The 54,310-nt window shown below is 37.7% G+C and overlaps 3 protein-coding genes across 3 annotated transcripts; 2 read left to right on the forward strand and 1 right to left on the reverse strand.

Annotated features, from left to right (window-relative positions):
* The first annotated feature begins 1,465 nt into the window (after positions 1–1,465).
* Positions 1,466–21,430, forward strand: LOC144201773 (collectin-12-like). The gene is made up of 24 exons (XM_077724536.1): positions 1,466–1,729; positions 2,531–2,581; positions 8,306–8,428; positions 9,243–9,329; positions 10,146–11,189; positions 12,060–12,599; positions 12,675–12,817; positions 12,885–12,994; positions 13,065–13,207; positions 14,756–14,817; positions 14,862–14,946; positions 15,989–16,073; positions 16,146–16,221; positions 16,325–16,420; positions 16,488–16,634; positions 16,699–16,789; positions 17,374–17,572; positions 17,657–17,751; positions 18,275–18,381; positions 18,469–18,556; positions 18,745–18,799; positions 18,885–19,044; positions 19,106–19,212; positions 19,759–21,430. The coding sequence occupies exons 1-24, from the start codon at positions 1,720–1,722 to the stop codon at positions 19,949–19,951; spliced, it is 3,897 nt and encodes a 1,298-aa protein (XP_077580662.1). The 5' UTR covers positions 1,466–1,719; the 3' UTR covers positions 19,952–21,430.
* Positions 21,431–24,683: 3,253 nt separating this feature from the next.
* Positions 24,684–32,617, forward strand: cacnb2b (calcium channel, voltage-dependent, beta 2b). The gene is made up of 13 exons (XM_077723789.1): positions 24,684–24,966; positions 26,266–26,331; positions 27,159–27,281; positions 27,356–27,495; positions 27,571–27,632; positions 27,704–27,729; positions 28,623–28,703; positions 28,782–28,840; positions 29,059–29,285; positions 30,182–30,333; positions 30,403–30,498; positions 30,585–30,758; positions 31,999–32,617. Exons 1-13 carry the CDS (start codon positions 24,949–24,951, stop codon positions 32,482–32,484), a joined length of 1,710 nt encoding a protein of 569 aa, XP_077579915.1. The 5' UTR covers positions 24,684–24,948; the 3' UTR covers positions 32,485–32,617.
* Positions 32,618–33,748: 1,131 nt separating this feature from the next.
* mrc1b (mannose receptor, C type 1b) lies at positions 33,749–52,225 on the reverse strand. Its single transcript, XM_077723788.1, has 31 exons — positions 52,054–52,225; positions 50,039–50,401; positions 48,807–48,977; positions 48,570–48,725; positions 47,535–47,645; positions 47,333–47,470; positions 47,062–47,238; positions 46,126–46,280; positions 45,943–46,056; positions 45,209–45,324; positions 44,971–45,119; positions 44,707–44,906; positions 43,901–44,016; positions 43,758–43,830; positions 43,524–43,677; positions 43,404–43,442; positions 42,550–42,713; positions 42,410–42,471; positions 41,984–42,084; positions 41,485–41,627; positions 41,132–41,237; positions 40,923–41,047; positions 40,789–40,833; positions 40,135–40,237; positions 39,248–39,480; positions 38,996–39,161; positions 37,764–37,928; positions 37,130–37,246; positions 36,896–37,051; positions 36,786–36,815; positions 33,749–34,372 (listed from the first exon to the last, which is right to left on the reverse strand). Exons 1-31 carry the CDS (start codon positions 52,124–52,126, stop codon positions 34,125–34,127), a joined length of 4,269 nt encoding a protein of 1,422 aa, XP_077579914.1. The 5' UTR covers positions 52,127–52,225; the 3' UTR covers positions 33,749–34,124.
* Between the last annotated feature and the right edge of the window lie 2,085 nt (positions 52,226–54,310).

Genomic DNA, 54,310 nt, shown 5'->3' on the forward strand with positions numbered 1-54,310 from the left:
TTTTTTCAAGATGAAAAATTATATTCAATATATACAATGTATATATTATGAGTTTTTCACCTAATTTTTTTAAGGATTTATATAAAAGTGCTACTTAAAAATCACAACAAAATAGCAGCTAGTAAACATAGTGTTACCAGAAGTAAACAACTTTTTATTTCATTCAATTCGAAGTAGTTAAGATAGACAAATGCTGGCCTTTATGAACTAATAAGGATATTAATTTGGCATAAAAACAAAAAGTCTACTTACGTGCTAAAGATTCCCAAGAGAGAGCAAAGGAGGAGATGGAAAAGCTCTCTGTGGATTGTTTGCTACTTGCCAACGCTTCTATATTTGTGCTCTTTCCACTTGGAGCTTGATCCGATTAGCGCAAAGGCTTGATGTTCATGCACGATAATTCCCACACTGCGTGATAGATACTTCAATAGATGCATGTAGTAAACACATTTAAAACAAAGCACATTTAAATTTTCTTAGGGCGATCCATTTTGATATTTGTCTTTTGGTTGGGATTATTTGATTTATGACTTATTTTGTGGGGTTTTACTAGTTCGTTTGACTTCATTTGACATTGTTTTCTAGGAAATTAGTTTTTTTTTTATTTATTTTATTTGTGTTGTTTGTGTGATTTGGTATTTTAATGTTTTAAAAAAATAGGTTTAGAATGTAATTTTTAACCCTCATAAAAATTAAAATTGTTTGCGCTCATAACATAACATGTGGGCTGGACCATTTTTGATATAATATTTAGATATTTTTTTTATTCTAAATGGATAAAAAGAACTGGATTAAAATCTCTGAATATTCATTTTTTTATAGATCTAGATTCTAGAACAATGCTTATTTTAGCTTTTTTTAAATATATTTTTAGATTTTACAAAATGAATTTTAACCTAAAAACCCCAAAAAACGATTAAAAAATGACAATTATTGATTTAAAAAGGGGAAAATCATGAAATATAAAATACATCTATAGTCTTCATATAAAAGCTCTGAATATTCATTTTTTATAGATCTAAAACAATATTTATTTTAGCTTTTTTAAAATATATTTTTAGATTTTACAAAATGAATTTTAACCTAAAAACACACAAAAAAAAACGTTTAAAAAATGACAATTATTGATTTAAAAGGGAACAAAATCATGAAATTTAATATACATCTATACTCTTCATTTTAATTTAATCCTAAAACAAAAAGTCGGCACTCATCATTTACTTTCCCCGGCCACACAAAATAATGCGTTGGGCCAGATTTGGCCCCCGGGCCTCCACTTTGACACTGTCCTACAACTATTACTACTGCGTCTTATAGTGTGAAAACTGCTATATTTTTCAATGGTGCATTGTAATGGTGATTTCTAATGAATGAAAATACTTCTTTGTTTTGTTTGCGACCCACAGACCCACCGAGGGGGGGGCTTTTTCTCCAGCAAGACGGCCAGATGTGCAAACACGTGGTTTCTCTCTCCAAACAGCTTCGCTCACAGACTTTTGCAGCACTTCCTCTCTCTCACTCCCCTCTTGTCTTCTCTCAAACCCCTTTTTTTTCTCCCAAAAAATTGCACTCAGGCGAGTTTTTTGTCGTCGTGTGAGTGCCAGACGGAGATGTTCATGTGATGGAGTTGTTCGTGTGAAGTAAAAGAAAAAATAGCGGGTTTTCTTTGGAGGCACAACCATGCAGTGAGTGAGTGGATGGGAGAAATCGCAAAAAGGCATGATGAAGGGTAAGATTATTTTACATATTTTGTGTATGTACTTGATTGGGATTGTGTGTTAGGTGCATGGGGGGGTGCCGCTTTTGTTTGGGTACACTGCGCGACCTGTGGAATGCGACAGCAACAACTTTCGGCGCACATCTGCTTTCACTTAGTGTGTGTGTGTTGTGTTTTGTGTGTGTGTGTGTGTGTGTGTGTTAAGTACAAGAGGAATTATTATTTTTTTATGCATTGTTAAGCATGTACCACAACTTTTTTGGTACATAGTTTTTTTTGGCATTTGTTGTTTTTTATTTGGGGGGTGAGGTTGTGAATTTTGTTTATTTTTGTGCAGATGGAAAAGAATATTTGTGCAATTTTGATGTTTTTAAATTGATATGTAATGTGTGTGTGGGGGGGGGTTCTTTTTAGACTATTTTTTTTGCTTAGCAGCAAATTTTTGATTGAAAAATATTGATTTTGTCTATTGGCACCAGGTCGGTGGAGCATTTTTGGGGAAAAAAAAACAATTTATATAGTCATAATTGTTCATTATAACTGTTCAATGATGTTGGTTTAAGAGGTTGTTATGATTGAGCTTCATTATTTCTACCTAGCAACAGGGAATACATAGTAATTTTCACAATATGGTCTTAAAACAAACCCTAATGTGTTTTTAACTTTATTTTCGTGGACTTTTTCATTGCATGAGAATTACATTTGAACATATTTTATTAAAAAAAAAAAAACATCTTAGAGCAGTCATGGAAAATACGTTGTTTTTTTCTAAGGTGGACTTTTCTCTCAAAGCATTTATTTTTTTAATTTTAGACGACTTTACGGAAGAGGAGGAGGTGCAGTCGTTTGGCTACAAGAGGTTTGGTGAGTACTTCAGACTATTAAGAATTCTTTCAAAACTGCCCCTTTCCCACAAAAAAATAATATTCAAAGTTTAACCTAATATTTGGATTTTTAAAACAAAGTTTGTCTGTTATAGAACTGTCATAAGAAAACAAAGATTATTGATGTATTTTTTTTTGTTAAATAGGTGGAACATTTAATGGGGCATTTTTTTAGATTTTAGCAGCAAAAACGTCTTAAACAAACACAGGCAGGTGCAAAACAAGCTCCTCTTCCACTTGTACTTTTTTTGTGGATCTTTTATGGTTTCCCCTTTGTGGAAAGCCCAAACATAACAAAATGCATCAGTACAAAACCACACTAGTGCTGGTTGCCATTTGGATGTGCTCCCTTTCCAACCACTAGCCAGAAGGGCTTATTAGTCTTAAATTATTATTATTTTTTGCTTTACTTAGCTTATTAACACTAAAAAAGTAATTTTTATCAGTATTATCATTTATATATTTTTTTTTTTACATAAAATTGGGGTAGTTATTGCTAGTCAACTAGTCTGCCTAGCAACAACTTGTTAGAAAAACTAACTTATTATTTTTAAATAAAGATCCAATTGGAAGAGTTGTGTTTGAGCCACACACTAATTCTACCTAGCAACAAGAAGCCAGACAAACATCTCTAGAACAAGAACAAGTTGTTCTTAATTATTGTGTAAATTTTTCTGTAACATGGGAACAATAATAAATTTGGTAAAAGTACTTCTACCTGAAAAATGTTCCGGGGGAAATTAGTACTGTATATCATGGGGGGGTTGAGTTTTAGGGGGGGTATGATGTCACAGCCAGCCGCACTGTAAATATGTCTACTGCAATGTTGGCTGCCTGTTTTACTTTGAAAGCAGGCAGTCAATCCTTTGTTCCCGCGTCACCTGCGTCATGTTAGTAATAATCCGCCGTTCTATTTTTAGCTGCATCTGGTCTTGCTTAGTCTGCTGGATTATAACAAGAATTGTTTGTTTATAAGCATTCCAAGGGTTCCCCTGTAAAAAAAAATTTCGCATATTTTAGGAATTTAGAATTTACACTTTACTAGGGTTAGGCTCCAGAACCCCCTGCAAACCTTATGACGATAAGCAGTTCAGAAAAAGTGATTGTGTCGTTAGTGATGCCATTTTTTTTTCCTTTTTTTCATATTTGGATGCGTTTCGGGTCAAAAGATTTGATAAATATGAAGTTGCCGTTACACAAGTCGTCAGGAATTTTGTTCCATGTGTGCTAAAGTCTAATAAATGTTCTTTTTTGTGCGGGTTTAAGTAAGAGAACGTTTAAGGGGTTCTCACAAGAGGTTCATTATTGCGGCCAAGTAAGCAAAAAACCTGAGAACTCGCTAAGCCACTTCCTGTATTTTAACATGGGTCAATGCAAACCTACTGTATATACACTGGAGGGGGGGGGGGGTCCAGGGGCGCCAGTCAGTGGGTGTTGCGGCTTTTTTTGAGGGTCCGTGATCCAGCTCTGCTGTGTCAGCAATGTACCAGAAGGGGGGTGGAAAAAAAAAATGGAACGTAGCTTTTAGCGGGCGTTGATGGTTTTCTGTTTAGATTTCTTGGCTTTTATTTCCGTTTGGGGGGGTGGGAGGTGGTTTGGGGTCTAGGGTCTAGGGTCTAGGTATGCGTTAAGACGGAGGGCGTCTGCTTTTGTCAGATTTCCAGCCGAGGAGTCACATTCCTTCCCCGACTTCTGTTTTTTAGGAGCGCCACTGAGAGTGCGTTTAATTTAAAGCGACTTTATTAGCAGAAAAGAATGCTTTCAGTCTGTTACCTATGACCCCGCCCCTTTAGCCAGAAGTCCCTATATATACATAGGCATGTGAGTTTGTTTTCTTTAATGCATACCTGGCAACCTGGGCTAATTGCTCCCCTTATTAATGATTGCAATTACCCTTAAGTGATAAAAAAAAACGTAAAAATGGGAATGTGGCATATTTTTACTCATAAGGTGCACTTAAAATCAGTATGCATTTAATTTAGGATTCTGTAGATGTCGCTGTATGACGCTGATAGTTTGACTGTCTGGGTACATTGCTTACTGATGCGCTATATTAATGTACAGTGGAAACTATCATGCTTAAAGCATGACAATATTAGCCATTTTCTGCTAAGAGTGAGCGATAAGAACTGGGATTAGAGCCAAAATGGCTGAAACTAGATCGGTTTTACCAAAAAAAAAGTACAAAAAAATCTTATATAAAAGTTGACACAATTTGAAATAATAAAATAAAGTATAAAATATTGGAAAAAATGTATAAATTAACAGGTATGCACTAAATTGAAGTCTGTTGATGTCGCTGTATGACTGACAGCTTGACTGTCTGGGTACATTGCTTGCTGACACGCTATAGTTATATAAAGTGAAAAAGCAGACCTTTAATGAGATCGATTTAAAAAAAAAATACTAAAAAAATTCCCATTAAATGATCAAAAACTTAGAAAATATGGGAAAAACGTATAATTGACAGGTATGTTTATGTTCTCTCCCTTGTGTTTTTACATAAAGAAGATTTAGGTTGCTTGCAAATTTGTGGAACGTGACAATAATGATAGTTTATGGCTCGATGGGGGATTGATTAGGCCGAGGGTCCCGGAGGATCCTTTAAAGTCAGTCGCCCGAAAAAGGGCTTGAAGTCAGCCTCGGGTCACTTTGTCAGATGTGACCACTCGGGTTTCAGGACTCTAAATTCTTGGCTTGTCAGTGGAAGTGCTCTGCCCCCAACAGGGCAGCCAACTAGTTCATAGAGAACCTTAAAATGACCCCAAAACCAACAAGAAGTCACCTGGAAAGGCCTCAAAATCAACAGGAACTGAAAAAACAACAAGAAGCATCCCAGAATGTACCTCAAATTGAATAGAAGATCCGAAATTTATAGAAAGTAGCTAAAATGGGGGTGGAAAAAAACAAGTTAACGTCATTTATCGTCAATTTGGTTTCACGTGGGCCATTTTAGATAAAATATTTTGATTTTTTTATGTAAATGGGTTAAATGAATTGGATTAAAAGCCCTGAATATTCCGTTTTTTTATAGATCTAAAACAATGTTTATTTTAGCTTTTTTTAAATAGATTTTTTGATTTTACAAAATGGTTTTTGAGCTAAAAACTCAGAAAATATGGATTAGAAAAATAGCAATTATCGATTTAAAAGGGGAAAAACCTGGAAATTTTATATACATCAGACCGTTTTAGAAATATTTAGATTTTTTTAATAAATTGATTAAAATAACTGAATTAAAATCCATGAATATTAAGTTTTTAATAGATCTAAAACAATGTTATTTTAGCTTTTTTTTAAATACATTTTAAGATTTTACTAAATGATTTTTGAACGAAAATCACAGAAAAAAATTATTAAAAAATGACAATTATTGATTAAAAAGGGGGTAAATCATAAAATTTAATACACACCTATACTCTTCATTTTAATTTCCTCCTAAAACAGAAAGTCAGCACTCATGATTGACTTTCCCGGACCACAAAAAATGATCCGGCGGCCTAAATTTGGCCCCCGAACCACCACTTTGACACATGCTTTATAATTTGCACGATTGGTCTTTGTACACTTGTAACAGGAGACCATTAAATAGAAGGCAAACCGCTTGCTGACGCTGATTTAGCACCCTCGCGCGGGCGGGCCACCCGCGACGTGCGACCGCGAGAAAACAAAAGTGCGGAGCTCGGGTTGGAGGTAGAATATATGGAATATTTTTAATATCGTGTGAAAACATATTACTTGGAGGGGGAGGGGCTTCTCCTCCAACGATGGCCGCATTTCCCGCTAACTGTTGCGCAATTTGCAGACTCTTCGGAGACGCCAAACGTGACCAAAGTCTAATTATTAAAAGGTGCGGCTGAAGGAATTGCCGTCCTCCGTTGGCGTCTAGAAAATGGAATTGGACGCAAAACCACTACTGAGCTTTCTTTGTGTTGCCACGGAAATTTCCACACAGCGACTTCAGTGTTCATTTTCTACCTAAAACCAGAACTGAGAAGTCTTTTCAGTCTTTATGAAAGCCTACAGACCATAATTTAATGTTTTTTACCCCCCTGCCGACCCTCCGTTTTCAAAATTTGCAGCCATAACAATTTCTTGTGATCTCTCAAATTACGAGAACATTTTTTCCTGTTTTTATTTGTGTACGAGTCGGACTGTTTGGGTAAAAAAAAAAAAATGGGACCCTCATTCCCCTTCACTGTCTGCAGGCCCTCATCTTGTTTACACGTTGCACTTAAGTGAAGAGAACAAACCAGTTGGGGGGCTCTGATGCGGCACCCCCCTCACGGAGGTTCTGTGTAAACAAGATGACAGCACCCCCGGTACTCCGTCCACAGCTGGGCTTCTTTGGACGTGATGTTTGGACAGATGGAAATGCCTGGACATTGGACCAGGGACGGATATAAGGAGGGGGGGGGGGGGGGGGGTTTGGTTCAATGGGCAGCCTCCGGGGGGCGTGGTTAGGCGAGAATATATATTTTTCTATTTTATGATTTTATATATATATATATATATATATATATATATATATATATATATATATATATATATATATATATATATATATATATATATATATATATATATATATATATATATATATATATATATATATATATATATATATATATATATATATATATATATACACATTTATACACATATACATTTATACACATTTACACACACATTTATACACATATACATTTATACACATATATATACTCATACACATTTACACATATACACACACATATATACACATTTACACATATATACACATTTACACATATATACACATTTACACATACAAACATTCATACACGTATATACACATTTACACATATATACGCATTTACACATATACACACATTTATACACATACACATTTATACAAATTTATACACATATGCACACACATTTATACACATACACATTTATACAAATTTATACACATATACACACATTTATACACATATACATTTATACACATTCACATTTATACAAATTTATACACATTTATACACATTTATACACATACATATATACACATATACATTTATACACATTCACATTTATACAAATTTATACACATTTATACACATTTATACACATACACACATATATACACATATATATACATATATACATATACACGCACCACTCATACTCACAGATGTTTGTGTATGTATATGTATACACATAGATACATAGACATAAATGTATGTACATGTATACATATGGTTGCTCCTAACATTCAGCCATTTGTTTTGTTAAAAAATATTACCAGTGATGTCCGTCCATGTTGGTCAAATTCCCAAGTATTTTCCAGGTGTCACTATTTGCATACCCATTTGACCGTGTTTATCTCCGGCCAAATACACGCTTGAATATTTGGGTGGATGTTCTCCGGCAGTAGCAACAACATTAAACACATGCTTTTCCTGTTTACATCACACGTTTAAGTAGAAACATGACATATTTTGGTCCTCCGAAAATCTTAAGGAGCCATGTGGAATTATTTCTCATATGGTGGACACATGCGGCGTAGCTTGTACTTTTTATTGTGGAAAATATTATTTTTTGCTCCATCGCCAGCTTCATTAAAAAAAAGCATTTTACATTCATTCCAATTGGAAGCCACACTCGTCGTTTCCAGTCCCAAATGACTTCATTTGTCAATTCATTTATTTTACCCGGGCAGGAATCCAGGAAGGCTCGGAGTGCACCAAATGCAAAAACGACTGGACGCTGCGAGCCGCCATTGTACTTCTCTACATCCTCTGCGCCCTGCTCACCATCGCCGTGGCCGTCCTCGGCTACAAAGGTCAGTGATGGAGACTCGTTGCGATTTACGACAGCCGACGTCATTCAAGTTTATGGCTGGCCAATGACATCTGTCTTACATGAAAAGGGAAGTTGGCCTGTCCCGTAGAACGGAAAAAATAAAACAAGCATGCCGAAAAGATGGCGCCGCCAGAAAAAGATATTAAATTGTGGCTCCATTGTGGCTACGTTGTGTTTTCAAGGCTTTTGTGAGTAGACCAGCCTGGCCGGACGTTTGGTCGCCCGGACGTTTGGTCGCCCGGACGTTTGGTCGCCCGGACGTTTGGTCGCCCGGACGTTTGGTCGCCCGGACGTTTGGTCGCCCGGACGTTTGGTCCCCCGGACGTTTGGTCCCCCGGACGTTTGGTCCCCGGACGTTTGGTCCACAGGACGTTTGGTCCACAGGACGTTTGGTCGCCGGACGTTTGGTCGGCCGGATCTTTGGTCCCCCGGACGTTTGGTCCAGACATGGACAAACTAGGCCTTTTAATCCGGCCCACCGACATTGTCCAAAAAATTTTTCCCAATATGGCGCCGTCCCGTGTAAGCCATTGGCAGTAGCTTTGTCCACTCTTATTTGTTTTTTGTGTTTTACAGCCCCTCTATCTTTTTTTAAATGGCATTTTAATATTTCTTAATACTTTTGACTTGACTTTGTACTTTATACTCTTTACTTTAGTGATGAGTATGTTAATACTTGAGTCCTTTTTTCTCCTTATGTATCATATGTACTGTTAACGGATGCACTTTTTTATGTGTATCGTATCTTCTGACTTGGCTAATTGACAATGTACTCTTCTTCTCGTTTACATCAGTGGTCCAGAGAATGGATAGCGTCACCGAAGGAATGCAAAGTTACGGCGGTAAAATTAACGCAGTGGAGACAGATTTGAAGAAACTTGGTGAGTTCATAAGGTTGCCTCTCGATCATTTCTGAAGATTTTGTTTAAATTCCTAACTTGGTGACTAGTTGCTTTTCCACTGGTTTTGTTTATACCGATTCTAAGTAGTATTTGTTAAGCAGAATACACACACAGACAACATGGACTAATGTTCCCCTGTAATTTTTCATGTCTGGGTACACTGAGGACCAGTGTGAGCAACATCATAAATGCTTGCTATGTCTACAGTGCTCGGACTTTTGGTCCCCGGAGTTTACTGTTGAAAACAGTTGTCAAAATTATATTCATGAGAGAGAGAGTATAATATCTAAGTACTGTTTAATATCTAAGTACTGTTGAAAACAGTAGATATTTAGATATTAAACTCTCATGAATATAATTTTGAGAGCTGGTTTCAACAGTAGTTAGATATTAAACAGTATTTAGATATTAAACAGTACTTAGATATCAAACAGTACTCAGATATTAAACAGTACTTGGATATTAAACAGTACTTGGATATTAAACAGTACTTGGATATTAAACAGTACTTGGATATTAAACAGTACTTAGTTATTAAACAGTACTTAGATATTAAACAGTACTTAGGTATTAAACAGTACTTAGGTATTAAACAGTACTTAGGTATTAAACAGTACTTAGGTATAAACAGTACTTAGGTATTAAACAGTACTTAGATATTAAACAGTATTTAGAGATTAAACAGTACTTGTAAAATGTGGTTGGACATTACTTGGCAGTCCTGGAACCTTAAATTATTTGAAAGTTTTTAAAGAAAACCTTGAAATTGTCTGACTTTTCCATTTTTGTCTTTAGACTACCAGACGGGCGAGAAATCAGTCAACGCCACCAACGACATGGAGACATTTAAGTCAGACCTGGAGGCCCTGCAAGGCCAGCTCAACGACATCGCCACCAGATCCAGCCGAAACCGAGACGCCCTTAGCCAACTCCAGCTGGACGGCGACGACACACAGGGAAGCCACGTCTCCCTGCAGAGTTTACTAAAGGACAATGCCGCCACACTCCGCGGCGTCAACCGAACTTTAACTTCGTACGGCGGCGTAATCGCCGACCTCCAGACGGACACGGCCCGGCTCCAGTCAGAAATCCAAGGCCAGGTTAAGGAACAAGGCGAGGCGAGGGTGGGTATCGGCGCACTCAACATCACGCAAGCCCAACAACGCAATACGCTAAGCTCGCTACAGAAAACCGTGGAAGACGCCGGTCAGGCAGTGCAAAAACTGCAAAACGACTATCAGGTCTTGCAACAGACCGCCAGACAAACCCGGGCCGATGCGGACTGGCTCAAGGAGAAATTCCAGAATCTCCAGGTTTTGGCGGCAAACAACTCGGCGTCTGCACGGTCCAATGGCGAAGCTTTGGATGATTTGGGGGCCCAGTTGGGAACCCTGGCTAGCCAGATCCAGAACACCTCCGCCATGACAGAAGGACACGATCAGAATTTACGAGAACTTATGGACCGGCAGAGGGACCACGACCGAGCCACGTCGTCAAGATTCGACGAGACGGAAGCCCGTCTGGACAAGCACGAGGGCGCCATCGACAGAGTGACGGGGAATGTTAGTTTCGCCACACAGCTGCTGGGTTCCATCAGCACGGATCTCAATAGTTTGAGGTCTTGCGCCGAGACGGTGATGCGCCAATCCGAAGTGTTGTCGGGTTTGAACAACAGCGTCAACGAGGCCCAGACGGAGAGTAGAGAATTGCGAGCACAGCAGGACGATCTGGTGGCCCGGCTGGACAAAGAAGTCAATGGCCTGTCGGTGGTGATGGAGGAGATGAAGCTGGTGGATAGCAAGCACTCGCAGCTCATAACTAACTTTACCATCCTGCAGGGTAAGACACGGTGGTCACAATGGGGAAAAATGGCATGTCTTGTGAAGTTTGTGGACTAATTGAACTTCCCCAGAAGATACTTTATGTTCTAGTTATCTGTTATCGTAACCAGTCTTTTTGTCCCTTTTGGGAGTTAGCTTAGATATTAAACAGTAATTAGATATTTGACAGTACTTAGATATTAGACAGTACTTAGATATTAAACAGTACTTGGATATTAGACAGTACTTGGATATTAGACAGTAGTTGGATATTAGACAGTACTTAGATATTAAACAGTACTTCGATATTAAACAGTACTTAGATATTGAACAGTACTTAGATATTAAACAGTACTTAGATATTAAACAGTACTTAAATATCAAACAGTACTTAAATATCAAACAGTACTTAGATATTAAACAGTACTTAAATATTAAACCGTACTTAGATATTAAACCGTAGTTAGATATTAGACAGTACTTAGATATTAGACAGTACTTAGATATTAGACAGTACTTACATTTTAAACAGTACTTAGATTTTAAACAGTACTTATATATTAAACCGTACTTAAATATTAAACAATATTTAGATATTAGACAGTATTTAGATTTTAGACAGTACTTAGATATTAAACAGTGTTTAGATTTTAGACAGTACTTAGATATTAAACAGTATTTAGATTTTAGACAGTACTTAGATATTAAACAGTACTTAGATCTGTGCTAAGTGGTCTAGTCTGAGCCGAAATAACCCACTTTTAAATTGATTTCCCCATATCGGCCCATACCGATACACATCAAATGTCCGAATATCACCTTCTGATTATTGGTCGATCACTAGTAAGCATACGATTAAACCCTGGCCTTCTTGCAATTATCTTTTCAGGTCCGCCTGGTCCAAGGGGAGTCAAAGGTGACAAAGGACCTCAGGGCCCACTGGGTCCGTCAGGACCGAAGGGTGATAAAGGAGACAAAGGTGTCTCGGGTATGACGGGATCCAAAGGAGAGAAGGGTGCATCTGGTCCTCAAGGTGGAACCGGTCTAAAAGGTGCACGTGGCCCGCCTGGCCTTCCTGGACTTAAAGGATCCAGAGGACCCGGGGGTCGACCTGGAATTCCCGGGGATAAAGGCGACCCTGGAATTCAAGGACTACCAGGCAGAGACGGACTACCAGGCGGACAAGGTCCGCAAGGTCCACAGGGTCTCAGGGGAGCCGCGGGACCTGCTGGCTTGGATGGGCCACGTGGGCCCGTCGGACCCATCGGACCTCCCGGTCCACCGGGATTGCCCGGGTTGCCAGGTCCGATGCCGCCGCCGGTTGTAAAACCAGTCAAGCCAACCGTGGCTCGCAAACCGGCGGATGAAGCGCGAAGTGCAGTGACCAAGCCAGTCCAGATGCCTATATTAGTCCCAACTTCAGCTCCTGGTGGGTTCCATTTTGGCATTTCCAGTCACCGATTAACTGTAAATTCTCCCTAAACACCTCCATTTTGTTTTTCAGGTTGTCCCGCAGAGTTTAGGAGGTTCAGGGAAAGCTGCTATTACTTTTCAGCCGCCACCCAAAAGGTCAACTACGACGAAGCTAGTGCGTTTTGTTCTGGCAAAGCGGCTCATTTGATCGTTATCAACGACAATGAGGAACAGGTGAAGTATTTTAGGAAATTTTCCAAACTGGAAATGAATCGAGTATACATTTTTGGGTCTTTCTTAGACTTTTGTGAAGGGTGTCATCACATGGAAAGGCTTCTTCTGGTTAGGCCTCAATGATAAAGAAGAGGAAAATGTATGGAAGTGGGTGGATGGAAGCATACCGGTTTTCACGTGAGTTTTGGATCTTGCCGTCTGGTTGAAGAATTTTGATTTATGTTGGCTTTGTGCTTGGTTTTGAAAGGAAATGGAATCCGGGACAGCCTGACAACTGGACTCGTGGTCATCAACATGGCGAGGATTGTGCAGGGCTCATTCAAAACGGGAACTGGAATGATTTCTACTGCACCGAGCGATTGGGTTTTATCTGTGAGCAGAGTGCCAGTGGTCAGTGAAACGCTATACCAGGGGGTGGGGAACCTTTTTTGGCAGATACTGCCATAAACATATTTTTCAATGTCATTCCTGGAGAGCCAAACCCAGAATTTAAAAGTCAAAATAAATGCAGGCATTATTTCGGGTCATTTCAACACAAGTATCTAAATTCTTCTAATAACATTGTTGCGCTAATGCTAATCAATGAGTATATGCAGCACGTGCCATTTACCGTATTGGCTTGAATATAAGACGATGTTTTTTTGCATTGAAAGATTTCAGACCGCATTGGCTTGAATATAAGAATGTTTTTTTTGCATTTAAACGTTTTAAGACTGTATTGGTTTGAATATAAGACAATTTTTTTGCATTTAAATATTTTAAGACCGTATTGGCTTGAATATAAGACAGTTTTTTTGCATTGAAATATTTTAAGACCCTACTTAGAAGTGTTCTAAAAACGCAATATCTCCTTTTTTTAAATGAACTAATTCCTGATACAGTTAGTGTCAGCGCCATTTATAGTATTGGCCTGAATATAAGACGATGTTTTTTGCATTGACATATTTTAAGACAGTATTGGCTTGAATATAAGACGATGTTTTTTTGCATTGAAATATTTTAAGACCGTATTGCCTTGAATATGCACACTATGTTACATACTTAACCTTCTGTTGTTATTTTCCACAGCTTCTCTCTCATAACATCATGGATGACTGCATGAGACACGAAAATCTGATCAAAAATATGATGAAATGGAAGATTTAGAGGACTTGGTTACTCAACTTCCATTTGGAGACTTAGAAATATTTGCACTTTGTGTGGTGCAAAAGACAGATCATGCACACCAACATATTTGTATGTACTGATGACTGAAGGACTTTATTATTTTCATTCATTCCTTATCTGATAATAATATTTCATAATGTTATTATACTTTGTTTAATCCAAAACTAAACAACAAACACAACAAGCCATTTTAAGGGAATGCTCAATGTGAGCTGTGCTGCTGTTTAATTGGATTTTTTTCTTAAAGTGCCTATGTGAAATTGATTTAGAGGCACAAATATACAATACTATATTTTTTTAACCAGATAATTCATTCACCGTATCAGAAAAATAGCATGTCAATAACATAATCACTTTTTGTATACATAGTTGATATTTGTCTTTATCTACTGTTCAGGGAATATTTTGATTTTTGAAATTCCGAGTTACAATAAAAATGTTTTATTTATTCATTTTACCGTAAATGAATTTATTCTATAATTAAACCCCAAATTTATTTTTAAACTAGAAATAGTTCAACCAGTAGTTAAACATTGTATTGTTAAGATTAATTGATTGGATTAAAAAAAAAAACGTCACGTGATTGACGTCATGGCGTGATAATGACATATTTTTATTTTTTATGACAAGGACTGGGCGCGAGAAATGTTTACATCATCTATAGCATAATTCGACTCCTGAAATGAATAAATAACGAAGACTGTAGTTCTACTCTCGACCTGGGTCTACTTTGACTCGCTTTCCCAGAATGCTTTGCGTGTTGCTCTCTAGCGAGAAGGAGTGACTGTGTAGAAAAATCGGCCAGGCGACGCTATTTGACGTTCAACCGAGTGGTCGCTCGCTACTATGCATTTGTTTTCTTTAAAATAAGACGCAGGAAAAACAACAACAACTGCAGAAGGTGACGTCAGCTGCTCCAGCGATGCCGCTCTTTGCGACCAATCCTTTTGACCAAGATGTTGGTGAGTAGAACCCGACCGAGAAGATGCTAGATGCTAACGTTGTTTGGGGGTAACGTCTCGGCAAGTCGAAAGCTTTTGTTTTAGGCGTTTTAACACGCATTCTCGACTTAAAGCTTGTGAATAAACATTTATTTTGTTGAACATGGCGTAGTAATACACGTCAGTCAAGCGGTGTGTGTGTGTCGCTTACGCATTTTGCTTGGTTAGCGTAGCAACCCTGACACATCAATACTACTCTAACGTAATGACGAAATGGACGCTTTTTTTAATAATAGGGGATAAACTACAAAGAATCTCTTTTGAAGTAAAAGACCAAGTTGCCCAAAAATGCAAACGCTTTAAAGTTTTTGTTTGGTTTGTGTCATTAAGAAAATATGGTAACATCCGGGTCATTCCAGCGCAGGTGTATTTCAATGATTACGCGTCATCTCGTTTGTTCTAAAGAAGATAACGGACGTGTATTTTTATGCGTTTTTAAATAATATCACAAGTCAGAATCTGCTTCAATAACATGGAAAAAAATGTTATTATTCAACTATTGTTTAACCCTTTGAGGGAAGGCATTTTTACATTAGAGTGCCATTGAAAAGTTGATGTGTTCTATTTGTATGTAATAAAACGTTTGAAAACATTAAATATAATATGTAAATATATGTAAATTTTAAATAAAAGAAATTATTAAGACACTCATTCCAACATAGCAGTCACCAAAACACTACTGTGAACACATCAGTTAATGCCCCTATAGCTATCATTAGCATAGCAACTAGCTAATTAATGAGTCATGGTATTCATACCTAAAACAAAACTTAAGTTATCACCTCTGTTCTATACTAAATAAATTAATATAATTTCAGGGCAAGTTTTTAGTCACTATGTATATTGTCCCAATGTTTTTGGAATCTGGTTTGTACTTGTCTAATTGCAATAGGCCTCATTATTCAAAGCAGTTATTATTTAAACCAAAAGTCTATTTACTAGGCATTGAGTGAAATTCAGCCCTATTCCAATTATCCATTGTTTTTCCCTTGTATACTAACAGAGAAAGCAACCAGTGAGATGAATACAGCAGAAGACTGGGGCCTCATCTTGGACATTTGTGATAAAATAGGACAGTCACGCACTGGGTCAGTCCATTCCTTCCAATATACACTACAAATGTCTTATTTTTATTTCATTGTGACCTTGTTTTTCGGCAGACCCAAAGAATGCCTCCGATCCATCATGAGACGTGTGAATCACAAAGATCCACATGTGGCTATGCAGGCACTGACTGTAAGAACACTTTTAAATGCATTTTTTTGATGTATTTTCTGTGTTTTGGCCTTGGAAAAGTGTCTTGATTACTCGAATTAAACGTGTGTGTACATATCTGCAGCTTCTCGGCGCATGTGTTTCAAACTGTGGCAAGATCTTTCACCTGGAAGTTTGCTCCCGAGAATTTGCCAGTGAAGTCAGCAACGTCTTAAATAAGGTAGCCGGTTGTGTTGTGGTGGAGAAATGAAATACAGTGCCACCATTTGGATTATTTTCCTTCCTAGGGCCACCCCAAAGTATGCGAGAAGCTGAAGGCGCTGATGGTGGAGTGGGGCGAGGACTTCCGTAGCGACCCTCAGCTAAGCTTGATCTCTGCCATGATCAAGAATCTACGCGAGCAGGGTGTCACGTTTCCAGTGGTGGGATCACAGGTTGGATGCAAAATATGGCATTGGCGTTAGTGTCGCGTGTAACTGACTTGTGTTTTTGATGCAGGCGGCAGAGCAGGCCAAAGCAAGCCCTGCCTTAGTGGCAAAGGATCCCGCTACCTCCTCTAACAAGAAGGAAGAAGAAGACTTGGCCAAAGGTAAAAAAAAAAATTAAAAAGCACCTCTCCTAGTCAATGTTCCCTCTAATTTTTCATATAAAACATGCTATAAAACCTTCACCTTTGCCTATCATTTTGATCTTGTAATTTTTCCCAAATAAAGCAGTAGCCCCAGTTTTTGTTTTGTTTCTAAAAGATAACAAAAAACGTTTTAAAAATTAGGCATTAATAAGTCATGGGTAAAAATGTAGATGAGAATTCATATGTAATTTAAGGATCAAATATTTACTGTTTTAAAATACATCAACATGAAATAAACAGTAATTAGGAATTTACTCATCCACTACCAAAGTCATGTAAAATATATTTTTATAATAACTTGGCGTTTTGTGTGACTCGAATATTGAATATTAGTATTGTAATTATTAAATAGGCAATGAGCGTTTACTGTGTAATTAGTGATGTGAAAAAGATATTTTTCATGAGTTCACACAGTAATTTTTCATGTATTTAACACCCCATTTTTACCTGATGTACTCCAGTCCAAAAAAAAGACTTAAAATTTAGTTTAAGCTACTTTATGATGATTAAAATTTTGTATCCTCCCTCCCTCGGTCCTCCAGCCATCGAGCTGTCCCTGAAGGAGCAGAGGCATCAGAACCCGACGTCCCTGTCGGGCCTCTACCCCAGCACCTCGGCGCTGATGCCCGGCGGGCACAGGTCGGACGGACGCAAGGTGCGCGCCATTTACGACTTTGAGGCGGCCGAGGACAATGAGCTCACCTTCAAGTCGGGGGAGATCATCACCATTATGGATGACAGGTCAAATATTGGGACTCACACACATTGTAACAGAATCAGCAGGCGCAATAACGCCACCAAATTAACGTTCTTGTCTCTGTTTAGCGACCCCAACTGGTGGAAGGGGGAGACGTATCAGGGTGTGGGGCTGTTTCCTTCCAATTTTGTCACAGCCGATCTCACTGCGGAGCCTGAGATGAGTACGTACATAAAAAAAAATGTCACCATTTTTTTTTTGCTGAAGCAATCATTTTGGAAAAGTGCCAAATTTACATTTTAATTGCCTCGAAAATTCCGTGACCGGACGTTTGGTCGCCCGGACGTTTGGTCGCCCGGACGTTTGGTCGCCCGGACGTTTGGTCGCCCGGACGTTTGGTCGCCCGGACGTTTGGTCGCCCGGACGTTTGGTCGCCCGGACGTTTGGTCGCCCGGACGTTTGGTCGCCCGGACGTTTGGTCGCCCGGACGTTTGGTCGCCCGGACGTTTGGTCGCCCGGACGTTTGGTCGCTCGGACGTTTGGTCTAAATTTGATGAAAATATTTATATTTTCTGTTATTTTATTTTATTTTTTTTACATTTTATATCGAATCTGCGTGAATCGTATTCACTCCTAATAAAAACAAAACTCCTCAAATGTGGCCGACGGAAGTCTGTAGTGACAGCAGTAAATAGCACGGGATTCCTGTAATTCTACGCATAACGAGGAGTATCTTTTTCCACTAGTGTCTGCTCTTCTCACAGTGAAGACGGAGAAAAAAACGGTGCAGTTCAGTGAGGAAATTCAAGTGGAAACCATCGAGCCAGAACAGGAGCCGGTTTTTATCGATGAGGTAAAAAAAGGGGGGTGGCATGCTTGCTTTTGCAAGTCGTGCATTTGTTGGCTCGTCGAATTTATGAGGAAAAAAATGCACTTGCAGGATAAAATGGACCAATTGCTGCAGATGATTCAGAGCGCAGACCCGACAGATAACCAGTCAGACAGTGTTGAACTGCTACAGCTCGAAGGTAAAATACATGCTTCAACTGCCATATTTTCTCGCATATAAGCCGTATTTGTAACAAAAAAAATATGATGACTCAATCAAAGGTACGGCTTATACGTGCACAAATTAGACTTGACCAATGTCCCTTCTAATTTTCCTTTGGTCTGGGCAGAAAGACAACCAAAGTTGCTTAACTTGTCTCTTTGTTAGGTGCGTGCAATCAAATGGGACCCCTCATCGACCAAAAACTGGAGGACATCGACCGGTGCGTCCCGTCATCGAACCCGCACAAACATCACGTCAGGTCGCTAGCGTTGAACCGCGTGCATTTGTTTTGCGCGTCCGACCAGGAAGCACTCTGAGCTGTCCGACCTCAACGTGAAGGTGATGGAAGCCCTGTCGTTGTACGCCAAACTCATGAACGAGGACCCCGTCTACGCCATGTACGCCAAGCTGCAAAGTCAACAGTACTACATGCAGCAGCCCCCCGCCGCCGCCCAGCAGCAGCAGGTAACCCAACGTTCGTCGGTCCGTCGGTCTTTGTCATTGTCCTAACGGGCATTTGGCGCAGGTGTATCCCGCCACGGGTTCGTACGGCATGAGTGGCGCCGGCGTGCCGAGTTACGGCGTGGAGCAACTTCCAGGCCAGACCGCCATTCCCACTCAGCAGACACCAAGGTCAGATTAAACTGCATTCATTAAGAGCAATAGGCAACAAGCCACTTTTGTGTTATTTTGACCAATTTGGCCACAAGATGGCACCCTTAACTGAGATTTTATTGTTAATGATAGATTAAAATAGCATTGTATGCTAAGTCTAGGGCAGGGGTCGGGAACCTTTTTGACAAAGAGAGCCATAAACAATACATATTTTCAAACATTATTCCTTGAGTCATACTCAGAATTTAAACGCAAAAAATACATGAAAATGTCAGCATTTATTATTCATTTCACCACTTTGAAAGTAAAAAAAAGTCTCTTGAGAACATTATTTCACTTGCCAGAATGCATTCATTACAGTCTAATGAAGAAAAAATATTATTTAAAAAGGAAGATAACCATATACACCCATCAAGAGAGCCACATATGGCTCCCGAGCCATAGGTTCCCTACCCCTGATTTAGATATACCAGCATTCTTCTCTCAAATAGTACAAAATATAATAAACCATGCCAATGTAGGCAATATAAACAACTAAATTTTCCATTATATTGATGTCCCCAGTGACGTGCACATGTACATGGCTCAACCTCCCGTCTACGCCGCCGGCGGGCCACCGGGCGACGCTCACGCCTACGCCGGGGGGCCCGCCACAGCGACGCCGGCGCCGCCCAATTACGGGGTCTCCTCCGGCCACATGGCTCCACCTTCCGCCGAACCGCCACAAGCCCCCTACTCCGAAAAAGCCTTGCTATAGGCTTCCACGCTCTCCCTCAAACATCCGTTTTCACCAAAAAATCCATAGCAGTGCCAGATGAGACCTAGATTTGATTTTTTTTTTATTTTGCAAAGGTGCAGAAATCAAAGGTAAGAATGACAACCCTCCCGATTTTCCGGCGTGGCAAAATAACTCCCAATTTTCCACTTTTTAAAGTTTTTTTTGTTCCTATTGGAATTATTCACATTCCATTAGTTTATTCCACTTTACTTTTAAACTTTCCTTATATGAGCTTTTGCCATATTAATTTCTGGTCAGTATCATTTGAGGGGGAAAAATACTAAAAAATATTGTCTTTAAATTACATGATTTATTAGTTGAAATTCTAAATATGTGAAATTAACTAGTTCATTATTAATAAAATTAGTAATATTGGTCATTTTGGGACAACTTACCAAATAAGTACTTATTCATATCTATTGTTAAACATTTTTATCAATTTTAGACTAGATTTGATTCTCAACTGCTATTTTTTTTTAATCTACAGAATCAATATTGATTTATTCTACTTGCAAAATATGTGAAATTAATCTTATCGTTTTAATGTTGATTATACTTGTTGATATCTACACTGATAGAAACTATTAGACTGTCAACATCTTATAGGAAGGTTAATTGTGCTAAATATAAGTTAAATTTAGACATATTTATATTTTCTTTCCAGTCCACACTAAAAAACAACCAAAAACCGTCAAAATCAACCCTGTAGTAACTTAAAAATGTGTGAAATCTGTGTTGCCAGGTCCTAAAAGCATGCAATTTTGCACCAAATGGTTCATTTCAACCACAACAGAATAAGACTGAAACATTTCTTAAAGAAATTCAGCTCATGCAAATATTACACCAATTTCTCTTTTCTGATTCCTGGGAAAATCGGAAGGGTTGCGCGGGTTCGAACGCCGTCCCGTGGGTTCGAGCCCCGGCCCGAGGCGTTTTTACACACTAGGCACTGACTGACTCTCTTTACATTGTGTTTTTTCTCCATTAATGGAAACTGACGCCACTTTTATTTCTCATTTTTGGAGGGAAAAGGAAAGCTCGGCATGCACATGGCTCTTGTAAATATTAGCTCGGCCGAAGAGAACAAAATGTGTGAATGTGTGTGTGTGTGTGTTGGGGGTGCCAGATCCTCTCTGTACGTTATTTCTTATTTTGTAGAGTATTTTTAATTTATGTATTGATTGTTAAGCTATTTGAAATTTACCAAGAAGCAGGGCGATATGATGTATGTATTCCGATAGAAGGAATGGCGGCCATTGTTGTACATGAGGAATGGATGGAATATATTATGCGGCGCAGTTTGTGATCGTAGTACTGTAGGATTCAAAAAACAGAACAAAAGAGAACCTCTTTTTTTTGTGCATTTCAAAACTGGATGACTTTAATTCACTCCCTATAATATGATTTTAACACTAAAGTACTTTACTTCGTACAATATGGATAGATTTCAGGTTTTGTGTTTTTGATTGGACGCCGATTATAAATTGCAGTCAATGGTATGGAAGTTGCTGGTCATTTTTAAAGAAAACTTTTTGGTTTGGTTTGTTTTTAATCAAAACTTGTACTCTACTCTGCTCTTTGTAAACCATTCTTTGAGGCTTAATAGGTATTCACAATAAAAAGATTTTAAAAAGGCCACATTTACAGAAAGAATGCGTTTAGTTAAGTCCATTTTCCTAATTAGTCTGCACACTTGTAATTGAAACAATGTATATCAAACATGTCACATTTTAACACTTAAATATGCAACAGTATTTTTTCACATAAGCCGTATTTGTAACAAAAATAGGACTGAATCAAGGTTACGGCTTATATGCGCATAAATTATATTTGACAATTAAATGATTTTAAATCAGTACGGCTTATACACGAGTAAATACGGGAAGTGTGTTTTCAAAGAGTACGGCTTATATGCGAGTAAATACAGTAAGTGTATTATCAAAGAACGGCTTATATGCGAGTAAATATGGTGTTTTCATTCTAGATGCTAACTTATGATGCTAACATTTTGAGGGTTGGGGAAGTCACTAATTTGAAGAAAGAAGAAGAAAATGCCAAAATGGGGCTAGAAGAAGTGGGCGTATCTATTGTGGGGGCCTGGGGTGATGACGCTCATTAGTATTCATGCTGCGCGCATCCTGCGCTAGCCCTAAAGTTACCTGCTGCGCCATGGCAACAAAATCAGGGAAGCAAGTGAGAGTGCTAAGACAGTATAGCGGTAGGATAAGCTTTGGGGGACAACAGGGGTGGGGTGGGGGTGTCCTCCACTGTTTCAGATCGTCGGAGAGGACACGGGGTGAGTCAACACCTTTCTGCATCTGCTGACTCGGTGTACGCAACTTGTGGAACTCGTGGTATGTTAATATCCTGCTAACCAAAGAATTAAGTTCCTCCCCAAGCAGGCGTCTTCAGCCTCCTCTTCGTCCAGGAGCTCATGTCTTCATGTATTGCTGCGGTTTGGACCAATGGCGGAGAGAGCAGTCCACTTATGTAAGTGACCGACCGGCGTTTCAGACAATGTACAATGGGAATTTTAGTAAACTGTGTCACTGTCAGTATGAATGCGTTCTTCCAAGAGGACTGAGCTAACCATGTTGTAGGTCAATGGGGGTCAAACTCGGTTTGGTTTGTGGGACAGTTTATTTTTTTTAGACCAAAAAGTTATTGGAAGTTGAGTATGCCTAGTCAGTTTAAGTCAAGTTTAGTTTTGGTTAATCCTGTATGTACATTATGAATGAGCGACAAAAGAACCACATGGGCCGGTTCAGACCCCCTAACCGGTCCAATTCCGGCCCACCTGCCGCTGTGCTCGGACGTTTGGTCGCCGGTCAAATGGTCTAAGTACTGTTTCATATCTAAGTACTGTTTCATATCTAAGTACTGTTTCATATCTAAGTACTGTTTCGTATCTAAGTACTGTTTCATATCTAAGTACTGTTTCATATCTAAGTACTGTTTCATATCTAAGTACTGTTTCATATCTAAGTACTGTTTCATATCTAAGTATTGTTTCATATCTAAGTACTGTTTACTATCTAAGTACTGTTTACTATCTAAGTACTGATTAATATCTAAGCACTGTTGAAAACAGTAGATATTTAGATATTAAACTCTCATGAATATAATTTTGAGAGCTGGTTTCAACAGTAAACTCTGTCACCATTTGACCGGCGACCAAACGACTGGGGACCAAACGTCCGGCGACCAAACGTCCAGTCATGCCTGCCGCACCTTTTGAAGCACCCGTTTTTTATATCCAAACACATTCCGACCTAAATGTAATTGGGTTTGAAATTTCCATTTTAAAACCGATTATTTGTCCAACTATTTAACCAAATACATTTAAAAATCATATATTGACTCAAATCCTCTCTCGCTTGTATTGACACAGTCATTTTGCCTGTAAGAAGCTTACGGACAGATGTTAGTCCGTGTATGTGCGCCATTGCCAACACGTGCTAGGGATCACGTGATGGAAGCCGTCACATGACGATGTTGACTGAGTGGTTTGCATGTCCGCCTCACAGCTCTAGGGTCCTGGGTTCAAATCCAGGTCGGTCCACCTGTGTGCACTTTGCATTTTCTACCCAGGCCTTTGTGTGGATTTCTTCCGGGTACTCCGTTTTCCACCATTAGAAACTCTAAATTGCCCCAAGGTATGAATGAGGCTTGCATGCTTGACTGCATTTGAGCTAGCTATCCAATGGTTTGTGGCTACTTCAGCATATCATAGCGCCTATCATCTCTCTTATGTAAGAACTTTCAACAACATTCAAGTCCCAATTGTGCAATAGGCCGTTGACTGTTACCAATCTGACATATACGACCCCAAAAAAAGCCAACAAAAATAGTAATTGGAATATTTTTGTATTCTTGCTAACTTCAGGCACCAGATTGGGGACACCCTAAATAGGTTGCCCAGTCAATTGAAGGGTACAATGAAACAATGAGACCAATCATTTGTAACTAGGGGACTTTAAGAGCATTCAAGCAGCCACGCATGCATGTTTTTGGATTGTGAATACCCGGAGCACACCCACAAAAGCCCAGGGGGAGGTCCAGACCTGGGCTCGAACCTTAAACTGTGTAGCCGACATGCTAACTGCACAACCACCGTCCTCAGAACTTTGTGGTGGAATTGCTAATCACAATGCCACCAGACTGCACTACAGTCTTCCCTCGATTATCGCAACTTCAATTATCACTGTTTTTTTCTGCTATTTTTTACTTATTTTATATATTTTTTAAGTGAAAATCCACACTGAAATTTGTAAGCACAGCCACTTTTTGTTACTAGGACTCAGCACTGACGAAAAAAAAAACTGATAGTTATAACAGGGGTTACGCTACTTCACGATTTTTCAATTATCGGCCATGTCTGGTCCACATTAATCACAATATTCGAGGGATTACTGTAATATGATTAAACAAATAGTACTTTTAAACAGCTTTGTACTTCGAGTTGGGGGTCCTTGTTCCCAAGTGACCCCTGTGAACTCTGATTCAGACTATGACAGAGAATGCACATGGATTTGCCTCCATCGAAATCCCATGCTACCTCGCCATTCAACTCTGCCGTTTCACTGACTCGTATTTAAGGGCAGCAAAAAACACACACACATTTGGAACATGGCCGACAATCCCGAACGCGCATGCCCTGGCGGGCTTATTTAACCAGCGTGCACTGCGCCTTGGCCAGTTTCGTGCTGCAGGACGAGCGCAACAGATGCGCACTAGAGAATAAGCCCTTAATACCACCAAGACTCCCAAGAGAAACCCACCCACCCGCACCTTTTCCATCGAAGGAACTTTAAAAAAAAAACCAAAAAATAGAATCCTATTCTTTCTACTTCTAGTTGGAACCTTTTTTTTTACGTCAAGTGGACCAGTGCCCCCTGGGGGTTGACCCATGTGTCAACTGGTAACCCCGAACTCGGACCCGCGTGGAATGACGGTAGAAGCCGTCTTTAGGCAGCATGCCCCCCAAGAAAAAGGTAAGAATAGTCCATTTTTTCCGTTTGCGTCGAGCCCGTGCGCGTGGGACAGGAAGTGTCACAGGACGCGCCATCTGCCGCGTTGTCGCTAATCCCTGGGTGTGTGTGCGTGAGGCTGTTCCTCACCGCTAAACCATGGGTGGTTGTGCGTGTACGCGTGCTGGAGGCACTGCCATGTGGATGGAGAAGGACTTACATAATCTTTCGTTTGGCACCATTAAAAAAAGTTGAAGGATCCTAAGAACTTGGTGCAAGTGATGGCCTCAATGCCTGAATTTGATATTTTAGCCAAGGGGTGTCAAATGTGCGGCTCGTGGGCTGAAAGTGGCCCGTGAAGGGGTCTGATTCGGCCAATGGGGGTGTTCTCTCGGGCAGGCACTTTGTAGCTCATTCATACTATAATTTACAATTATTATTATTATTTTTTTTTTTACAAGGGTGCCGGAAAATTAGTGAGTTTCATTTAGAGGAGACAGGGGACACTCTTATTTGTTTTGGGTGTTTTACAGCCCTTCTATCTTTTTTTAAATGACATTTTAATATTTCTTAATGCATTCCTTTTGTTTTGACTTTGTACTTTATACTTTTTACTTGAATGATGAGTGATTAGTATATTAATACTTTAGTCCTTCTTTCTGTTTATGTTTCATATGTACTGTTAACGGATGCACTTTTTTATATGTTATCTTATCTTGTACTGACCCACCTGTCAAATTTTTCAAGTCAATGTGGCCCCCGGGCCCAAACAAATTGGGTTATTTGTGGGTAACTTCTTGGTTATTTTAGGTTTAGTTTTATTCTCGTGTCGAAGTACTTTTGAAATTAAATTACATTGTTATTAAAGAATGGCAAATTTTGTTAGAAAACCCACCTAAACAGACTATAAACCCGCCCACCAAAATCTATCCTAGTACAAAGCTAACCAGACTAAAAAAAATAGTATCTATTGCGTCTCTTATCTTATCCCTAACATAGAGTCATTGCTATCTTTCCTCTCTCTTCCTTTTTAAATCCCACATTGATGCGTGCTATCTTAATCTACTTAGTGGGAGACAGTCATGACCCAGAGAGCAGGATAGGTGCTTTATCTCGGAAGTACTTTCGGAAAAGTTCCTTAAAAAAATGATCACCTTCAGATTTTAACCAACCATGTCAAAAGCAGATAGAAATGTGAGCTCCTAATGGTTGAATACTCCAAATTCTGGGGGATATGTGCATAACAGAAGGTGCTTTTTTCACCCTGCGCCATTATAATAACCCCACCAGAAGACTAAGAAATACTATTGTACTTCATTTCAGGGAGAACGGCACGACTCGGATGCTGTTGAGGAAAGAAACGCTCAGGTTCAGTTGGAGAAAGCAAAGGTATCTGTACTCACTATCACCGTTATTCTATCTCCTAAATGTCAAGGATTACTATATTTTCTTTATATATTAGCCACATTCAGCGTATAACCCTTAAAATCACAGAATTTTACAATTTCTCGCGTATAAGCCGCCCCCTGATTCACAATTTTCACCTACATATTCATGTTTTTTTAATAGGGAGTATAAATGTGTTACTTTGAAGGGAAAATCTTAAGAAAAATCATTGCAAGTGCTATTTATGAGATACTTTATGAATCAAAAGTACATTATTTGGGTTAATATTAAAAGGAAGTTAGTTATTCATCCAGCAATGGTTGTTTTCTTACTGCAAAACTGAAAATAACCACAAATAATACATGTTAATTTGCCATGTATACCAACCCACTAAGTCTTATGCGCATATAAGCCGTACCCTTGATTGTTACTTATTTGCGAGAAAATAGAGTATTTTTTGTTGTTGTTGTTGTTGCAAATGTGGCTCATATTCGAGAAAATATGGAATTTTTTGTTGTTGCAAATGTGGGTTATATTCGAGAAAATATGGTAATTTTTTGTTGTTTTTGTTGCAAATGTGGCTTAAATTTGAGAAAGTACGATTATTTTTTTGTTGTTGTTGCAAATGCGGCTTATATGCGAGAAAATACGGAATTTTTTGTTATTGTTGTTGCAAATGTGGCTTATATTCGAGAAAATACGCAAATTTTTGTTGTTGTTGTTGAAAATGTGGCTTATATTCGAGAAAATACTATTATGTGAGGCCGCCATCTTGCCCAGGAAAAATCAACCAATAATATAACATGAAGTTGTGATGTCCACATCCTCAGTACCGGCCTGTGGCTTTTGCCGTACGCTGCAACTTCTCCTACACGCCAGCAGATGACGACAATGTGCCAGTGCCCGGTCATGCCATCACTTTTGAGGCCCGAGACTTCCTCCATGTCAAAGAGGTTAGAACTTTTAAGGCCCTTTTTAAGCGTCCACTTGGGAAACTGGTTTTGTGTTTTGATTCCGACGTCAACAGAAGTTTAACAACGAGTGGTGGATCGGACGTCCGGTGAAGGAAGACAGCGTGGTGGGTTTCATCCCCAGTCCGGTCAGTCTGGAGACCATTTTGATTCGAAGAGAAGTTCAAGCCAGGAAAGCGGCTAAGGCTTTAGCCAAGTAGGTCACTTTTAACCTGATTTGACGTTCCAGTAGCCATTTAAATCAAATCCAATCCAATTGATTTTTTTTTAGCAAAGCGTCGTCACAAGCCGCTCAAGATATGAATTCAAAGAAATACACGCCTCCTTCACAAGGTAAAAATGGAAGGAAAATGTCACATGATTCGCATGTATTTTAATACCATCTTTTTTTTAATCTTTGACAGCCAATCAGCAGGTGAAAAAGAAGCCGGTAAGTCAGCTGTTTTTTTTTTGTTTAACCCTTTGACCGTGACTGGGCGATTGGTCGCCGGTCTTTTGGTGACAGTTTACTGTTGAAACCAGCTCTCAAAATTATATTCATGAGAGAGAGAGTTTAATATCTAAATATCATGTGTTTTCAACAGTACTTAGATATTAAACAGTACTTGTATATTAAACAGTACTTGGATATTAAACAGTACTTGGATATTAAACAGTACTTGGATATTAAACAGTACTTGGATATTAAACAGTACCTGGATATTAAACAGTACCTGGATATTAAACAGTACTTGGACATTAAACAGTACTTGGACATTAAACAGTACTTGGACATTAAACAGTACTTGGATATTAAACAGTACTTAGATATTAAAAAGTACTTAGATATTAAAAAGTACTTAGATATTAAAGAGTACTTAGATATTAAAGAGTACTTAGATATTAAAGAGTACTTAGATATTAAACAGTACTTAGATATTAAACAGTACTTAGATATTAAACAGTACTTAGATATTAAACAGTACTTAGATATTAAACAGTACTTAGATATTAAACAGTACTTAGATATTAAAGAGTACTTAGATATTAAACAGTACTTAGATATTAAACAGTACTTAGATATTAAACAGTACTTAGATATTAAACAGTACTTAGATATTAAACAGTACTTAGATATTAAACAGTACTTCGATATTAAACTCTCATCATTTGACCAGGGACCAAAAGACTGGCGACCAAACGTCCGAGCACCCTTTTTGACGGCCTAAAGCACAAATTCAAACGGGTCTAAAAGATGACTGGTTTTTTTTGTTGTTTTCAAAATACTTGCAGTACAATCCAGTACTAATGCGAAAATGTGTTTTGTTTTTCTATTGGGCACAGGGGGAGCACGTGTCCATGTACGATGTCGTGCCGACCATGCGTCCCGTGGTACTAATGGGACCCTCGCTAAAAGGCTTAGAGGTCAGACCCTTTTAATCCTCCCATTTATTCTAAAAACTGCGCTTTTTATTTTTGGAACATCTTTTGCTGTGATTGCAGGTGACCGACATGATGCAAAAAGCTCTCTTTGACTTTTTGAAACATCGATTCGAAGGCAGGTCAGTTATGTTTCGTACCATTTTAAACTGGAATAAAATGAGATATACGTAAAAGTTACTCTGTTTTTATTGGCCAGCAGCAAATGATTAAACTATCACGGAATATACACTATAAATATAAAACAATATACATGCAAATAGAGGTTTTTGAGTCATATTTTGACTGTTTTAACCGCCAAGTATGATACAAATGACATGTTAAGCTAACTCTCCCGTAGAATCACAATTACACGAGTGACAGCGGACATCTCCCTGGCCAAACGTTCCATCCTCAACAACCCGGGGAAAAAAGCCCTGATTGACCGCACCAACACCCGCTCCAATTTAGGTAAAAGTTTTGCATTATGCCCAATATGGCCGCCAATGTCAAAGAATGATCAAATAATGGGACAAACTGTATTCTGTCCTTATCTATTGTGTCTCTCATTTGTCACAGATGCTGCTGGTATGTATATAAGTTCACTTTTTGTGTATTCTGGGTTAGAAAAGTGCGTTTCCCGCTAGCAATACTTTCCTTTTGTGTCAAATTTCCCGCTATGTTGTGTCCTTTGTGTGTATATATGTGCCAAATTGCATTTTTTATTTGTTTTAGAGCTTAATAAGAGGAATTGGATTCATTAATAAGGGGATTTTTTAGCTGAGGTGGACAGGTATGTGAGAGAGAAGCTTGAAATGTGGATAGTGGTTGTTGTGAGACAGCCAATGAGAGATCAGTAGAGTGTGGCAACGTTTTGAAGGGAGAATCAATGCATTTGCAACAATATTTTCAAAAGAAAAGAATGGATAAGTTAATTTACTTTTTGGGGTATTTTGTTAATTGGATATTTTTGGGGGATTTTGGCTGTCATTTGTATGTAAAAAAGGTTTGGTAAGTTTTTGAGGAATTTTGGAACTTGGATCTCGAGGAATTGATTTACACATACAAAAATATTTCGTCATTTTTTGGGAGAATTTTTTAACTTAAATCTCGAGGCACTCTTTTGCATATAAAAAAAAGCTTTGGTACGTTTTTGGGGAATTTTGTAACTTGGATCTCGAGGAACTTATTTGCATATAAAAAATATTTCGCCATTTTTTGGGGGGAAATTTTGTAACTTGAATCGAGGCACGGATTTTTATATCAAAAAAGTGTTCATAACATGAACATTTTGTACTTAGAGTCATTCATAAGTAGAGGGATGACTGTATTATTGAACTGTTGTTGTTGTTATGAGCCTGAATACCTTAACCATAACTGAACATGCCCTGAAAAAAATAAACAAACTGTATATATACATATTATACCCAAAAAATGTCAACTAATTGAATTTTTTTTGATATTTTTCTTGTTTACTATTGCAGCCCAGATACAGGGGGAAGTGGAGCGTATATTTGAACTAGCCCGAAGCCTCCAGCTGGTGGTACTGGACGCCGACACTGTCAATCATCCCTTACAAGTCTCCAAAACCTCCCTGGCGCCCATTCTCGTCTACGTCAAGATTTCCTCTCCAAAAGTAAGCTCTTCCCTGGACCAGATTTTATCTTTTAAAACCATCATTTATTAACTTCCATCTTTTTTTTAGGTGCTAACCAGGCTGATCAAAACCAGAGGAAAGTCTCAAACCAAACATCTCAACGTTCAACTGGTCGCTGCCGACAAACTGGCGCAATGCCCGCCGGTCAGCTGGAATGGTCATCCGTTGACGTCCTATCCTTCCAGTATGACTAATTTCCACATATTTTTTGTTGTGTTTGCACAAAAAAGGAAGTTTTCGACGTCATCTTGGATGAAAACCAGCTGACGGACGCCTGCGAGCACATTGCCGACTATCTGGAGTCGTACTGGCGTGCCACGCATCCCCCCGAGATGGAACCCACCAACAATCTGGTGGCTCGGCTAGCGGAGAACACACTGCCCACCAGTCCCACTGCCATACCGGTGAGTTGAATTCAACATGTGCCCTCGTAGCCCGTTTAATGCGTGGCCGGACGTTTGGTCGCCCGTCTTTTGGTGACAGAGTTTACTGTTGAAACCAGCTCTCAAAATTATATTCATGAGAAAGAGTTTAATATCTAAGAAAGAGAGTTTCATATCTAAGTACTGTTTACCATCTAAGTACTGTTTACCATCTAAGTACTGTTTACCATCTAAGTACTGTTTAATACAAAAGTACTGTATACCATCTAAGTACTGTTTAATACAAAAGTACTGTATACCATCTAAGTACTGTTTAATATACAAGTACTGTTGAAAACAGTAGATATTTAGATATTAAACTAAAATATAATTGCGAGTTGGTTTCAACAGTACCTAGATATTAAACAGTACATAGATATTTACCAGTACTTAGATATTTACCAGTACTTAGATATTTACCAGTACTTAGATATTTACCAGTACTTAGATATTTACCAGTACTTAGATATTTACCAGTACTTAGATATTTACCAGTACTTGGATATTTACCAGTACTTGGATATTAAACAGTACTTGGATATTAAACGGTACTTGGATATTAAACAGTACTTAGATTTTACATGGTACTTAGATTTTACATGGTACTTAGATATTAAACAGTACTTGGATATTAAACAGTACTTGGATATTAAACAGTACTTAGATTTTACATAGTACTTAGATTTTACATAGTACTTCGATATTAAACAGTACTTAGATATTAAACAGTACTTCAATAATAAACATTACTTAGACATTAAAAATACTTAGATATTAAACTCTCCCTGATGACTATTATTTTGAGAGCTGGTTTCAACATTAAACTCTCTGTCACCATTTGACCGGCGACCAAACGTCCTTGCACCGTTTAATGTCTTGTCACCTCATAGCACATCCTCATTCGCAGTCACGCTTGACTATAAATATTGCAGGAATGCTTTTCCATTGATTGACTTTTGCTGCTTGCATGCATTCATCTGACATTTCATTTCATTTCTCCCCATCATCCCACTGAGAAGATGCTCAAGTGAATTTTCGGGTGAGTGACCAATCATCCAGGCCCACAAAATAATAGAAACATAGCATTATGATGTTTCTTTCCATTATTAACAAAAAAAAATGAATGTCATCACATTTCACTGTTCTACCAGAAAGCCAGTGTTAACTACCAAATAACATTTTTTCTTTTTTTTTTTTAAAACATGGACTTTGAATTTGTTAGGACGAACAAAAAAACAAGAAATCATCGGCGCCTAAAAGAAAAGGTCCTCACGAGACCCCCTGCCTGGAAATCCTCCCCTCGAACCAACAGGAACCGGAACCAGAACCAGACGAGGGTCGACGAGAAGATGACGAAGAAGAGCATCTTCTCAGTAGCGAAACCAAACCAGCCCATCACTCTCGCCGCCACCATCATCATCACCATCATCATCACCACCACCGAAGAAGAACGGAATCCAGCCACGTTCAAAGATTAGAAGAAGAAGACGAAGAAGTAGAAAAGGATGATAGACACCACGATCACCGTAGCAACCACCATCACCGTCATTTTTACCGTGACGACGACTACGACCACCACGGGCATCAGCAACATTTTGTGCAGGATCAAAATTACCACCACGGCAGGGAAAGAGAGCGAGAGAGGTTCCAGGCCAGAGATCGAGACATGGACGTCAAAATGAGCCACAGAGACTCGCATTTACACTAGTTCATGCCAAATATGTGGAAATTATGACATATTTATCGTTGTACATCAGTATTTTTATTAAATGGCATCTTTTGCGCTTGTTTTGGTGCAAAAACTGTAGTTATACAATTAAAAGAAATATGTACTAGCATAATAGGCTTTGTCAGTTTGCATATGGACTGGCTATGTTCCTTATTAGTGATATTATTAGTACTATAGTAGTAGTTTTGTCATATTGAGGGTATATAAAATAATATAGGGTCGCTGCACAATAAATATTGTACTTATATTTTAAATATTAAGGCTACGTTTCACCCCGTTCACTCAGCATATGATAATACTTAATGGGTTAAAAAAACTAATCCACTGTCCACCTGTAGGTTGCGCTGTGTCACGTGGTCTGTCTAATTGAGCGAAAAAATCACGTGAGGAAGTCATGCCAGATGTTTTCTTTTTCGAGACTAATCTTGTTGGTTTCTGTGTCAAAAAGATGAAATACAGCATGCAATTGTGTTACCTAAATATGAAAATAACTTTGACGAAGTTTACATTCAACTACTTGACGCAGGTAAGCAAGATAAAATAGATTAGATGCACATTTTGGCTAAGCGGTGTTTCGTCAAACAAAGTAAACTTCAAGTTCGTTTAGCATGTTATTGAGGAGATAATTCAGAAAAGGCGAAGAGGAGATTGCGATTTATTCGGATTTTATAAGCGTGAATATTAAAAAAACGCAGATTGGGATTTTTACTTGTGTATTGTATCCATCAAGTCTGGCTTGCATGATTAACTGCACCTGCGTGTCCGCCATGTTTGATGTGGCTGGAATTTCAGTAAACGCCTAACAAAGTATTAAAAGGTAAAGACTGGCCACTTTAACCATTAAAAACAGGTTAACATGTTTTATTCTGTGACATAGGAACGGTTTGATTCATTCGTTAGGTGTCAACACTCATGGAAATTTAGAAAATAAGTAGCACACCATATTTGTATTTGTTTGTTATTGTTGCATTGCCCCCATCTTGAGTTCCAATTTACTTCGTTTTAACGAGTTAACGAGCTTCAAACTTTGCCAAAAAACTGCATTTAAGCTAGAGAAAACTCTTTTACAGGGGCGATTTTTACCATTTTATTGTACTCCAGAAAGAAGGGAACCTGGAGTAAAATGTAGTACCTAAACCTCCCTTCTACTGTATAGTATATCAAATGTATTTATTAGTATCATCTTATCCAGTACAAAGTACTACTTAAAATGTTCCAAAAAATAATCACAGATTACCAAATGTAAAAGCACACTTCCTCCAATTTTAATTCATGATATTAATTACTATTAACACAGTTGTGTTTGTTTAATTGTCATTTCAAGCTGTTTTTTTTCCACAAGTCATGAACAGCGAGTAGTAGTAGTAGTAGTAGAAGTAATTCATTCTGTACACTCATTTTGCAGAGCAAGGGAAAACCACTGTTGCAGCCAGACATCCCAGAGCCTAAAAAGTTCAGTCCCACAAGGTCGGTACCCGCCGCCACCGCCGCTGAAACACACCCTTACTATTAAATAATAATAATAATAGCCAGTACAAATACAGTACAAATACATGGAGCGTGGCAGTGTGATACATTTGCCCGAGGTGAGAAATATTCCCACCAGCCCACGCGTGGGTTCACAAGGTGATCATGGGCTCGGGGGTCCCCTCTTCGGCCTTCTCGATTAGTTTGTTGGTATCCACCACGTCGGGTTGCGTTCGCTCGGGGCCGAAATAAAGCGGGTTGTCGAAGGTGGGCAGCGAACGAGGGGTTTTCTTGTAAAGGAAGAAGGCCAGGACGGCCATTGAGGACGTGAGGATGACGATCAGCACTACGATGAGGCTGGTGTGCTGGCGTGAACTGGCATTGTCGTCAATGTGTGGCTCTGTGTGTATGTTAAAAAACAGGGTTAGAGGTTTCCTATGCTTGAAGCAAAGAGTAGCGTATTTTCTCGCATATACGCCGTATTTGTCGCTATTTGGTCGCCGGTCAAATTTTAACAGAGTTTACTGTTGAAACCAGCTCTCAAAATTATATTCATGAGAGAGAGTTTAATATCTTTGACAGTGTTTAATATCTAAGTACTATTTAATATCTAAGAGAGAGAGTTTAATATCTAAGTACTGCTTAATATCTAAGTGCTGTTTAATATCTAAGTACTGTTTAGTATCTAAGTAATGTTTAGTATCTAAGTACTGTTTAATATCTAAGAACTGTTTAATATCTAAGTACTGTTTAGTATCTAAGTACTGTTTAATATCTAAGTACTGTTTAGTATCTAAGTACTGTTTAGTATCTAAGTATTGCTTAATATCTAAGTACTGTTGAAACCAGCTCTCAAAATAATATTCATGAGAGAGAATTTAATATCTAAGACAGAGTTTAATATCTAAGTACTATTTAATATCTAAGAGAGAGAGTTTAATATCTAAGTACTGCTTAATATCTAAGTGCTGTTTAATATCTAAGTACTGTTTAGTATCTAAGTAATGTTTAGTATCTAAGTACTGTTTAATATCTAAGAACTGTTTAATATCTAAGTACTGTTTAGTATCTAAGTACTGTTTAATATCTAAGTACTGTTTAGTATCTAAGTACTGTTTAGTATCTAAGTACTGCTTAATATCTAAGTACTGTTGAAACCAGCTCTCAAAATAATATTCATGAGAGAGAATTTAATATCTAAGACAGAGTTTAATATCTAAGTACTATTTAATATCTAAGAGAGAGAGTTTAATATCTAAGTACTGCTTAATATCTAAGTGCTGTTTAATATCTAAGTACTGTTTAGTATCTAAGTAATGTTTAGTATCTAAGTACTGTTTAATATCTAAGAACTGTTTAATATCTAAGTACTGTTTAGTATCTAAGTACTGTTTAATATCTAAGTACTGTTTAGTATCTAAGTACTGTTTAGTATCTAAGTATTGCTTAATATCTAAGTACTGTTGAAACCAGCTCTCAAAATAATATTCATGAGAGAGAATTTAATATCTAAGACAGAGTTTAATATCTAAGTACTATTTAATATCTAAGAGAGAGAGTTTAATATCTAAGTACTGCTTAATATCTAAGTGCTGTTTAATATCTAAGTACTGTTTAGTATCTAAGTAATGTTTAGTATCTAAGTACTGTTTAATATCTAAGAACTGTTTAATATCTAAGTACTGTTTAGTATCTAAGTACTGTTTAATATCTAAGTACTGTTTAGTATCTAAGTACTGTTTAGTATCTAAGTACTGCTTAATATCTAAGTACTGTTGAAACCAGCTCTCAAAATAATATTCATGAGAGAGAATTTAATATCTAAGACAGAGTTTAATATCTAAGTACTATTTAATATCTAAGAGAGAGAGTTTAATATCTAAGTACTGCTTAATATCTAAGTGCTGTTTAATATCTAAGTACTGTTTAGTATCTAAGTAATGTTTAGTATCTAAGTACTGTTTAATATCTAAGAACTGTTTAATATCTAAGTACTGTTTAGTATCTAAGTACTGTTTAATATCTAAGTACTGTTTAGTATCTAAGTACTGTTTAGTATCTAAGTACTGCTTAATATCTAAGTACTGTTGAAACCAGCTCTCAAAATAATATTCATGAGAGAGAATTTAATATCTAAGACAGAGTTTAATATCTAAGTACTATTTAATATCTAAGAGAGAGAGTTTAATATCTAAGTACTGCTTAATATCTAAGTGCTGTTTAATATCTAAGTACTGTTTAGTATCTAAGTAATGTTTAGTATCTAAGTACTGTTTAATATCTAAGAACTGTTTAATATCTAAGTACTGTTTAGTATCTAAGTACTGTTTAATATCTAAGTACTGTTTAGTATCTAAGTACTGTTTAGTATCTAAGTACTGCTTAATATCTAAGTACTGTTGAAACCAGCTCTCAAAATTATATTCATGAGAGAGTTTAATATCAAAAAAATCTACTGTTTTTAACAGTACTTGGATATTAAACAGTACTTAGATATTAAACAGTACTTAGATATTAAATTGTACTTAGATATTAAACTCTCTCTTAGATATTAAACTCTCTCTCTCAGGATTTTTCTTAAGATTTTCCCTTTAATGTAACACATTTGTACTCCTTGTAAAACCATGAATATGGAGGTGAGTATTTTGCATTTTTGTAAAATTCAACAATTTTAAGGTAATTTTAAGGGTGCGGCTTATACGCAGGGGAGACTTATATGCGAGAACATACGCTAATTGACTTCCTATTCAATTCCAAACAGGTTTTGAAGGGTTTTGTCATTTGTTTAATGGGAGAAAATAGGAGGAACTTACCGGGTCCTTTCTCTATCTCCCTTGGCATGACTGTTGGAGGGAAACAAAAGGTCACATGACTTCAAGAGTTGCTCCTTGCCAAAAGTTGAAAAGTGGGCGGATGTTGTTACCTTTCGGTGTCTCGCAGATGTAAGCTCTGTCATCCCACCGTACGCCCGTCGTCCATTCCCCATCTGCCGTTTGAATTTCTCCGTAGTCCTTCTCCACAGAATCTGGACTCCAATTAGTGTAGTCCAGGACTGTTTTATCCAACCACAGCCACAAACCTGATGGAAAAGAGTGGAAAAAATGCATTTGTTTTAATTAAATGGCCTATTGAGAAAGAAAATTAATGTTAAATGTACCGTTATGTGTTTTGTAAAGGCCCATCCAGAAGGAGGAATGGCTGTCCTGAAATATTTCCAGATTACTTTGAATAAACGACTGCTCTTCGGGATCTTCAATGCTGGCTAAATATCCACCTGAGGAACATTTAAGATATCAAGATTAAGTCTGTTGGGTAAGTTGAACATTTTATGTATCGTTATAACGTGTCAGCAGACTAGCAGCGTCCATTTTTTTAATGCTTTGTTTTGATCAAAAATGGACTTAATGGAAATCCGCCATCTTTAAAATTTTTCGTTATTATTAAAACTTATTTGTTGATCCAAATAGATGATTTTGGGGTCCAAAATGTATATTTTTTAGTATATTTTTTAAAATGTAAAGGTTTTGACAAGCAAAATGTGTGTATTTTTTTGTCAACACTTGTAAAGTACACAAATTCTTATAACAACATTCTTAAAGTTCCCTCATCAAGTGAGGTTATTTCCATTTTTAATGCCTTGTTATGATCAAAATGAACTTTAACAGAAGTCCGCCATCTTTAAAATTTGTGAATCAAAAATCTTTAAATTGTCATCACGATTTACGACCATTTTGGGGGGTTGAGGGAGATATTCGTTGATTCGAGGTGCAAAATGTCAAGTGTATTGTTACCATGTCTGGCGCAGCTGGTGGCTGCATCGGCCCACTCCATTTCATCCGTGACAAATAAGTAACAATTGCTCTTGAATGGCAGCCACGTGAAACTCTGGCTGTAGTCCGCCATGGCGTCGTCGGGGCAAACTCCCGGGTAGTTGGCGGACTGCGTAGGAGGCACGTCTGTGACAGACATCGGTTATTAGTTATCGGTATTGCGAAAGTTGGTTAGTCTTGTTTAGCGCCCCAGTTTGTCTGTTTTTTGCTCTAGTTTGTTGATATAGTTCCCTATTTTGCATTTGGTTCACTCTTAAATTATTGATATGTCAGGTTTTGGAATTTTATAGTTGATTAGCTTCTCTGTTTGCTATTAAATAGGTTTTTCTCATTTAGTTTCATCTAGTTGGATGTTTGGTATTGAGTTATATTGTACGTGGCATATTCATTTTTCTTGATTATTTTACATTTAATACCTTCCTCGATCTGGTGACTTCATTGGATGGATAGATATAGATATAGACAGACATATATAACTAGATATAACTAGATATAAATAGATATAAATAGATATAACTAGATATAAATAGATATACCTAGATATAAATAGATATAAATAGATATAAATAAATATATAGATATAAATAGATATGAATAGATATGAATAGATATAAATAGATATTAATAGATATAAATAGATATAAATAGATATAAATAGATATAAATAGATATAAATAGATATAAATAGATATAAATAGACATATAAATAAATATAAATAGACATATAAATAAATATAAATAGACATATAAATAGTTATAAATAGATACAAATAGATATAAATAGACATAAATAAACAAATAAATAGATATAAATAGACATATAAAACTAGATATAAATAGACATAAAACTAGATATAACTAGATATAACAAGATATAAATAGACATAAAACTAGATATAACTAGATATAACTAGATATAACTAGATATAACTAGATATAACTAGATATAACTAGATATAACTAGATATAACTAGATATAACTAGATATAACTAGATATAACTAGATATAACTAGATATAACTAGATATAACTAGATATAAATAGATATAAATAGATATAAATAGATATAAATAGACATAAATAGACATAAATAGAGATAAATAGATATAAATAGGTATAAATATATTTATATTTGCTCGCTACATATGATTTTAGACCGCTCATTTGCACGAAAAACCGTTGTGCTTGCGTACCTGTGGACTGCATACAAACGGCATACATAGTGCGGTTGCAGAGTGCCGTTTTAAACTTGCCATCCACGTCCAAGTAGGCACATGGCCGATTCTGGCCAGGTTCCCCTTCGCCCCAGCTGGCAAAGTTCATGTGCCATCCGTCAATGTACCTAAAATAACCCCCGGTCTGAAAAGAGCCAGATGTCTTTTTTTGCTTAGTCTGTAGAGGACAGGTGGCGCTGGCCACGTGGAATTTTACAGGCCACAGCTCACCTTCCCTTTGTTGAGTCCGAGCCACAACGGCGATTTGAGATTCAAGGCCAGCAGCTCAACGTACGCCATGGTCCATTCGCTCCTAAGACTGACCAAATTGGCGCCAATGCTCTGGCAGCGCTTGCTGGCCTCGTCCCACGTCAGGTTCATTTGCACTGCCATGATGCTGTCGTTTCCCAGGGAAACAAAGATGCTAGGAACGGCCTGTTCAGGTTGAGATGGAAGACCGGGGTCTGTTGACGACAAGTAGTACCAGATAATTTGGCTATTTGGACACTTTTTGGTGGCTCCAGGGATGCATTGGTCTGACCTATTTCCTAGTCCAACCTCATCATCCAAATGAATGTATAGAGAATATGGTTACCGTATTTTCACGACTATAAGGCGCACTTAAAAGTCTTAAATTCTCTCCAAAATAGACAGTACGTCTTATAATCCAGCGCGCCTTATATATGGAAAAAACTGAAAACCAAAAAACGAAAAAACACCACTGTCGGATATTAAAAAAACACAATTGCCTGAACTGAATACTCAATACTGTTAAATATGCAGATGCCATCTTAGTTTTCAAAATCTTCCATCATGTAGCTCCTCCCCCACTGCAAGATTTTATACAAAAAAATCCAAAACATCAACAATGGCTGGCTATAGAGGTGACTGTAAAGTAGTGAGTGGTTCATACCTGGAAGTTAATAGCAATTACCGTATTTTCACCACTATAAGGCGCACTTAAAAGTCTTACATGTTCTCCAAAATAGACAGTGCGCCTTATAATCCAGTGTGCCTTATATATGGAAAACATGTCATTCATTGAGGGTGTGCCTTATAATGCGGTGCGCCTTATAGTCCTGAAAATACGGTTCTCTTAATTTTAAAGACATAGTTACCAGGATTTCTGGTGCAGATGAATCCGTTGGTGTTGTTGCAAGATTTGATCAACCATTTCCCAAGTCCGTTGGTGGGATTGTTGGTCATGACAACACAATTTTCCTATTAAAGAGAGGCGTATTAGACACTTGTTGTTGCCTGAAATGTTGTAATTTAGTCATTGTGATACATAAAATGAAATCTTGTATTGGCCTGAATATAATACGTTGTTTTTTGCATTGGAATATGACTGAAAAAGTGTCTGTCTAGAAATTATACCAATTGATCTGAATGCTAGTTGCAGTTATATATCTTTAAAGCCAATCCTGAACATTTTTACGGTTAATGAAGTTATTGCAATGTTGTTTTTTTGATAACAGTAGATTGGTTTGTTTACATATCAAAAACTAGAAGCCATTGATTTACATGTGATTGCACTTTAAGATGTGAGGGACAGTTTTTGCACCATTTGAATGGGGCAAAATAACATACTTTTTCTCCCGAATATGTTGTTTTAATACTGTCATTATTATTGAATTTAGGGTTCGAAAAAGTCTTTTTAAACTTGAGTCTTGAAAAAGAGAGGGTCGTCTTATATTCGGGCCAATATGTTTCCAGTTTGCAATTAGATATGATGTAAGGAAGCATAAAAACCAAATGAAAATAAAAAATACCTCATCCCATCTTTGGTAAAAAGTCCCAGGGCGGCGTCGTTGTATCTAAAAAAAAAAAAAAAAAAAACAATTGAAATATTTCAAAGAGAGCACAAATTCAATTCTTGTTTATAGTACATTGGCTGTGTACTTACTGAATAGCCCCAGTTGGTGTACTGCCTGGGTTTGCCGTCACTCCAATAAAAGGCATCTTGCTTTATACAGTTCAAACCGATCCAAAGATCTGCCCCTGCTTCGGCCATTTTGGTCACCAAAAACGCTGCCAATTTTAAGAGAATTTTTTTTTTACTCTGGCTATTGTCCATTTTTTTTTATACGCGTTTTCCGTCACGGGAAGGCAAACCTTGTACACGCCTGGTAGGAATGGAGGCCAAATTCCCGCCCATAGAGTAGCATTGTTTCCTCGCTTCTTCCCAGGAAGTCTTGCGAATACTGTTGATGCTGTAACACTGTCAACATCAAAATAAGCGCTACTTTTTAAGAGGATTTTCACTTCATAACGGACTGACGGGGTCACTAAAATCTTGGACACAAAATAGTTTTAAATGCACTTACAATTAAAAAGTATAGACATGAAAATAGCTCCGAATTATTTTCACAACATTCTGTCATTGATGTTGCTAATCAATGAATGTATGCTAGCAATAGGTTAGCAGAGAGCCATATAGGGCTCCCCAGCCATAAGATGATTGTTACCTTGGAGTCAAATTTGGTCCATTTGAGTGGGCAGCCGCCTTTAAGTTCAGCCGGGGGTGCCGCAGTGGTGTTAACGGGCGCGTTTGTGCCACGTTTGCAGATAAATTGATGCTCTTCGCCGCAGTTAAAGGTACGCCACAAGCCTGACGGTTAGGAAAAACTGGTTATTTCTGGTTGATGTCTCCCGTATTTTTCACATTTCAACTTTATTTCTTTTTAAATAATGAGTAGCAGAAAAAAACGCAAAGTGAATTTGTGGTAAGTGAATTTGTGGTAAGTGAATTTGTGGTAAGTGAATTTGTGGTAAGTGAATTTGTGGTAAGTGAATTTGTGGTAAGTGAATTTGTGGTAAGTGAATTTGTGGTAAGTGAATTTGTGGTAAGTGAATTTGTGGTAAGTGAATTTGTGATAAGTGAAGTTGCAATAATCGAGGGAAGACTGTATTATTACTCTATTATTGTGGACTCTTGGATGTATAGTGATTTTTTTAATCTCTTACCCATAAAATAAGACATAGCCACACAGCTTTCATCAAAAGTATTTCGATTGGGTTGGTCTTCATCCCATTTTTGGTATCCCGCTGAAGTTCCGTCCATCCACCTTGAGTGACATTAAAATAGCATCGTCAAGTGTGGAAAAATGTAAAGTTGAGTTTCTGTTGGACTACGGAAGGTCAACCTTATGAGGTTTTTGTATATTAGATGAACTTTTGATGACTATGTAGGGTCATTAAAGAGGTCTAAAAGATTCACTAGTGTTAGATAGACTGCATTTGTTAAAGCAGTTGGACTACTTGGAGATACATTGTACCCATAAAATGTTGTTTTTTTAAATTTTCATTGCTTATCTGGAAAGTCTATTCAATGCACATTATATCAGGAATGATATGATTTTTTTGTGTTAGCAGCTAGTCATTTGTACTTACCAAAATGAGCCATCTAGGTCCACTGATAAACCTATGTAATAGGTCCCGTAGCTTCTTGAAATCTGCGTTTAGGAGCAAAAGACTAAATGTCATTTTTTTTTCTAAGGGCATATGACATGTACTCAAGTAAGCATTCTCACCTGTTTCCAAATGAAGATGTTTTCAGCTTCACTGCTGATGGTCACCAAGTCACTGTGGTGCTGCTGGCAGTAAAGGCGAGCGTCGTCCATGGCCTTGGAGGCTCTGTTGATGTAGTACTGATTCCCGTGCCACTCGTACCAACCGTCGGATGTCATGTTGTAGTCTGCCCAAGTGGACAAGGTGGGGAAATTCATGTGTGTATCAACGCTTGTGCTGTATTATCCGCGCAAGAAAAAGACTCAGCTGTATTAGTAGTTGTAGTAGTAGTAGTAGTAGTAGTAGTAATGGTAGTAGTGGTGACAGTAGAAGAAGTAGTAGTAGTATTAGTAGTAGTAATGGTAGTAGTGGTGATAGTAGTAGAAGTAGTAGCTGTAGTAGTAGTAGTGGTGGTAGTAATAGTAGTGGTGGTGATAGTGGTAGAAGTAGTAGCTGTAGTAGTAGTAGTGGTGATAGTAGTAGAAGTAGTAGCTGTAGTAGTAGTAGTAGCTGTGGTAGTATTAGTAGGGGGATTGTGTTCTAAATACACAAGATGAAGCAGTAGTTGTAGTAATAGGGTTGTTATACATCCACTAAATGGAGCTTTAGTAGTAGTGGTAGTAGTAGGGATTGTGATTTACATACACTAGAAGTTGCTGTAGTAGTAGTAGTGATAGCGGATGTTACACATCTACGAGATGGAACTGTAGTAGTGGCAGTAGTAATAGTATGGGGCTGTTTTACATCCACTACTTAAAGGGAATCTCATTCAATGATTAACCAATATTGATCCATATATAAGGCGCATGGGATTATAAGGCGCAATGCTGCCCGGCCTTTGGGAAAATTAGTGTGGAAAATACGGTAGCCTACTTACCGACAGCAGTGTCATTTGGAGGTGCTTTTGGAGTCACTCCTGTAATACAGACGCATACAGATAAACAAGGCTACTTTGCGGCAAAACCATTGTTGAACAACTTTAAATAATAATAATGACCCGCAGCGATCTGGCAAATCCAGTCGTTGTAGCTCTCGCAGTGCACGTCATTCCACGAGCCCGTGTCGTCGGCTCGATAAATACGAAACTCGGCGCAAGATTCCGAATTTTGAAAATTATTTGGCTCGCCTTCCTGCCAGTGTTGGAAGTTTAGCTGTGGTCGAGAAAATGGGTCAAATTATTGAAGGGATATAGATAAGAAATAGAATGATATTGTAAAAATATTGCCCTTACCGCACTTCCGTCACTCCACACATAGCCTGCACTTGGGTCAGCAACATGGAGGCCTATCCAAGCCTTTCCATGCCTGTAGTAGATTTAAAAATATAGATATATGTGTGTATTTAACCACTACATTGTAATAATATGTTGCTTACCGTCCCACATAGAGCTCAGAGCTGCTATGGATGCTGAGGAGATCTCCTCCAATGCCTCGGCAGTAATCTCGGGCCTCAAACCAAGTTTTCTCGAAAGATCGAGGCCCTGTGAAGTACTGGAAAAATCATTTGCTTCACGTTAGAAGACAAAAAGATAAAACATTTCCACCAATTGACATCAATATAAAGTTAAAGTATCGCTAAGCCTGTCCTTCAGAAATAGAAATTTATTTATAACACACTATCCATAAGCTAAAACAAGTATCTTGAGTAGTTTATCCGCATATTTAAATTCAAGTCTAGCTCATACATGATAATAATCAGCACTATGTCAGTTTAATTTATGGTAATTGCAGTTTTTCAGTGTTTTTTTTGATCTTGTTAGTCAGTGCAAATGGTGGTGCTTGTTCGCTAATATGAGAGGAGTTTTTATAGTACTTTTTGTTGGGGAGTGGTTGTGTGTTATACTATTGTGAGGACATTTGTGTGCATCATTTTGGGAATATTTTGAAGGGAAGACAAAAGCAAACGATCCTAGATAGGTTGCATCTGAAAGTCAGGGTGGAGGCGGGGCCAATAGAGTCAAGGAAGGTATCAAAATTTCAAACAAAATTTGAATTAACTTTAGTGTAAAGTTAGATTAAATCTATTTTTGAGTGTCTGCATCGTCATCCAAGTTCATTTAAATTTGTTTTTGTTATGTTACCGGGCACGTTGCCATGCAAAATTCCGGCCCCCCTTGTTTGCGATACTCTAATCCACTTGACTGCTCATTAAATGCGTAGAATTCCATTTTCAAGACCAACCTTTGAGCAAGTATTCCTCGTTCCTACTCTAATCCAACCCTCGGCACACTGAGGAGGCCTAACAGTCGGAGGGGGCGGAGTCAAGACTGCCCCTTCAGCCAGATGCTTGCAGATGTACTTCTCCTTATTGTCGCATGGAAGCAAATCCCATAGACCGGCCATGATACCGGTCGTCATGGCGACGCATCCTTGTCCGCTACCTTAAGTGAGAGCTTCGGTTAAGATTTTTTATTGTTGTTGCTCCGCCCACAACAAAATCCATACCTGGCATTCCGATATTCCAGTGAGTAAACGTGACTCCAACGTCATTGGTCCAAACAAACTCATCCGGATTCTTCTGGTTTGATAGGCCCAGCCAAAAATATTTCTCGGATCGAATTCCCACCAAGCTGATTAAGAAGGCGTTGTCCACCCTGGATATGGTGCAATTACTCATTATGTCCACTAGTTAGTGCTGTTTTAATGATGAAAATTTTGAGAAAGTGAAATTTTGGATTTTTACCCGTTTGATACATCCGCCAAGTAGGAGTCGGTTGTACGACAGTCAATCTTTGCTTCGTCAAATGTTTTGGTTTCTGTTCCCACAAAATAACAGTAGGAGCCATGTCGTTTCCAACCCTGAAAAAACAGGTTAATTTAGTCAAAAAAATATTCAAATTTAGTTATGGTCAGTACAATTTATGGTAGGACACAAATACTTATCATGGACTTATATTTTAAATACTTTAATTCCTCACTTTTGGTTGGATTTTAACAAAAAAAAAATGTTTTTAAAGGCAATGTTGCCCGTTACCTTCCTGCAGACTAAAACCAAAACTTAAGGCTGAAAAATTGTGATGTTTTGGATCGAACTTTTTCACCATGACACTTTTAAAATAGGCACTTTCATTAAAAAAAAAAAAACAAGTTATGACCATTTTACTTGACTTTTTTGCATTTTAGAAATAGAGGTTATTTTGATAGATTTAAAAAATAGATAGATTTTCATTAAAAAAACGGTTTCTTGACAAGTTATGACAATTTTACTTGACTTTTTTTTACTATTTAGGAATATAGGTTATTTTGATAGATTTAATGGTAGGACAGAAATAGTTATCATGTACTCATATTTGAAATACTTTCATTCTTCACTTTTGGTTGCATTTTAACAAAAAAAAAATGTTTTTAAAAGTGTTTTTATGGAAAAAAAATAACATAAAATAGTTAATGAGATAAAATCCCCCAAATAGGACTCACCGGTTTGCAGCCAATGTCCATCTGAACTTCATCTGGCAAGTGCTCAGTGCTGCTCTGCTTCATGCAGATGAAACCATGTTTTTCGTCACATGATCGGTCTGCCCAGTTGCCATTCTGCGGATTGAAAATATGCGCGTTTATCCCATTGTCAAAAAACTAAAAAAGTCATTTTTCCCGCCTTACTTCGCCTTGTATTAGCACACAGTCCTCATCTCCAGTTAGGAGGGTTGGTTCTCCATAGGCCCAGCTGGTTAAGAAGACATCCGATTGGTCGCTCCACTGGAAAAAGCCTTCGGTTTTTCTGTCGTTCAAACCGATCCAAATCTCATCGGTAGAGGCTGCGAAAAATGATTTTTTTAGATTGAAAATGATCTCAGCGACATTTTATTTGACGTTGTTATTAACCAGAAACCGCAAATAACAGTTTCGGCAATTTTAATTTTAGTTGTGGTACTGTAGATGGAATTTTAATACGTAGATAGGTATACACTTTGTACAGTAATCCTTCAAATATCGCAGATTCACTACATGGTGGATTTTTTTTGGGAAAAAATTTCATAAAAATGTGGGAATCCATGCTGAAACTGAATTTTATAATTTTTTTTCTTCCGCTTGTCACTAGGAAAATGGCGGAAGACCGAGGACTCTTTATACCAAGCGGAGAAGAACTATTTTCACTGTGAGTACATTATTATTACATTTAAATATGTTTATATTTATAGTCTTTGACATGCTTATAGCTGTAATATTTAATAGTTATGCATTTTTTTTATACTTGGGCACCAAAACATTACATTGTGGTAGTTATAATGGGGTGATCCCACTTTGCAGTTTTTCGTTTTTCGCCGCCATTTCTGGTCTACATTAATCGCCATCTTTGAGGGATTACTGTATTAGGACTATAATATTTGTATCGCTGTTACACTGCTAATTTGGAGATGACAATAGAACGTTGTATTCTATTTTATCTGGTTCCGCTAATGCTAGCATTCATTAGCATCCACCTTTAACTTAAAGCCTAAACAATGCAGGTTTGGCTTGTAAAATGAGAAGTGACTTTGCACAAGTATTGTGTTGACGAATTTCGAAATACTTCGTAGCTTGATCGCATTTGCTCACCGTATCCCAGTTGAGAGATGATGAAGCTCTGGTCCTCAATATTACGTACGCTCACAAGGTCCCCCAGTTCCTTGTGACAATCCTTCAGGGCATCGGGCCAGCTCCTGGGGGTGCGTAGGAGGTGGAAGCAGTGGCCATTGTATGGAATCCAGGGACTCGAACAGAAACCTTGCTCGACTGAGGACGGGAAAGGGAAAAACGGACAATGATAACGTTGCATTTTAGTGTTAGGAATAGATTGAAACAAAAAAACGACAACAAATGTTTATACCCTGTGGAGGAAAAGGAGGGACTCCCGGTTTGTAGCAGATGTAACCGGTTTTCTTGGAGCAGGGAAATGTTTCCCATCGGTGTTGACCAGAAGAGTCTAAATAGGCGCAATTGTGGCCTGGATTGGAAAGTGGGAACCCTAAAACAAGAGTAGCAAGGGGTTTTATTATTGTTATTGTTGTTGTTGTTGTCATGTAACTTACCACTATTCCATCGGAGATAGCGCATAGGCCTGCTGTCCGTCCACTGCCAGCCGTGGTCCGGGTTCAAGACAAGTCCGATCCAAAGTTTGTTTTTTACGTTTCCTAATAGTGCTGCGCGTTGATAAAAAAACAAAAAAAAAACAAAATAGATGTACAAATGGGAAAGGACACGGTGAACAGATTAGATTGTTCCTGCTTTTTGGGAATGCTTCCTCATTTTCATTGCTTCATCACACGGTCAACAGAACTTCTTTGGTTTGTGCAGTTTGGACTACGTGCTCTCTGAGATCTTTATTATTATTAGTAGTAGTAGTATCATTATTATTTTATTAGTAGTAGTAGTAATGGTAGTAGTGGTAGTAGTGGTAGTTGTGGTAGTAGTGGTAGTAGTGGTAGTAGTGGTGGTAGTGGTAGTAGTGGTGGTAGTGGTAGTAGTGGTAGTAGTGGTAGTAGTGGTAGTAGTGGTAGTAGTGGTAGTAGTGGTAGTAGTGGTAGTAGTGGTAGTTGTAGTAATAGTAGTAGTGGTAGTTGTAGTAGTAGTAGTTGTAGTTGTAGTAGTGGTAGTTGTAGTAGTGGTAGTTGTAGTAGTGGTAGTTGTAGTAGTGGTAGTTGTAGTAGTGGTAGTTGTAGTAGTGGTAGTTGTAGTAGTGGTAGTTGTAGTGGTAGTGGTAGTGGTAGTTGTAGTGGTAGTTGTAGTGGTAGTTGTAGTGGTAGTTGTAGTAGTAGTAGTAGTAGTAGAAGTATTAGCATTATTATTATTATTTTTATTATTATTAGAAAACTAATCATGAGAAATCGTATACTTTGGGCACTTTAATTTTTGTTTTGAACTTAAAAATGTAGCATCAGTTTGCCACCCCTAGTCTAGTTGCTAGTTGTGTGAGGACCTTGGAAGGAATTACAGAACTGACATATAAAGTACACCTCTACTTACGAAATGTCCAAGTTACGAAACAAGTAGAGCTATCTACGACTGTAATGCTCATTCTTTTGTGATCAGCAAGGGTCATAGTTTGAGGGGCGGGGTCTTCTTACCTGAGATGAAGGCTTGTTCGAAGGGATGGGTAACACTGGCCAGGGCGCCGCCCTGTTGTTTACAGCTCTCGTCAGCTTGGGGCCAACTCAGGACGGATTGGAAATTGAGCTGATAGTAGGATCCGGTGATGTGGTCTTTCCTCCAGTATTCCGTGGCTACGCGTTGACATAGAAATGCGTCAAAGCAGACGGAAATGAAGTGTTTCCAATGTTTTACCGCGTTTTCGTTCCACTCACAGGTTGTCGGGCAATAACCCCACTGCTCGTGCTCGTATTTGGTCTCGATGGCACACCAGGGGCGCTTAATGGACGAGTCGAAGGTGGTGCAGTCGCCGAACCAGCGATCTTTGTACAGGAAGGGGAACATGCACGGCTTTCCGTAGGCGTTTCCGTCAATGGTGTAGAATACTGAAATCACAAGACTTGGGAGTTATCATTTTTTACATTTTTTTTTATGGGTTGCTTTACCCTGAAACAAGTCATATTTTTCAAAACGAAAAAACTTTAAAACAGGTCATTTAACCTGGTTTGTAGATCGATGATTTCGAGAATTCAAATGAAATTATGAAAAATGTCTTGCAAAATATTTTTTAAAAATTCCTGTTAGTTTAATTTTTTTTAAATATATTTTTTAGCTTGCATTACTCTTAAATAGGTTACATTTTTAACAAATGTTGACCATAAACGGATAAAAAAAGATATGAAAATATGAAAAGTCTCTTGCAAAATATCCCCAAAAAATATTTTACATATATTTTCCAACTTGCTTTACTTGAAAACAGGTCACATTTTTAACAAATGTTGACAATAAATGAAAAAAACTTTGACTTTTGACTCATAACAACGTGAAAGGAGAGTTAAAAGTGCGTGTTTGACAGGGTAGGAATGGGCTTTTGCTTTCCATAACGTTTTGCCTATTTGAGCAAATGTACCGTATTTTCACAACTATAAGGCGCACCCTCAACGAATGACATTTTTTACATATAAGGCGTACTGTATTATAAGGCGCACTGTCTATTTTGGAGAAAATTTAAGACTTAAGTGTGCCTTATAGTGGTGAAAATACAGTAATTGCTATTGACTTTCAGGTATGAAGCATTCACTCACTACTTTACAGTCACCTCTAGAGCCAGCCATTGTTGATGTTTTGGATTTTTTTGGTATAAAATCTTGCAGTGGGGGGAGGAGCTATATGATGGAAGATGTTATAAACTAAGATGGCATCTGCATATTTAACAGTATTGAGTATTCAGTTCAGGCGTTTGTGTTTTTTTAATATCCGACAGTGGTGGTTTTTCCTTTTTGGTTTTCTTTTTTTTCCATATATAAGGCGCACTGGATTATAAGACGCACTGTCTATTTTGGAGAAAATTTCAGACTTTTAAGTGCGCCTTATAGTCGCTTTCCATCCCGATTTTCCCATTTGAACACGTTCTTGTACGGAAATCCAATCCAGGGTAAACCGTTACCTCTGTTGGTTCTGGAACAAGCGCCATTTCCCGTCCCCATGACGGTAAAAGCGTTGCCGGGTCCCGTGGTCCTGGAAAGCGCCAAGCCCCCTTCGGACTTGAGCTCAATGTAGAGCTCCGTCTTTTGGTTTTTCAGCCTCAGCAACGTCCCGTTGACGCACTCCCATCTCTGCAGTTCGCTCTTGTCGTCGCAGTCGTACAGGTTGACCTCGCTGCCCACGCTCTTGCCTTGCGCACCCAGACATTTTTTTGTGGAGGTGACGAAGATGCGATTGCCGCTAGTCCAGCGGACTTCCAGGCATCGCGACGAACGCTTGAGCAGGCATGAGCTCAGGGCTTTGTTGTAAAGGGAAAATGAAGAATCTGCGCCAGGGGAAGCACAAAAAACATGTTATCTATATATACCTATAATAATATTTAGTGAAAAATGTTGCCCGTTGCCTTCCTGTAGAGTTTTTGACTAAACCAAAACTTAAGGTTTAAAATTGGGAATGTTTTGGATAGGGCTTGTTCAACATGACACTTTTAAAATAGGGACTTTCATTAAAAAAAAAAAACAAGTTATGATAATTTTACTTGAGTTTTTTGACATTTTAGAAATAGAGGTTATGTTGATAGATTTAAAATAGGCACTTTCATTTAAAAAAACAACTTTTTTGACAAGTTATGACAATTTTACTTGAGTTTTTTGACATTTTAGAAATATAGGTTATGTTGATAGATTTAAAATAGGCACTTTTATTTAAAAAACGATTTTGTGATAAGTTATGACAATTTTACTTGAGTTTTTTGACATTTTAGAAATATAGGTTATGTTGATAGATTTAAAATAGGCACTTTTATTTAAAATAACGATTTTGTGACAAGTTAGGACAATTTTACTTGAGTTTTTTTACATTTTAGAAATATAGGTTATGTTGATAGATTAAAAATAGGCACTTTCATTAAAAAAAAACAAGTTATGATAAATTTATTTGACTTTTTTGACATTTTAGAAATAGAGTTTATGTTGATAGATTTAAAATAGGCACTTTTATTAAAAAAAACGATTTTGTGACAAGTTTTGACAATTTGACTTGACTTTTTGTACATTCTAGAAATATAGCTAATGCTGATAGATTAAAATGACAATTTTACTGGACTTTTTTTATACATTTTAGAAATAGATGTTATGCTGATAGATTTAAAACAAGCATTTTCATCAAAAAATGCTTTTGTGACAAGTTATGAGAATTTTACTTGATTTTTTTGACATTTTAGAAAGAGGTAATGTTGATAGATTTAAAATAGGCACTTTCATTAAAAAACACTTGTGACAAGTTAGGACAATTTTACTTGACTTTTTTACATTTTAGAAATGTTGATAGATTAAAGAATATTTATATTTTATTTTTAGGGGTAGAGTTATTATTTTAATTTTGTAGACTAATAAAACACACTTTGGTCAAATTATTGTTCCGGTATAATTTACATATTAGAGTGGTAGTTTCTTAGTTAGAGTTTGGCAAAAATCTGCAAAAATATTTTTTTATTTAGTATAAAATTAACAATTGCATGTATTTAGTAGTAATACCCCTGCGGTTTAACACATACATCGACATATTTATTATAATTATCCCTATGGATTATTCTTAAGTAAATGTCATAATTAAACTATTCTCAAAATTTCCCCATTTTCCGACGATAAATTTCGAAGAAAAAATAGTCGCACTGGAGTGAAGTTCTTTTTTGGGGGGAAAGCTTTTTTTAAAAAAAAATATGATCGCAAACATTAAATGAAGTAACAATAGTAAAATGGAGAAAAAAACAACTGTCAACATCCGTTTAATTTGAATATTAATCAAAAATCCAAGCCAAAAAGTGCGACTTATAGTCCGAAAAATACATCAACTCATTTAAAACCCTTAGCAAAAATGTATTAAATATTATGTTAAGCTATGAATTGGATTTCCCAAAAAATATCGTCCAATACTTTTTCGAAAATCACTTGTAAAGACAACAATGCAATATCGTACCGTCCAAATTGACCGTCCAACATATCGGGATGAAGAAGGCCAAGATGGCAAACGTTATCCGATCCTTGAACATTCTTCCCGAGAAGAGGTCGGACGGACGTGGCCCTTGCGTTGCAAGCGAGGGGACTTGTGAGCGGGGGTCCTGAAAAGGAAGACTTCTTAACACCACCACTCTTTTGTCTTAACTGGCCTTCATTGAGAAAGTGGCCTCTCGTTTACTTCCTGTCCCCTCCGAGAGAGAGAGAAGACAAAAAAATGATGTGAAAGAGATTCAAGCTAAACGTGACTCATCAGTTGCAATTGCGTGTTGTGCTCCAGCACCCCCCTCCCCCAACCCAAACCTGTCATTGACTAAAACAGTTTTATTTGGATGGTGGACAAAAACATAGGGATGTCAATCAAACTCATTGACAGCACTAGACCATGGGTAGGGAAGCTCGAGAGCCATATGTGGCTCTTTTGATGGGTGTATATGTCTCTCTGTATTTTTAAATTATATTTTTTCTTCATTAGACTCTAATGAATGGATTTTCTCATTGATTAGCAACAGTGAAATAATGTTTTTGAAAGAATTCAGACTTTTTTATTACTTTTAAAGTGGTGAAATTAATAATAAATGCTCACATTTTCATGAATTTTTTACTTTTTACATTCTGAGTATGGCTCTTAAGGAATAATGTTTGAAAATATGAAGTGTTTTATGGCTCTTTTTGTCAAAAAAGGTTCCTGAACCCTGCACTGGACGTTGGCTCCTCCCACTCAAAATGAATAGGACGTCTAGCACCGTCATTGGCAGGTGGTGAGTTTGTTTTATATGTACTTTGTTAGATTATGGGTACCGTATTTTCAGGACTATAAGGCGCACTTAAAAGTCTTAAATTTTCTCCAAAATAGACAGGGTGCCTTATAATCCAGTGCGCCTTATATATGGAAAAAATTAAAATGTGCCATTCATTGAGGGTGCGCCTTATAGTCGTGAAAATACGGTACATTGTTAAATTGTGTTTTTCTGCAATGATTTTGATTTTTCGTGGAGGATTTTTCTGATTTCCACTGATTTCTAATTGGGGGAAGTACAAAAACATATTGTGTTTCACTTCATTCATTTATTTTTGCTCTGCCCATTAATCTTAAAATGATTTTCTCATTTTCCAATCAGGTTGTTTCCTGTTTACTGTCCTTTACTGTCAATTGCTGAGATATGACAGTGTTATAAAAAAGTACTTTTTATGGCGTTATTGTTGATAAGGAGAACACGTACAGAGCGTTTTTTTTTTGGGTCATTCATAAGTTGAGCCTCGGAAAAAACCATCCTTTTGAGCATTTTGTTCTTTTCACTTCCTCAATGCAGAGTCTGTTGCACCGTGCTGAATTTTTGTTTAAAAAAATCTGCACAAATGGCAATTTTCACTTTACCGTCAAAGGCTTTGATTCGTTTTCTGGAATACCGGATGAGTAATGCGAACCTTGGATCGGGATTGGCCGCCTTTGATAGGCATATGCTATAAACAAGTGCTTATGGGGTTTTTTTGGCAACCATTTTGTTGTAAAATTGTGCTTGTGTGAGTTGACGTGAATTCAAAGTTGGATTGAAAGGAAAATATTCAAATAGGAACTGTGATTTTTCAGTTTTCTGGTGTTTTTCATTCGATTACATTATTATTTCATCCCATTTTTGGGATATTTCTTGTTTGCAGTACCAAGACAGACACAGAAGACATTGTAGAACTAGTTCAAAAAAAAATAAACATTGTCAAGATAGCCAAGAATCAAAATTTAAAGCATTGAGCAGGTTTTAACTAGCTGAGAATGTGGAAAAAATGATGAAATTTTAAGAAAAATAATGTAAAACATAAACACATGCTTTGTATTTACAGGATTCCATCACAAAACTGCAGGTGGGATAGAGACAGACACAGAAGACATTGTAGAACTAGTTAAAAAAACTAAAATCATTGTCAAGATAGCCAAGAATCAAATTTTAAAGAATTGAGCAAGTTTTAACTATCTGAGAATGTGGATTAAACCTTAGAAAATTCAACAAAAAATAATCTAAAACATAAATACATGCTTTGTATTTACAAGATTCCATAAAAAAACTGCAAGTGATGCATGTTAACAACCCCCTGCCGCCCCCCCCCCCCCCCCTATCATCAACTCACAAAGATAAACAAGAGCTAACACAAACATTCACTCGTATATATCGAATGAATGACGTTTACCGGAAAATGGTACGCACATGCAAGCAACTCTAAAG

The sequence above is a fragment of the Stigmatopora nigra genome, chromosome 9, assembly GCF_051989575.1.
Source record: "Stigmatopora nigra isolate UIUO_SnigA chromosome 9, RoL_Snig_1.1, whole genome shotgun sequence".
Classification (NCBI taxonomy): domain Eukaryota; kingdom Metazoa; phylum Chordata; class Actinopteri; order Syngnathiformes; family Syngnathidae; genus Stigmatopora; species Stigmatopora nigra.

Excerpts from the sequence above, each read along its gene's own strand:
- LOC144201773 (XM_077724536.1), top strand. Across the intron at positions 12,818-12,884 it reads TCAACGACAATGAGGAACAG|ACTTTTGTGAAGGGTGTCAT; the intron begins GTGAAGTATTTT and ends GGTCTTTCTTAG. Across the intron at positions 16,222-16,324 it reads TGGCTATGCAGGCACTGACT|CTTCTCGGCGCATGTGTTTC; the intron begins GTAAGAACACTT and ends ACATATCTGCAG.
- cacnb2b (XM_077723789.1), top strand. Across the intron at positions 27,633-27,703 it reads ATACACGCCTCCTTCACAAG|CCAATCAGCAGGTGAAAAAG; the intron begins GTAAAAATGGAA and ends AATCTTTGACAG. Across the intron at positions 30,499-30,584 it reads AACTGGCGCAATGCCCGCCG|GAAGTTTTCGACGTCATCTT; the intron begins GTCAGCTGGAAT and ends TGCACAAAAAAG.
- mrc1b (XM_077723788.1), bottom strand. The coding sequence starts at position 52,126 with ATGTTCAAGGATCGGATAACGTTTGCCATCTTGGCCTTCTTCATCCCG. Across the intron at positions 42,472-42,549 it reads ACATCTTCATTTGGAAACAG|ATTTCAAGAAGCTACGGGAC; the intron begins GTGAGAATGCTT and ends TCCTAAACGCAG. Across the intron at positions 39,162-39,247 it reads TCGGACTCAACAAAGGGAAG|ACCGGGGGTTATTTTAGGTA; the intron begins GTGAGCTGTGGC and ends GGCTCTTTTCAG.